The 63856-nt window shown below is 46.5% G+C and overlaps 3 protein-coding genes across 4 annotated transcripts; 2 read left to right on the top strand and 1 right to left on the bottom strand.

Moving 5' to 3' along the window:
• Positions 1-10082: 10082 nt before the first annotated feature.
• cmpk2 (cytidine monophosphate (UMP-CMP) kinase 2, mitochondrial) lies at positions 10083-13633 on the bottom strand. The gene is made up of 5 exons (XM_086153698.1): positions 12972-13633; positions 12637-12751; positions 12338-12539; positions 12031-12264; positions 10083-10725 (listed from the first exon to the last, which is right to left on the bottom strand). The coding sequence occupies exons 1-5, from the start codon at positions 13554-13556 to the stop codon at positions 10611-10613; spliced, it is 1251 nt and encodes a 416-aa protein (XP_086009824.1). The 5' UTR covers positions 13557-13633; the 3' UTR covers positions 10083-10610.
• Positions 13634-14988: 1355 nt separating this feature from the next.
• rsad2 (radical S-adenosyl methionine domain containing 2) lies at positions 14989-18720 on the top strand. The gene is made up of 6 exons (XM_086153666.1): positions 14989-15433; positions 15512-15673; positions 16450-16679; positions 16752-16901; positions 17768-17800; positions 18292-18720. Exons 1-6 carry the CDS (start codon positions 15145-15147, stop codon positions 18454-18456), a joined length of 1029 nt encoding a protein of 342 aa, XP_086009792.1. The 5' UTR covers positions 14989-15144; the 3' UTR covers positions 18457-18720.
• A 1178-nt stretch (positions 18721-19898) lies between these two features.
• On the top strand, positions 19899-43950 carry rnf144aa (ring finger protein 144aa). 2 transcript variants are annotated; one of them, XM_086153679.1, is made up of 8 exons: positions 19899-20328; positions 33683-33833; positions 34027-34131; positions 34616-34676; positions 36648-36864; positions 39499-39646; positions 39976-40065; positions 42157-43950. In XM_086153679.1, exons 2-8 carry the CDS (start codon positions 33699-33701, stop codon positions 42286-42288), a joined length of 888 nt encoding a protein of 295 aa, XP_086009805.1. In that variant the 5' UTR covers positions 19899-20328; positions 33683-33698; the 3' UTR covers positions 42289-43950. The 2 variants fall into 2 exon arrangements, with proteins under 2 accessions (XP_086009805.1, XP_086009814.1); XM_086153688.1 differs by lacking the exon at positions 19899-20328 and adding an exon at positions 21121-21249.
• Positions 43951-63856: the final 19906 nt, after the last annotated feature.

Raw genomic sequence — 63856 nt, 5'->3', positions numbered from 1 at the left:
GTGTGTGTGTGTGTGTGTGTGTGTGTGCAAATGCAGGCAGTGTCTGGCCGTGGGCCTGGGGCCGTCAGGCGGAGGTGTATGCATGCAGGTACAATCTCAAATAAACCCTTATTTGTGTGCAAGCTAGCTCATAATATTGACAGGCAGGCGAACACTCCCCACACGCAGACAGCAGCCAGACGGACGTCTAGCCTCTGGCTGAACCCCCGATGAGGCCCGTCTCTGCCTGCATCACCGCCAATTAGACGGCGCCCATAATGCAATACTGAAAGACGCTCTGGCAGTTTTATAAACACTCGGCCTCCTTCTTTTTCTGCTCAACCTCCCTGGCGGGGTGTGGATTTAAACGAAGATCCGTGAGTGTTCAGAGTGACAGATCCTCAGATTCACGCCGCCGTCCTGACAGTGAGTGCTATATTCGTGGCTCCCTCTCTTACTCTGCTGACTACATTATCTTATCTGATTACTCTCCCAGCCAGCGAACGCAGACATGCTGGAGACGGCAGTGTAATATAACATGCCTCTATATGACTTGTGGTTGCTACATGAGAAATGCCCCCGCGCACGTCATGCCACTGGTAACATCAGACCTGCCTGCCTGCCTCTGAGACCTGACAGCTTCATTGTTATTAACCGTGCACGAGAAGCCCGGAGCCGGATGTACGAACGCTGCGAGAAACTCTGTAATTACGCCGTAAAACAAAGCAAATCTCCGGCCGAGCCCCCCGACCAGATTTATACGCAGGCCGAGGTTTACTGTTTTGACTTCTGTACACTCCGGATGACGTCCCTCCCCCGCCGTGCCTCCTATCCTCCAAGAGCAGCGCTAGCCTTCCCTGGGTTTTGGTGTGAAATCCTATCCTGCCATCGGTGCCGGGCTATTAAATAATGGACAATGTTTTCAGTGGCCCCGTGAGGACTGGAGGACGGTATAAGCATCGGAGCCAGACGTGGCCCCTCCGGTAAGCCTTCCCGATGCCGTACGAACAGGTGTGATCCCTGGCTTTCTGCTTTCAAACAACCGTTAGAAGTAATAAGAGACACGGAGCTTTGGACAGAGCTACAGGGCCGACGACACATTCTCCTTGAAGTGGATCCAGAGGATGTCTATCTTAAAGCTGCGTAATAACAGCTTGTGGATGTCCCCGATGCTCTCTGAATTTTTAAATCAAAATAGAGAAAAAAACGCACTTGTGCGCACTCGGCTGTACTTTGTTGCATCAGATACACTGATTTACAGCTTAGTAAGGGGGCTCTTCAATCTCCTCCCACCACGTGTCCTACCGTAAGCCTCTTTCTCACTATAGGAACTTTTTTGCAGTTCCTTGAACCTTTCCAGGAAGTGGGCCGTTGCTTCATGCGTTCGGACGGCAGAGGAATCGGGGGCCGGGGATCTCTGCGCCGAGGACCGTCTCAGTTCCTACCCTGAGGCTGGCTCTTTTTACGGCAATTTGTCGGTGCTCTTTGGAACTCATAAGCCGCGCCCGTGACTACATTTTTCTAGCGGACTGCAGAGTGCCATTTTTAAAAACTACTGTAGGCTCTGGTCAGATGTCTGCGCGAAGAGCTTCGAGCTCTCCTGGCCTGCTACGCCTCGGAGGGGTTTCCACGGCTCGGAGAGGAACATCAACACTTTGGTCTGAATAAGTGCGGAGTTAGCTAACGGCTAAGCAGCGCAGGGAGAGAGAAGATAAAAACACTCCAACCATCCGATGGCCATCATTTCATGAAGGCTGCGGCAGCTTCCCGCTCCATAGTTTCCACATTGTCCTCCTGCTCTTTGTCTTTGGTGGTTTATTTTGGATTGCGGTCCCTCACCGCCTAAACTAAAAGGTCCTTCTGGAGGTGGCTACTTCCTGGAACTGTGTCATTGCATACAGGACACTCCCTTTGAATTCTCTTTCTTTTAATCTTTCATCAGTCCCTCGTGAGTACGGAATACAACCGTGGGCATTTTGGCCCGACCCCCTACCGCCGAAGCAGCCTCGAGCTCATCGGGTGAGGGTTGAAGATGCAGCGGAGAAAAGAAAAGGAGAAGAGAAAAATAGATTAAAGAAATGGAGGTGGAGAGTCCGGAGGGACAGGCGGAGAGAGGTTTTTTCTCACCAAATAATGTGGTGTCTGATTCCGCTGAGGACCGGCGTGGGTGTCTCTTGGTTGATAGGGCTGTAACAAAGAAGTCCAATGGACCAGTGACTTTTCAAATTAAAATTGTGTGCAGCGCATATTAATCACACCCAGAGAGAGAGAGAGAGAGAGTGCTATTACACCCTGAGGGTGAACTGTAATAGCCGTTCACTTCAGCGTAGGAGTGCTGCTGTAGCCTCACACATTAAACTGGTCAGCTGTCGCACAGATCAGACCTCCTCCCTTGACTTCCACCTCTTTCTTCTCTTCAGAATACAGTGTTTTTTCCCCTTTTTTTTTCCCATTTTAATGCCTCTGACAATCCCAGTCTGGTAATAGTATGTCTTTTTCAGGTAACCCAGCGGTCAACCCCCTGCCGGGCAGGTTCGAAACGAAGCGGCGGCACCTTCACCCCTCTCTGAAGGATAAGTCCTCGGCTTGGTGCAGCGGTTAGCGCTACTGCCTCACAGCATGAAGGACTCCGCTTCGGTTCCGACAAGGGGACCTTTCTGTGTGGAGTTCGCATGTTCTCTACGTGTCTGAGTGGGTTTCCTCCGGGTTCTCCGGTTTCCTCCCACAGTCCAAAAAAAAAAAAAAAAAAAACATGCAGCAGGTTAACTGGAAGAAAATCGGGGGAAAAATTTGACCCAAATTTGCAGTGAACGATTTTCTCTTGAAACAAATCAAATCATGACACAATTCATGTGTTTACTGCACTGAAAACTATCCACTGCAACTGCAAAGTTAGTTTTTCTGCTAAACAGCAAAACCAGCAACGCGCTAATTACAGCAAACGCCTGTGAGACACTGGAATTTGGAGATTATCTTTGCTCTTGCCTAAATAATTTACTCCTGGAAAACATTCTGCATAAGTGCACGGGGAAAACGCATACATGCAAATGCACACAATTGTCTTTCTCCAGGCGAGACCCGCGCTGCTGCTGCTGCTGCTGCTGCTGCATCCGCTCACATCCCCTGCAAACATCCCGCCAAATTATTTTTAAAGACGACACCAGTCATTAAAATGAAAGACGATTTTAAAATTCATGGTTTATTCTTTGTCGCTTTAAAGTAGGCGGGGAAGTGATTACCTGCGAGGGGCGTTGCCCTGTATGTGTCTGTGTGTGATTGTGTGTGATTTCATATGAGTGTCTGTCAATCTCTGAAATTTATGTTCATGATGTATCAGTCAACAGCTGACAGGGTGCTGAATCTTTAATAATGCATCCTGCTGCTGCCGAAGAAAGGATATGTCACCATCGCCAGCGCTAATGCCTCACAGAACAGCAGGAAGAAACCTGCGGGGAATGCCAGCTTAATACAGTCCGCCTCAAATTCTCACTGAGATCGTGAACGCCATCCATTTTACGCAATTGTCTAATAACGACTCTGAGCGGTCTATATTGCAGGGCGGCACTATGGAGCGGTGGCCAGAGCCTCAGAAGGTCCCCGGTTGGATTCTCACAGGAGGCCTTTCTGTGTGGGGTCTCCATGTTCTCCACGTGTCTGCATGAGGTTCCTCTGGGTTCTCCGGGTTCCTCCCACAGTCCAAACACATGCAGGAGGTTCTTTGGAGACCCTATATCAGGGATGTCCTACTCAAATACACAGTGGGCCACAGTCACGGCCAACATTGATATTTATTGAAAAAAATCTTCCTCAAGATATAACAATGAAGCCTTTTATATGGACCCAGAAAAGTTTTGCTTAAAAACTGAATATGGAACAAGCGCAGCCTAATACTATGTTATATATAACTTAATATTGCACACATGCGAGAGGTCTTTCTTTTACATGTATAAAATTCTGCTTCCCACCTGTCCCACCTTTCTTTTCACCATGTTTTGGAGGGGTAGCACGGAGCCAGTATTAGCATAAGGTCGCTATGACTACTTTCAACAGAGAGGGTGTTTACGGGTCCTGTCGTGATTTTCACGCCAAAACACAAACGGAGCATTCTGAGATTTGTAGTACATGTGCTATGATACCGGCGGGCCAACTCTAATAGTCCTTTTAGGGCCAAAGTTGGCTCACGGGCCAGAGTTTGACACTATGAGCAGTTGTATGTTTCTGTATGTTTGGTTGTTCAGCTGTTCAGTGGAATGGATGTTACTTCCAGTAATTATGAATTACTCCATCCTGTGTTCCATATTTTATATATCCAAAGTGGTATATATTAAATACTAAGAGGAACGGTTGAGTGAACATGTGTTAATGTTTCAATCTTATGGCTGAAACACAGTTGTTTCCCGTCCTCGTTGTCTCCCGCAGCAGTACATTCCTCACCCGTCTGATGAAAACAGTCCATCCCGCCTCAAACGGGGATGCAGCGTCCAACGGACAGGATTAATAATCTCCTCGCTCTGTGCCGAAGTGAACTGCTCTATCTTGGCCCGGAGGAGACATCAAACGCGCTCTCCCCGGCCGCCGCCTCCTGTTTCCCCCGTTTTTTGGCCGTTTTTCCCCCGTTTTTTGGGCTTTTTTTAAATGATCTCGTTATTATCGCATATTTGCGTTCCACGCTTTAAGTTTTGGTCCTCATCCGTGGAGCTCTTCATCAAATCGTATTCAGGCCTTATTATTATAAACATTCAGAAAGGAAGGCATGACAAACGTAAAGTCGGAAGGAAGTTGTTTAAAGTAATGATAGAGGGACTGAACTGAAATCTTTTAATAAGGCGCGGCGCTGGCAGAAGACGGCAATCATCTAAACATAAAGCCTTCCATGTCTAATATCTATGCTGCTACTACTGGATTACATTCTCATTCATGCAAACTATTTTCGCGCCAATGTCAAAACTGATCCAAAATCAATTCAAATAAATAGCCTCAAAATGGTATCAATCGGTAAGAGAAGAGCACGAGCAGCCGTGTTTAATTTTATCTGTATTTTGTTGATGATCGTTCATCGATTGTTCACCGACTCTTCCTCATCAGTAATGGTGTTTGTAACGTCCGAGTCCACCGGATACGCAGGTTAAGCACGCGGGTCGTTTCCAGAGTTGTCATTGGACACGGAACCCACCAACCCCTGTACTCTGGCGGACACCCGGGATGAAACTGTGCTCGGAAGGCAACGTGAGCGACCTGTGGGAAGAGAAAAGAAGCCGGTGTGAATCCTTCCCCTTGTTAGCTCCGATTCCCGCTCGTCGGCCTCTGGGTGCGCGGTGTTGATTATGGAGATGAGAGGCTATAAACTCAATATTTTTTTCCGAGGTGCGGTGAGAAGACTGTAAAGCAGGCAAACGCCACGGAGCGAGCAAGCTAAATGGGTGTAAAGGGATTTGGGTGGATTAGTTGGGATAAGAAAGTAAGATCTAGTGGTATGTTTCGCTCATTTGTGTCTCTACCTCCTTCTCACTGTATCGCTCTCTCTCTTTTTCTCTCTTTCTCTTCCCCCGCGATCGAGTCTTTGTTAACCCTGCCGTTCTCACACTGCAGCCTGCAGCTCCACCACAAGGTAACGGACGCGGAGCCCAGCGCTCATCCGGACCCAGGATGTCTTTAGAGAAGACACTCATTCACAAGTTCTGAAACAGGTGAACTGTATGTAATGGGGGTTAATTAGAAGGTCATCGCTTTCCTCAGAAGGTCCCTGGTTGGATTCCCACAGGAGGCCTTTCCGTGTGGAATCTCCATGTTCCGCCCATATCTGCGTTGGGTTCCTCCCACAAGCCAAACACATGCAGGAGGTTCATTGGAGACCCTACATTGTCATGAAATTTCAATGACAGAGTGAGTGCTAGTATGTCTCTAGTTTTGAAGGATTAAAAAAATCATAAGGGTTGACGTTAGGACCGCGCTCACCACAGAGGTGAGCCTAAAAATTGTGTATCTGAAGAACAGTGTGAGATGGCGCAGTGGAAATTGGACCTTGCCGACATTGTCTTAGGCGGGCTTTCCAACAGCACCACTTCCAAGCTCGTCCAACTTTCAGTTAGAGAGTTAGGTTTGGCGTTAGGGTTCGGGTTCGGGTTAGGGCTCTGGTTAGTGGGGCCTCTGGTACCAGGCTTTTGCTCCATTCTTTAGACTAACATTAGTTAGGACGGATTATAAAAAATTAACATGGTCATCGACTTTAAGGCAAGGTAAGGGGGTTTTAATCACCATCCTTACAGTGTCTGACCCTCTGCATCTCTATGATGTGTGGATGAGAGAATGAAGGTTGTATGTCCCGTGACAGCTGGGCTGGGCTGGGCTTCAGCACCCCCATAGCATATTCCTCCAAGCGTCTGCGTGTGTTCATCAAAGATCCACAGAACCCCGGTTCTTCACACGAGGTGTTTAAAACACCGTCTTTCGCTTCTGAGGGCTTGGTGTGTTTTTGTCAAAAACAAAAAAAAACCCACGCATCTCTGCATCTAATGAGAGATTATGTCAAACATGAAGACCAGAGGCCGAGAGACGGGGCGAGCGGTTTATATTTTCTGGTCCTCACAGCTGCATGCCGGAGGCCCGCTGAAGTACGAGCATGAATGAAGCAGAAACCAAAATAAACCGTTTTCGAATGTATAAGAAAAAAAAAGAAGAGATGCGGCTCGGTGTAAATTGGCGCCTTTCATTTATTTCTCCCGGGGTAATGCGGATGATATTTGTGTATGGGGGGATGAGGAGCTTTCCAAGTTCACCGCAGGAAATCTATTTATTTGAAAGGGCAGCGCCGCTAAAGATAGGAACCCCCACCCCTGACAATAGTGTCGGAATAATTGCCCGGATTCTGAAATAAGGCGGGGAAACTCCTGGGAGAACACTGTTTGTTCTCCGACTATGGAAATATTAGCCCGGTCTAGGTGTCGCATTATTTTGTTTTTGTCATATTTCTGCTCGTCTGCAGCCGTCAGCACAGAACTGAATCTCAATCATTTCCTTCCCCCATATGACGACTTACCACTTGTCAGCCCCGCCGCCGGCCACCATATTTGACAGGTTATGATGATTTATCGCAAGTTCTCCACAGTAAACAGACAATAACTGTTTTGTCACACTCCGGCGAGTTCTAACTAGGGATTTTTTGGACTGTGTGTGTGACGGCGTGCTATCAGGGGTCTTGTGGGGGCTGACGTGCTGTTTTTAATGAGATCTCACAGCACTCTTTAAATATTTAACCGTTCCCGGGGAAGCCTCGCCGACAGCCGCCAGGCAAAACCGGTGAGGATTCATGCGGTCGTCACAGAACACACAGCACCTATCTCCCTGAACACATTGCAAAATAAGCAACCCCGGGTGCATAATGGAACCCCGGACACGGGTCTGCCGTTGACCCGGGCCTGTCAGCGGACGCCGTCTGCCACCGCCGCGAAGGCCGAGCACGACACTGAAGATCTCTTGAATTATACATCTGTATTTCGATGGGATAAATTAGTTCGGGGGGTGGGACGGCAGCACAGCGTCTCGCACTACTGCCCCAAAGCTAGAAGCTCCCCAGTTGGAGTCTCCGTGTTCTCCCCCGTGTCTGCATGGGGTTCCTCCGGTTCTCCGGGTTCCTCCCGCAATCCAAACACACGGAGGAGGTTCATTGCCGGGCCGCGACAGCCGGGATAGGCCCAGATCCCCCGGCGACCCCGAGTGCAGGATAAGTGGTAAAATGAATGAGCGAATAAATGACCAGTGACTCCCCCATCTTTGGCTTGCTCTGGTTTCCCGGCGGTCTATCGCTTTATGTCGCGGCTGTGATCGGGTTTTACGTTTCCTCAAATGAAACACTTCCAAACGGGACATTTTAATAACAAACCTCAAATATTGCCGGAGTTTGCATCCAGAGGGGAACCCGGCAGCTGTTCCGGCTGTTCGAGGGGCTCGAGCAGAGTGCGAGAAAAGACCCCGGACGCCGACGCACGCCGTATTCCTGGCTGAGGCTAACACCTGGAAAACGCATCGTCTGGCCAGGTGGAGTAATCAGGCGGGTCTTGGGCCCACAGACAAAAGCACTTCCCTTCAATGTCGCCTGTAATTTCACCATCCCCCCCCCTCACCTCATTTCCTACATCCTACCCTGCATCAGAGATCTTCCCCCCAGCCGTCGTGAGCGCCTCCCCTCCCCCGCCAGACGGCCCATCCCCTTCCGCCTTCCCCCGTTAACTCCGCTCTCCCGAAAACTGGCCGTCGATTCCCGCCGCCGCCGCTTCGAGGCCCCGCTGATTGAGAGGATCATCATTGGCCCCCGCTAACCTGCCCCTTCACTGTGTAAAATGTTGTTTATCTGACAAAGGATAGCCACCGCTGCAAGGGGCCCTCGGTGCTTGGCAGGCCCCTCGGTGCCAGATCGCATGCACGACTCTTTTTGCCATGCTGCTTCATGTGGCTGCCAAGCGAGGCCCGCCGGGGTCTTTGCCAGGAGACCCCGAGTACTATTCAAAACCTTCTACCCTCACACTCGTCTCACACACCCTCGATGCCCTCCCTTCCCCCAAACCTGTACCAACCTCATGCCCCCCCACCCCCACCCCTGCCGCTCGGTCTCCGTACCACACTCATTATTAATGATCTGAGGGACAGCTTCCATTTGATCTATTACTTAGCATGGGATGGCGGCTGCTGTGCTGCCGCATCCCTGCTGGATCTTTAATTATTTCATGGAGGGCTTTCCTCCTCTCTGCTGCTCCTTCTCTGCTGTGCAGATGAAATATTGAAGTTTAGGAGTGTAGGGCAAAGTGGCCCCATACAGGCGAGGGGTCCGATAGCCCCTCACTTTGTGTCTCTCTACGGTATGATGTATGATGTACAATGTGTGTGTGTGTGTGTCTAAAGATGATGCTGTTACACAGATGATGGATAGATCTTGAGTTTTATCTCGTGTTTGGTTTTGACTGCCGAGCTGCAACTTCACCGGCAAAGTCCGAAAGCCCACTCGATTAGAAACTTGCGGCGGTGTGTGTACGCCGTTGCCACACAGACCCCGGGTGATCAGACCCAAGTTTTATTTCTGAAGATATTAATATTATGCAGATTGTTTCAGAGTATGTGTAATGTTCTGTGATTATGGACCATTAACATCATATTGAGGAGCAGTTACGGCGCAATATCTCTGTTCGCTCGCCGTTGGCAACAATAAACAAAGCGGAACAACGTCAGGACGTGGAAATACGGCCAGCACCGCAGGCACACGCAGCGCTGCATCCGGGTACCGTGTAAGGGTATAAAACTTAATTGTTCTGTGCCACTAATTCATAAATTTTCTCTCAATGGAGACTGAAGCAACAGTGTTAATAACAATCAAAACCCGCGTGGCACTGCCCTTTTCCTGACCGGGCGGCCACGTGCTTGCGGCTGTAGTCGGCCACATGGATATTTACCTTGGGCACGCAACTCCATAAACGTAATGGCACCTTATTTCAGTGTGCGTGATTACCGGCAATGGTTAGATTTGCATCCGCCGCACCTTTGCACTCCGTAATACACTGTATTTGTGTAATTGGCGGCAGGAGTAATCCATGCACTTATGCGGAGGAGCGCTGGAATGACATTGATATACAGCACTCCATTAATTGCCATATGAATAAGGTCTGCAGCGGTTGGCTCTCTGCTGATGCATCACACTAAAAGAGATGGGTCACTCTGTCTTCTGGAGCCCCCGGCTTTGCCAAACTCATAATTACTAAAACCTTCAATTAATCTTCCCATCACACAGGCCAAATATACACTTCCTCTATGCATAAACGGCTCGCGGTATATGCTTCCTGGCTGTGTGTGTGTGTGTTTTCACAGGTAGGGATATTCCCAGCGTATTTCTGTTTGCATTGAAAACAAACAGCTCTGTCACTGAACGTAACAGAGCCACTGCGAAGCGTCTGAGTTACGAAGACCGCAGGTGCCGGGATGTATCGATATAACGCTCGTAAAATACAGCATGGTGATTTCAGGCGGCGTTTGGGTCGTAACTTCAACACAACGTCCGATTACAACGTGCTAAACGTAATAATTACTACGACTAGTACCTTCATGTGCTGACTGACAGGTTGGGTTCAATCTCTTTATTGTCATCTCACAGTCACACTCGGAGAAATCGAACAATGAAATTGACGGATAAAATTTACAGATTGATCGCACGGAGCGATATATAAAAAAAAAAAATTAGGACGGGTCGGCGAAAGTGCTGAGTGAGGTGCTCATGTGGCGTCTGCAGCATAACAGGTATCGAATAAACTCAACAAACTTTCTTTTGGTCGACCCAACGAGCCAATACTCATACGTGAATTTACACGTCTGCACTTAATATTTCACAATATCGGACCCCCGTGCACTCTGACGCCTCCTCTTCAAGTTCAATCTGTCTGCCTTGTGGTTTCAACTGGTGGGTTCGAATTAAAATATTTGTTTATACGTGCGTGTGTGAATACATATTTATGACTGGAGAATGTAGCTGGCCCATTCAGAGTAAAATTCTCTTCCACCACCCCCAACGTCCACGTCGCAGTACTGGCACCCAGTGGCCGCCGCTGGTACTGTGTCTATTCTACTGTGAGCAGGAGGGAAGTCAGACCTGTTTACAAGTTGGCCTTTATTAAAAGCAGCACTTGTTGGAGGACCTGGTCTGCTGAGGGGCTTGCGTCCACGGTGACGCACGCCGGTCCAGCGATCCTCCGGTAAGCCTCCTCCACCCTGCGGACACAAACGCACCGGTTGAGGAAACGTAAACGCGGCTATTGAACCTTTGGCCTTCTCTCTGGACGGGGTTTGGGGAACGGTAAGGACGATGATTGAATACCGGACAACTCAGAAAAAGTTGAAAGAGAGAAAATACAGATGGCGGGGAGCAGAGCCATTCAGTCAGAGGTGAAAAATAGTCGCGGCGATAGCGATTAAACCCGGTCGGCAGAATCTTTCATCCCCCCCCCCCCCCCAAGACAGTCGACTCCTTCTATTTTCTAATTGCGCCGGCCCAACATCTGGCCATCCCGTGCGGAAAGGCCATTATGTCAGGCCGGTAGACGAATGAAAGTACCCATCGACCCGTCTGAACAACTAACCCGCCCGCTCCTGCCACTGAGTTTTGACTAGCTTAATGGAGCACAACAGCTCAGCAACTAATCACCCGCTCTTTCTCATCAGCAGCTTCCCCCGCAGGACGGTAATTGATTGTTAAGTGTTTGATAGATCCCACTAAGTCTGAGCTGACCTGCCGCCATCTGCACCGTCCGCTCAGCTCCCGTAAGGGGCTTTTTTTCAAGCTCTTGATTTTTTTTTTTATGCTTTTTATAGGCTGTTTGTGAACGGCAACCGGTAACTCTGCACAACACCTCAGATTTATGGAGCGTTGCGGAAGCATTAATGCGAAAGTGGCGGAAGTTTGGACGATTCGGGGTCTCCGATGAACCTCCTGCATGTTTTTGGACAGTGGGAGGAACCCGCAGGAACCCCTAGCAGACACAGGGAGAACATGGAGAATCAAATGGAACCGGGAACCGTCTCTCTGATAGGTGGAAATGCCGGTCACCCTGAACATCAACGTGCAGCAGATCTTTGGTCGGGTTCCATTTAGACCCCGGTTTCATTGAAAATGAGAAATCTGCAAATCACTTGACGATCAATCCACTCCTCTGCTATCCCTACCCTGATTGGTTGTCGCATTTATGTTTCCTCCAACCGGATTGGCCAGATTGGTCTAATTGCCTGCATCCACTGTGACCCCGAAGGACACCGGCATCCGGCAGTGTCCTCGATGGACATGTCATAAAGTATTAATGGAAACCGTATGAACCTGGACATTTATGGACATGTATTTATGGAAACCAGAATCAGGCGTATCATAATAACGGGAATAGGTGAATGCCAAGGGGACATGATCCTCGGCGTCAAACCATCAACTCGTAACATGATCCTCAGTATGTTTGTGAAAAAACGGGGATTCTCCTCATTTTTAGATTATTCAAAGTGTCCCATAGATCTCCAGTTCAAATGCTTTACCTGAGTCTGAAAAGCTGGTTGTGATCCAGCTCTTGCTCCTCTCGGGTCTCGGCCAGCCCCCTGCCCCTGAGCCTCTTCTTCCTCTCCTCCGGGTCCAGCGTGAGCAGGACCACCAGGCTGGGTCGGAGGAGGTCCGCGGGCCAGTTGTACACCTCCGAGCCCTCTTTGGGGAGGTTGCTGACCGGACCGCCCACCGCGGTGGCGATGGCGTAGGCCGCCGTGCTGTGCCAGAACCTGCGGGATGGACCGGTGAGGAAGCGCGGAAATGTTGCGCGGCGGGTCGCGAACATGACACGGCTGCCTTCACCTGTCGACGATGACGGGCCGAGTTGCGGCTTCCCGGGCGATCTCCTCCGCCGTGACGTAGTTTCCGACGGCGTAGAAGGCCCTGCGGATGAGGGGCGGCTCCTTGTCGAAGCGAGCCCTCCAGGGAGACAAGCGGGGGGGCGGGGACCGCAGGAGAGTCGCCCCCAGGGCGTCCCTGAGGGCCTCAGTCAGCGTGGTCTTCCCTGCAACCAGAGCAGACAGTCCACAGACAACGGCGAGTACCTTCACCCGCAATCTAAACATCGTGATGATCGTATCTCTGCCCAAATAGAGTCCAACCTGTGGCGTCCAGGCCTTCGAAGACGACGACGGGGTGATCCGGAGCGCCGAGAGCCCCCGCCCTGACCGGCAGCCGCTCCAGGACCGATAAGGCCTCGGGGACAACATCGGCGGCCTGCGGGACAGATGCCGTCGAAGAAGAGGTCACCGCGCCATCTTATTACGGGATCGCTCTTCTCCAAATCTTTTCGTGGCAACCGGACTCGAGCAATTCGAGTCCGCTGGCCTCGAAGCATCTCGTCAAGGATCAACGTGAGCCACCGAGGACTTATTATGGGATGCATTAACATCATTTCCCACGTGGGGGTGCAATGGGGCCGAATTCTGCGAGGCACCTGCTGGAGAACTTGGTGCGCCTCCTGGAAACTGTAGAAGACGTCCGAGTTGACGATGTTGAGGGTGGCCGGGTGGTAACCGGGCTCTTCCGACGGCACCACGAAGTACGTCTCGGAGGGCCCCGGCGACCCGGACCCCGTCCAGAGACGCTGAGCCCACGCACGGTCGCCCTCATAGCGCACATACGCGCACACTAACACCGGGTCGCGCTGGAGCAAGTCGCGCAAGAAGCACTCCGTCGCGGCGGAGCCGCTCCCGGACGGGTCCCTCAGGAGATACCCCTTGAGGAGAGACCCCTGGACGCGGGGGAGGAACGACGACAAGGGGGCGACCGTGCAGCCCGGGGGGAGCCCCCGCGTCAGCCGCCCTCCGAGCTCCGCGTAACACCGGGCGGAGCGGATCCGATCGTCGCCGCCGCCGACCAGCAGGGAGAAGACGGCGTCACCATCCCGGATGCCTCTGAACACCTCCGGGGCCTCCGCCGGGCCCTCCCGGAGACCGAAGTACAGCGGCAAGCCTTCGTGCTCAACGGAGAAGACCCGGGAGGACCAGCGGGGAAGGAGAGCCGCCGTGCGCCGGGACATCGTCCCTGTGACTGGGGAGCGGAGGGAAGGGGAGGGGAGGGGAGCGGGTTCCTGCTCCGAAAACGAAAGCAAGTCCGCGGCGGAGAAACGAAACCTAAGCGGCGGGCGGGGTGAAGTGACGTCTCCTCCCCCGCACTTGTGACACTTAAAAAAAAAAAAAAAAGCAGAATCCGATTATTGTGTAAATATTTTTTCAATCACTATTTTATTTGTTGGGGGGGGGGGGGGGGTGAGCCCATCTCAGACGGGATTTGACGTGAGGTGGCCTTCACCCTGGTCATCACTGGGACATTTAAAAATACTAAACCTCTCATACACACGTCATATAAATACATAAAACTATTCAACGTCTCATTCACAAGACTGTCAATACCTGCAACCATTCATACGTCATATAGGTTTTGAAATGGCTATTTGGTTGAGTGGTGACTTCTGAATAACTACTACTTTGGATCTTCGGTTATTGAATTGCAATTTTTGTAAGTCGCTTTGGATAAAAGTGTCTGCTAAATGACTGTCAAGTAATGTAATGTCATATAGACTTACAACCGTTTGCTCACTTATTCATTATATCACACAAAGAACCATTCACTCATTCATTCACATGAATGGATACATAGAGGCACCCACCCTGTCATTCACATGTCATACAGAGATATACAACCATTCACTCATTACATCATACAGATACATAGAACCATCACTCACTCATTCATAATATTCAGAATATAATATTCACCCTCTCATTGGCTGATCATATAGACCAGGCCAGACCAACCTGTGGCTCCCGAGCCGCATGCGGCTCTTAAGTTCATGTTAAATTTTGTGTTTGTGTGTTTTTTACTTGTGCAATCATGTTCCACTCCAGCGTTCTCCGCACACAGCAAAAAAAAAAAAAAACAACAACACACAAACACAAAAATCGACATGAACGTGACAGCCACACGTGGCTCGGGAGCCACAGGTTGGCCGGGCCCGATGTGCACATACAACCATTCACCTTCTCATTCAAACATCATACAGTCAAAGAACATTCACCCAGTCATCCACATGGGATATGGAGACATAGAGCCATTCACTCCAGAAAATAGAGACATACAACTATTCATTCTCTCATCGCATGCCATATAGACATACAACTATTCACTCACTTATTTACAAGTCATATTGAGACAAAAGAACTGTTAACTTTTGAATGTCATCCAAGAGACTTGATATATTCAACCATATGCAAGTATAATATGCAAGTATTCACCCTCTCATTAAAACGCCTGTTTATATGCAACCATTCCCACGGCATATGGAGACGTGACGACTCGAACCGTGGACCTCCTCGCCTCCTAATTCACATCGGATGGATCATAAACGCGTACGCAGCAACTGAGATCTCAGCTCAACCCGTGTGTGTGTGTATGTGTGTGTGTGTGTGTATGTGTGTGTATGTGTGTGTGTGTGTATATGTGTGTGTGTGTGTGTGCCCAGCGTTCACGAATTTGTTTCGTTTTCGATGCTGGTAAACAGAAACCGACGCTCAGCTGATCTCCTCCGCGCTACTTAAGGGCGCACCTGGCGCACCGAGGTATCCACAATGGATCTGTCCACCGTGTCTCCGTGGCTGCTCCTGCAGCTTCTCTCCGCGCTCCTCCGACGCATCACCGCCGGCTTCTCTGCCGTCTTCCACGTCTGGTCCCGGGACGAGGGGAGCCCGGTGCCCGGCGCGGAGGAGGTTCCGGACGCCGTCACGCCGACCAGCGTTAATTACCATTTTACGCGCAAGTGTAACTACAAGTGCGGGTTCTGCTTCCACACGGCGAAGACATCCTTCGTGCTGCCGCTGGAGGAGGCGAAGAGGGGCCTCAGGCTCCTGAAGGAGTCAGGTAGAGCGGATGTTGATACATGATTTTCCAGTTCGGGTGGTCGCCCGGCTTCTCACCCGTGCTTGCTTTTTTCCCCAGGTATGCAAAAGATCAACTTCTCCGGGGGGGAGCCGTTTCTGCCCGACAGGGGGGACTTCCTCGGCCAGCTGGTCCGCTACTGCAAACGAGACCTTCGGCTGCCAAGTGTCAGCATCGTCAGCAACGGAAGCCTGATCACCGAGAGGTGGTTCAGGAAATATGGTAAAGTCTCCAAAGTGCCAACCGACTTCCCTATGAGAGTAGTGAAATGGACCCCTTTGGTCACATTCAGTTCTACCGCTTTGTGTCTGCCTTCAACCAGCACGTAGGCAAGCTAGGACGACCTCGAGGAATCGAAACGGGGACCGCTCTGATAACCGGGAGCCACCCTGCCACCCACACTCCCTTACAAATAATACCAACATACCAGCAAAAGGACTAGTTTGATAGTACTAGTACTCCTGGAGTCAGGGTTTGTCAGGGTTGGGCGTGCCATGTAATTGGGAGTTAAACTCTGCACCTCATCAGGCCACCGCAACTCGTGTCACTTATGTAAGCGCCGTCCGCCCAGCCGCTTGTCCCCGCCCATACTTCCTGTTCTTGCCCAGGTTTCCTCCCTCGTCGATGTACGTTAGCCCCTCTCGCGTGGCCACCTGTTACCCGACCGGGCTTCCCTTGTCAATATATGCTCAGGCGGGCTGCCCAGCCGCCGGTCCCTGACCGGACTCTCTCCCGTCGGTGTATCCTAGCGCCATCCGCCAGGATGGCATACACCAGCAGATTCTGCCTAGTTGCCTGTTCCTGCCCTGCGCCCCCCCCTCCCTGGTTTGAATGTACCCGTTCACTGATCTAAGTAAACTTGGTATTTCGATCACAGTCTGTGTGTCCAAGTGGGTCCTACCTCCAAAATCACCGATAGTGACAAGTGACAATGTTGTATTATTATAGCAGCATTTCAAATGTCACGCAGCATCTCTTTCACTCTGGCTTCTTTTTAGGCGAGGACCTGGACATTCTGGCCATCTCTTGTGACAGCTTTGACGAGGCCACCAACCAGCTGATCGGTCGGACCCAGGGCAGAAAAAGCCACCTGGACGGTCTGTACAAGATTCGCAACTGGTGCAAGCAGTACCAGGTGGCGTTCAAAATCAATTCGGTCATCAACACCTTCAATGTTGACGAGGACATGACGGAGCAGATAGTCCAGCTGAACCCCGTGCGCTGGAAGGTGAGAACATCTCATAAAAGGTTCCTCAGTAGGTCTTGGTCATCTTACAGAATCTTCTTGTCCGTCGCTCAGATCTTCCAGTGTCTGCTGATTGACGGTGAGAACGCTGGAAAGGAAGCCCTGAGGGAGGCCGAGCGCTTTGTTATCAGCGACCAGCAGTTTCAGGACTTCCTGGACAGACACAGCAGCATCTCCTGCCTAGTTCCAGAGTCCAATGAAAAGGTACGAGATGATCTTTGACACAGCTCGTTGAGGTCTGCTGCTTCTAGAAGACAAAAACAAACCCCTTTAATGACGAGTGCAAGGAATCAGGGACAAGTGCTTCTCCTCACAGCAAGAAGGTCCTGAGTCTGATTCCAACAAGGGACCTTTCTTGATCCTGAAGCCACGTGACAAGACAAAACAGCAGTCACTCACTCATATCATGTAGACCATTGGTCCTCAAACTACAGCCCGGGGGCCGGACACGGCCCGGCCCCTGAACAATACCAGAAATGCATTATGATTTTTTTTTTCATTCTGACCACGTAACCGTGATTTAACCTGCAGTGGACAAATGATCATTTTTTTGTTAAATTCAAAGAAAAGGCTGTTTGTCTCATCTGTCAAGAGATGAGACAAAGACATTATTCATTAATAATGTTATTATTTATTTTCCGATTTTTTTTTTTCCTGTTAAGATTCCAGGAGGGGCTAATTTTTGGTCATGTGTGGCTCTCTGGAAAACAATAAATGTTTACGTTTAGACACCTCCGCAATCGTCACACTTTTTGTTACAAACTGGCCCGGCCCCCCCCCCGTCAGAGAGGGGAAAAGTTATTTGGCCCACGCAGGAAAAAGTTTGGGGACCCCTGATGTAGACATTCAGCCTACCTATGATCGGGTTCCTCCGAGTTCCTCCCACAGTCCAAAAACACGCAGGAGGTTCATTGGAGACTCTGCATTGTCCTGAGGGTGAACAGTCCGATGTCTCTTTATGTGGCCCCGCGATTTGTAATTATATAAGCTTTCATTGGCCATTTGTGGATGACAGGGGAATGGCGTCTGTACTGAAGACTTCAACAAACATGGCTTTTTCTTCTCCACAGATGAGGAACTCCTACCTGATCCTGGATGAATATGTGAGTGTTTCCGGAGGGAACTCACTCTCAGTGACTGCGTTGTTGAATGTGCCTCTTCATAAAGCCTATGTTCACTCTGGACCCTTAACATCGTAAAATATTTATTCAAAAGTAGCTGTGGGAGCCATAAAGGTCATCTCAGTACACCATGATCATTTCAGTTCACTCTAAATCATTGATTGATCTGCATTAGAAATGATTGAGTGTCATACACAGCGGGAGCCTGTTTGGCCGGACTGCAACTGGGGAGATTGACATCTTGTTATTGGACAGATTCTGACGTCACTTTCTGCCCCGTGCGACCTTTAACCTCCGATCCTCCCTGCGTCCTGTGTCTTAGTGACCGCCATGTGACGCAAGGGAGGGAGGCACTAATGATGTCCAATCACAATGTCTATGCTGTCATGTGTGTGTGTGTGTGTGTGTGTGTGTGTGTGTGTGTGTTTGCATAGATATATGAAACCTCTGAACTGACACGGCTTCATTTTCAGATGCGTTTCCTGGACTGCCGGGAGGGCCGGAAAGACCCGTCCAAATCCATCCTGGATGTGGGGGTGAAACACGCCATCAGCTTCAGCGGCTTTGACCAGAAGATGTTTTTTAAGAGGGGGGGGAAATACGTTTGGAGTAAAGCAGACATGAAGCTGGACTGGTGACATTTAAAACAACATCATCAGTATTAACATTGTAAATTTAAAGTCACTATTTTTTTATTTTTATTTTAGATTTATTTAATTTGATTTTATTTGAAGCTTGTTTTGAAGATGATGTTTCTTTGTTATCATGACGTGTGGATATTGTTTGTTAAGGTTCTGCTGTTTTGTTTTTTTGTATTGATTTATCTGTTTCTTATGAGAGAAATGTATTATGATGGTGGCGAGCTGGGGCTTAGCAAAGTAATAAATGGAGTCAAGGATAAATTGCTCTTTAGTGTCACACATCCAACACAACATTTTACAGTCATTCAACCTTGGAGTTCTTTAACATAGAACCAAGAGAAGCTCCCAACAGTCATCATCATCATCATCATCAATCGCAAAGGACTCTGGGCTTCCGCTGGCCAGTTCCCACCCCACGCTACATTACATAAGTCTCAAAATGATAATAATACATCATTTAAGATAGAAAAATAATGTTTTACAAATTATTATTATTATTACATTGAAGACCAGACTGTTTATTTGTCTGCTGATCATTAGCTGATGAGCATTTGTTTTATATCAAAGGCATTAATGCTTACGCCCGGTTTGATTCTGACAAGGGGACCTTTCTGTGTGGAGTTTGCATGTTCTCCCTGAGTCTGTGTGGGTTTCCTGCGCGGTGTGGAGGGAATAATGCTTACTTGAATCCATACAATGATATGTGTGATGCCATGTAACGCATTTGAAGAACTATATGCAACAGGGCTTGCAAAGGAATTGCACACAACTGTTTTTAATGTATTGTAGGGTGTGGTGGGGAGACTGGCCGGCCGAACTCCAGAATCCTTTATCAGTTATGATGACCGTTGAGAGCTTCTCGCGGTTCTGTGTTAGAGAACTCCATTGTTGAATAGCTGTACAATGTTGTGCTTGATGTGTGAAACTAACCTGCGCCGTTAGTAACATTATCTTGATGTGCAGCTTCATCAAGTAAAAGACTATTAAAACAACATGGCCTTCTTGCTGACATGCTTTCCACCAAATTTGATCAGGATAAGCCAAGTGTCACCCTCTCCAACGTCTCTGAATCGTGCACAAATTCGTCAGACAAGTACTCCAGCTTTTTTCTTTAACTTTTTTCTTTAACTAAATCTTTAACGCTCAGCACAAAAACAAGCAAACGAGGCCCGGGGGGGAAGGAAACCAGGAATAAGTTGCAGGGAAAGGTTGGCACATTCTGATGCATAACCCTTTCCTAGATTATTATCTTCAATTATCGACTGCTGATATTGCATGTTGTGGCAGCAGTGGCGGATTCTGAGGGAACGAAGAATGCGTGATTCAGCCCCGGCTGCAGCCGCTTCTGACGCGGATGCGGGCGTTGGCGGCGGTCGGCCGGCGGGGGGCGCTGTGGTTCGCGGAGCCGCGGCGCAGGACGGGAGAGCGGACGCCTCACTGACGACGGCGTCTCTGCAGCGGGAAGCGGCTCGACTCCTCCACACCGCCGCGCGGAGGGACACAGAGCCGGCGGGCCGTTCCGGGAGAACCGACCGGACCACCGGACCGCGGCTGGCGAAGGGAGCGCGCAGCTCCGGAAGGACGGGACTCCGGTTCAGCCTCCATGTACCTCCGGGCCGCCTGCGTCTGTACGCCGCCTCCTCCGAGCTGCTTCCACCGGTGGTCGCCGACGTCCGGGCCCGACTGAAAGCGAGATCCGCTCTGAACCAGCGCGGCTCCGGAGCGACTCCGGGTGAACATGGGCATCTCTTCCCCCGCGGCCCCCGTCTCCGCCCCCGCCTCCGTCTGACCGCCCGGTCGCCGTCCCGCTAATCCGATCCAGGAGATCAGCTTCTCCCGAGGTCACACGGCCGCGTCCCGGACGGCCAGGTAAGAACCGCGGCTGCGCCGAGCGACACGGCCGCCTCAGCGCGCCGCTCCCCGGGGCTTCCGGCCGCGGTCCGACCGCATCGCCATTTCCGTGTTTTCACCGCGGACGCTGGTGAATCCATGAATACGTGACAGGATGCAGCTTGGAAGACTTGCGAACACACGAATCCATGCCAGGGTAGCATTGCGAAGCACATATGAATAGATGACTTGTGAACACATGAATAATGGCCGGGTGAACGCATGAATACACAACAGGGTAGCGCTGCTATGAACACATGAATGCATGATGAGGTCTTACAGCTTTCAAGACTTGTGAACCCATGAATAGATACCAGGGTGCTGCCACTAGGAACTGATGTAAACAGAAGAATGGATGGCCGTTAGTGATGGTCTGAAGACTTGTGAACACATGAATAGATGACAGGGTGCTGCTGCTTTAAAATGCTTGTGAACACATGAACAGATGCCAGTGTGTTGCTTGAAAGACTTGTGAACACATGAATAAATGACAGGGTGCTACGGTGAAGACTTGTGAACGCATAAGTTGATGAAGAGGCGCCGTCTAGGACCATTTTGGAAACAGATGATTGGAGGGCCGGGAAGTGACGCCATGAACACTTGTGAACACAGGAATAGAAAACAGAGTTGCTATCAGTCTGCATATCCACTACCAGACATGTAAGGCATTGGTAGTGTGTGTGTGTGTGTGTGTGTGTGTGTGTGTGTGTGTGTCTCCCTGTCATTCGCAGTTGACACCAGATCCCATTTGCCAGTTTTGCTTTCAAAATGACTGTTCTCCTCGTGGACCTGCTGCGTCCCCGCTAAGCCCTGAAAGGTCACTGCTGGCCTGCTCCTGCCATTTTAAGCAGCAGGCCCCCCTCGGGTGCAGGCAGATTATAGACCTGCCTGTGAAACCAGGTTAGTGCACAGCACATAGCGAGAAGTGATCAGGCCTCTGTGTGTGTGTGTGTGTGTGTGTGTGTGTGTGTGTGTGTGTGTAAATGATCCATTTCAAATTGTTTGGTTCCTCTACGCTTCTCTGCGCCTCCTGAGAAATGTTCCATCTTCCCAATTAGGAAGCATTTAGCAAGGATACCCACGCAGAGATTAAAAAAATCCCTTGTTATGAGTGTCCTGGCCCAGACATCCAGTAGCACATTCAACAGTTGCAGAAGATGCTGGCAGACAATCAGCAGACAAATATACTATAAAAACCTTCATTCATAATCAATGCCGCTTATCCTGCAGTCAGGGTCGTGGGCGGGTTGGTGCTTATCTCAGCTGTCGTTGGCCGAGAGGCGGGGTTCCCCCTTTGTGGGGGATCACTTAGCCACATGGAGAGATGTACAACCCTTCACTCACTCATTCACAAATTTGGACAATTTGGGGTCTCCAGCGCATCTCCGGCATGTTTTTGGACAGTGAGAGAAAACGGGAGAACCGAGAGGAACCTCACCAGACATGTGGGAGAGCATGGAGACCGACGGGGGGCCTTTTTTCTGTGAGATGCCACAGTACCACCAATGTAAAAACATAGAATAATCAAATCACCCAACTCATCGATCACAGTCATAAAAACCCCATAAATCTGCAGACTGATGTTGGCCTCCCAAGTCTTTCCAGCCTTCTTTTAAAAGCATCCAGTGAGACCCGACCTTTCAGTTTCAGCTTTATCTGCAGTTCATTCCCAGCAACGGGAGAGGTGAACATAAAGAGGCCAGTTGAGCAGCAGACAGACCACCAAGAGAAACATTTGCTATGATCCAAAGCTCCTCTCACTGATGAAGGTGGGAAGAAGACCAAGAATAGCCTTACAGACTGAAATCTGCCAGTGGTTTCGTCTGTATGTAGACAACAAGGCATCCAACATGTTTCCCTCCTTGGTAGGAGATGCGTTGAAGCCGCGTGCCGCCATACGATACCTCGTATGATACGCTATCGATTGTCTCTAAAATGTCAATACGTCGATCCGAATTCTACGGGATCTCCATATGGAAACACTCAGTCTGCCCTCACAAACTGAGAAAACTGTGCGCGAGGAATTCCACCAGGAATTCAGGAGATGAGCGTTTGTGTGTGTCGTGATGCTGTTTTTCCGTTCTCGAAAGTCTGCTCTTGAAATCGCCGGTTCCCCCTAGGGGGTGGAGGGGGTGGGGGTGGGGGGGCACATCGAGCCGCTCGCCATTTTGTGCTGGGCTGAAACGAGGAAGAGGCGATCGGTACGAAACAGAAATGCATTCCTCGCAGGCGACCCGCGGCCGCCAGCCTGCTCTCAGAGGAAAGACTAGTTTACTTGAGAGCAAGAAGGATAAGGTTATGACGCCCCAGGAACGCTGCACGCCATCCCGGTCCAAAGGGAGTACACACTTGGCAAAAACAAACACACAGGAACACACATAGATGTAGGCCAGTTAATATTAACAAAGAGGCACCCGAGTTGTTTTTTTGTGTACGGTGTCAGGTTAGCCTCAAACAACCCCCTCCTGATAAATCACTTACTCCAGCCCTCAGTGGCTCTCTGTCAACATTTGGCTTTTCAGAACTCGGAATAGAAGCGCTGTGTATTCTGAAAGATCACCGCTGAATATAATATTGTGACGGTGACCAGAAGGTATGTCGGTCGGATTAACTTTTGCGATCATAACGTTTATATTGACACTGTTTGTCTCCTTCTGAGTGCTCGTTCGGTAAACTTCAGCTACCGCTAAGAAAGTAGATTAGTCCTAGGCTTGTAGTTTTCATGCTAATACCAATTAGCATCTGAAACAACACCACTGCCACAACCCAGATAGTTGCTGTTCTCTGAATACTGATATTAAGTGTATGCACATACCAGTGTTCATTAAATAGTCTAAGAATACAATATCCCACTTAGATGATATCCAGTATATGGAAATGCATTTCCCCGCTGGAGGCTATAAAGGTTATAGACTCACATAAATAGTTTACTGCGGGAAATAGAACAACATCGCAGTTGACTGTGCTCCGCTTCTTGGTCTGGCAGTTTCCCTTTACGTTTCCGTGATGCGCGACTGCAAAGCAAGCGAGCTCGGAATGGGTCTGCAGCACATGTCGTGTCCGCGTGAAGGAGAGTACAGGGCCAGGCCCGGATCTCGAGTGGGACCTACTTTTAAGTAGATTAGACAGCCTGCAACAGTGTTTAGCTTTAAACGTGACACCCACTCCGTTCATATACACGTCATCGTGAACAGGATTCACCAGAATGCGCGAGCCCGTGTACAGCAGCGTTGTTTTTTCGGCCCGTGCTCCTTCCTAATAATAAATCCGAGCAAAGAGATTATTGTTTTGCCATCCGCACCTATCCGGCACAAACCACCTCTCTCACGAGGGCCTCCACCGAAGCGTCTCTAGCTGGAAAATCCCCTAGATACATAAAAGTACATGTTGCCTCATACCAACGTTTTTTTTTTCCATATGCACGTTCCATGGAAGTTTCATCTGAAACCCATGAGAGCAAAAGAGATGTTTTTGAAACATCGTGAAACGTCTGTTACCTCAAGTGCTTTGGAATGGACTTGCTCCGCCCACGGTCGCGTTATTGGAATCTCGTTCAACGAGGATCACGTGACGTTTGAGAACAAGTCTCGGCTCTCACGCTGTCTGGCCTTGGAGTGTGCCAAGCCATTGCACTTGCCACGACTGTCTGTCACGGATGTTCCCCTCCTACACATAAAACCTGCAGAAGGCCACGGGTTCAGGCGCACATCCGCAATCCCTCGTTTAAGTTATCGGGGCGGTCTGTAATTTGGGAGTGCGGATGATGAGGCCAGAGTTTGTGCACCATGCCCTTGTATGAAGCTATGAGCTAATGGCACAGGGGACTACAACAGATGGAGAACACGGGTATGCTCTAACCTTCTCCTCTGCATTCTCCCCTCACACCAACTTGCTTCCTGTCCCCTTCCCCTCCATCCATAAACCTTCTCACTGGTCTTCCTCCAGACTTTCGGCCTGGCAGCTCCAACCTCGGCGTCCTTCTATTCAGATTTTCACTGCCCCTCCTCTGTTCATGTCCAAACCATCTCGATGTGAATTTTATCTCCAGAACATGTACTGTCCCTCTGCTGGACTCAGTCCTGATTCTATTAAGGCAAACTGTCTCTCAATGTGCCAAAATGATTGGCAGTATGACTCATCCCAAATTAGGGCACTTAAAGAATCGAGCGACATCGAAACATTTGGCCAACGTTGTCGTTTTTGAAGGTGGGGTGTTTACTGTACATGAATCATCAGTTTGCTCTGACAGCACAGTTTCGGCCTGCGGATAAGGAGAACGGGCGTCTTGTCTCGTCACGTCGCTGGGGAATACAAGCTACGTGCTGAATGTTAAAATAACTGTCATAGCATTGTAGATGATTTTGTTCCTTAGCAAGTAATGACCTAAAATATTCAGCAAATGCTTTGAGATATAGTGAGAAATTAACTAGCAAATAATGAGAAATGACCTGGAAATAATGGTATGAATGAGTTAAATGGGAAATATAGATATATATATATATATTTTTTTTTTTTTTTCAAATGATATATTTAAAGGTGAGGTGGGATGATGCCTCGTTTTTGTTGCGTTCATAAAAGAATCTCTGCCCTCTGCAGCCTGGAGTTAAATTACTACATATTTCATGACTTATAAATCAGTTTGCTTCCTCAACCCATGATTGTGTCGATGCATTTCGCTCTCTTTATACTTTAAATATATTGATACGTAAATCCATGTTGAGACTGTGTCTTTTTGCAGTACTTCTCCATGTTAGCATTAGCACTTTGACATCCTGCGTGTCTTTCTACAAACCCTGCAGCAGGATGTCGGGGCATTTCCCAACTTTTCCTGCTTCCCATTCTCCTGCTGTGGGATTAGTTTGACTTTACAAGGTGGCGGCTCGCCAGCAGCACGGCTGAGGGCGAGCAAACAGGAAAAGAAAAGAGAGCTGACAAAGAAGATGTCTGTTTTCGGTGAAATGTAGACTGTTCGAGAGACATGTTGAGGTCGATTATATGGCTCAGTGTCATCGCCGCACGTAGACAAACGCGCCATTTCATGAAATTCTCGAGTCTATATACTTTGTGCTGTCAGCATTGTTCTAATGGGGCATTTACTAAAATTGCTTGTGAATTGTTTGGCCCTGTGCGAGTGAGATGGCGACTGTACCGCACAGACTTGGCTCTAAGTGCCTCGTTGTCTGTCCCCTCCTGCGTCCATGAAAACTCCTTTGTCCAGTTGAGTGACAGCGGTCCTCATTATGCAGTAATAGTTCATTTGCTACCGTTCACATAACAATAATTTCAACTTTGACGGACTCCAGGGGAGAGATCTGTGCCAGGGTTTGTGGTAAAAGGGGCTCCTCAGTGGCCCGTGCAAATCCCACCACCACTGCACCGATGGGTTTCATCTATATTTAGCTGTATCAGTGCTGTACAATCACTTTTAAGATTAAATTAAAATGTCTTATTTCCCCCGTGGTCTCAACCTGCTTAGTTTCTCTCACCTCAAAATGTTCTGTACCAATTACCGGGCTTGCAGTGTCCCGGCAGTGGCCATTTATCAGCCTCTGCGAGGAGGACCCACCTCCATCGATCAAGTGTATAGTCTTTAGCTTAAAGAAAACACAATATCAGGAATACCGGTCAGTGAAATAGGTTGTCGTTTACTACCTGGATAAAACCGGATAATACTGCCTGCTGACATGGTAATTAATGTTCCACACGTTTCATGAATAACATGGTCAGACCAAGAGCGGAAAGGAGTGGCTGTACGAAGCAGGTGGGTCAGGTATGGCGGGGCCAGATTGCGGATGTATTTTATAGGAGCGATATTTTGAATCCTGGATTCTTTGGGCAGCCAGTGGAACTGCCGAAGGGCCGGGGAATGATTGCTCCCCGTCATGACTCCAGCCGCAGAATCCTGGAAGAGCTGGAGTCTGAGGAGGTGATTTGTGGGAGAGACTGAAAATAACGGAGTAAGTCATTAATCCGGGAAGCAATGCGGCTATGGAAGAAAACGGCTGCAGTGTGAGCGGACTTAGTCTTAGTCTTTTAATATAGAAGAAGAAGGCAGCGGACTGGGTGATATTATCAGTGTGGTACTGCATAGAGAGTACTATCTAGGACTACACACAGACTCTTAAGTGGAGATTTGACGATGGTGGAGGGTGTATGACCAGAAGACCTTCAGTTTTTTTCCATTATGTTTCAGAAAGTTGAAGGAGGCAGCATGTACCGTATTTTCCGCACTATGAGGCGCACCTAAAAGCGTTTAATCTTACCAAAAACTGACAGTGCGCCTTATAATCCAATGCGCCTTATATGTGGATCGATATTGGTTAATTATGGCTACCGTAGTCAAGGGGTGTCGCCGAAGAGCAGCGGCCAAACGGAAAAGGGGAATTCCAGTCCCACACCACTTGTGTGTGTATAAAGACCCCAAAATGGCACCTCTCAAGAGACACGCTTAGGACGCACAGTTCAAACTCAAGGCGATCAGTCACACAGTAGAACACGGCAATAGAGCAGCAGCGAGACAATTCAACATTAATGGATTAATGGTACGGAAGTGGAGGAAGCGACAAGATGACCTGTGCCAAGTAAAGAAGACTAAACAGAGATTCTGAGGAAACGAAGCGAGATGGGCACAGTTGGAGAACAAACTCCAACAGTGGGTTGTTGAACAGAGAGCAGCAGATAGAAGCGTTTCCACAGTCACTATTCGAATGCTAGCAAGCTAGCGACATGAACATCAATGAATTTAGAGGCGGTCCTTCTTGGTGCTCTAGTTTTATGAAAAGGTTAGGAATGGAGTTGGAAAAGCGGTGTTTTCAACAAAGGCGGTGCAAATACCGGTAAGAGCTACCGGTACGCACGGTACCGTATTGTGAACGCACAATCTTGTTTTGGGAGTGAACGGAGTTGTCAGAACGTTGGTTTGTATTCTATTGATGAAGTTTGACTGACTTATCTGACTGTTTTGTTGACATTCCCTTTAGCGCAGCTTCATCTAGTGGACATCACATAACGTAATCCCAGCCACTACAGTAGTTTCTATTCTATACGCCTTAATATGCGGTGCGTCGTACATATGAAAACAGTTTTAAAACAGGCCATTCATTGAAGGTGCGCCTTATAATCCGATGCGCTTTATAGTGCGGAAAATACGGATCTTGCAGATGCTAAATAGAATGGGCGCCACAACGGAGCCCTGGGGCACACCAGCAGACACGTGAAAGGGATGAAAAGAGGTGGAATAATAGTCTTTAAGAACATTCTGCACATTATTTTTTATTTGTTTGATTGTCATTAAGATTCATTTGACAAATATGTGTCTGATTTTTTTTTTTTTTTTTTTTTTTCCTCATCACGTACAGAACATTTATTTTGTTTTTTAACGTCTGACATTTAGAGGCATGACCTCGCATTTACTCGCTGGATTCTTGATAATGGACCCCTTTATTTAAGGATAGAAACAAACTGCACTGACAAATCTGCTCAGCAGCCACTGGCATTTTCTTTGGATTTGATGACGATGACAGGGAATGGAAAAAATACAGAATTCTTCCAGTATGTGTGGAGTCAGGGTTCCCTGCTTTTTACTTGGATTTATTTTGCTCCTGGAGAAAGTGGCCAAAGGGGAATCCATGTATCATTGGTTGGTTCCTTGTGATGCTGCAGCTTTTTTTTTTTTGTTGTGTTTTTTTTCCAAGTATGCTCTTCTGCAGGTTTGCCGAAGCACACTTTGCCGAGCCTTGAATGAATTGAAATCCACAGCCGATGTGGACCGTGGAAAGAGAGCCCTAAGACTTGAACTGATGTTTTGGGGTTTTTTTTTGACCCCAAGAAAGAAATGCCTGTTAGCGTCTTGCTTTGTTCATTTGCCTCAGCAACATGTCGTTGAGTCTCACTGTGCTTTCTTTATTGTGCAATCAGAACAGCAGGCAACTCTGTCCTCTGGCTACAGGAGGAGGGTTTCCCACTGTGGAAATCTTCTCACGGAGTGAGGGGGACCTACACGTGGCCCTCATTGTAGGTTCTCACTACTAACATAGATGTGTCGATCTTCCCACAATGTTGAGTTTCTTGAAAAGCTGCATCTCACCTGACTTGCTGGGTTGGTGGACAGTCCCTTTATTGCACCGAGATATAAAATATCCTCAGAGTTGTTATGGCAACAAGTGCCCGTCCATTGGAAGAATTAGCTACGTCGGCCAGGCCAAGCCGCACAGACTGCCTGGCTGCTACTTTAAATATATTATCTGAAGGGAATAAATACAGAATATTTGAATACTACAAAATCTCATGAATATTTACATTTCATCATTAACAACCGGCAAAAGTGCAGCTTGTCTCCCTAATGGTCCACTTAGCAGACTTACGGTGCTGAGGAAACCATACATTTCTGTCATTGCGTGCTCCTCCTGTCATTCCTGCACGCCGTGTTCATCATTTTTCCTTTCTTTATTGTGAATTTAAATGTTCTGCACACAATCCCCGTTGTTTCCTTCCCCATCCCCCGTCCTCCCCCCTCGGCTTTTGTTTCCTTTATTATGCCTTGTTAGCTATTTCTTTCTTGCGCGGCAATTTGTATGTCTCTCACAACCAAGCAGCGTCAAAACACTGGCTTTTCGACGATGTTTGTCACATCAGGAGTGGAGGTGGTTTTCACTTCCACCTCTTCTTGTTTTTTTTTTTTTTTTCAAATTCATTGTTTTTCTGCCCGATACCACAGTGATGCAAAAACTGATGATAATTTTTGGCAAGATTGGCTAAGGATTTTAGCCAGGATAAAAACCTCATGTGCAGTTAAAGCTATGAATTCCCTTTTTGTCTTCTTGATTCCCCTCCTACAAACATCCCTTACTTAGATGCTCTGTAAATCAGACAGAACCTGGATACTTTTATGTAGCACGTGAAGGCCAGCGCTGGAATTGAAAGTTAGCACATGCACTGCAATCACTGTGAAATTAAGTAGGTTAATGCGGTAACTTCACTGTTGGTTCAGTATTACATCATCGATAGGAACATATGGTCCCCCGCACACTCAGAATAGACAGAGCCATCTAGTTAAGCACCGATTGTGTCGTAATATGAAATATGACAGTAATAGTTACAGCACCTGATAGGACTGGGATGAAGTCCTTGAGGGTATTTTTGAATCCCTTCCTTGACAACACTGACTGAAGCGTCCAAGGTTTCCGTGCCATGTCGTTCAGTTATTTATATTCTTCATCCCTTCAGCCTCCACTTTGAAGGTTCTGCAAGAATCACTTCTGCGGGGGAAAAAAACTCGTCCATTCATTGATTCACAAATCAACGAAAGAGACTTCACTGTTTTTTTTGCGTCGGCCACCTGTGCTGTCTTTTGTGGTTGTTTGTTGAAGTTTTTAATGTGAAACCCTTTAGATACTGTCAGACCTCAGCTCCTCTCACTCCATCCCACTTGTTTGCAGTGCCACGTTACTATAGTAACGGACACTGAGCGCAGATCGCTGCATTGGAGAAGTCAAAATGAGAGTTTCGCCTGCTAACACTGGGTTGTTACTTGTTTTTCTACCAATTGTGGATCTTCTTTTCCTTCAGGCTGCTTCCTTCAGGGGCGACAGCCAATCACCTGCCACCATCTAACCCTCTCCTCTCACACCAACTCACTTCCTGTATTCTTTACCTCCATCCATAAACCTCCTCTCTGGTCTTCCTCTAGACCTCTTGACTAGCAGCTCCAACCTCAGCGTCCTTCACCATGTCTCCTCTGTTCATGTTCAGTGTGACTTTATCTCCAGAACATCTACCATGTGCTGCCCCTCTGATGGACTCCTTTGTGATCCTCCTCACTTCCAAAGAGAACCTCCATATCTCCAGTTCTGTCTCCTGTCTTCTCCTCAGTGTCTCCAAACCAGAGAACATGGCTGCTCCCACCTCCGTCTTCTTCACCTTCTCCTTTCATTCTGGCTGATGGTGTCTTATCGCCCCTGACACTTTCCTCCATCCGTCCCACCCTGCTTTGCCCTTTTGTTTTTTCAGAAATGTCAAGATGAGCATAACTGAGGACGATTCTGCATATTTGAATTGAAGTGCGTTTTTTATCTTTTTTTTTTTTTATTTTTTATTGACCATCTGGCGATGTGGTGAAGTAACCAGGCAACGTGATCATTCAAAGTTGGCACCTATGATGTTAAATCTGCAAATATTTTGGATGCTGAATGGGCCTTGCCTTGCTAGGTGACAGGAAGTAATTTCATGCAGACGTTTCACCTTCACGTTTCACCTTTCCCTGTATCAGTGTACCTTTCCCTGTATCTTTTTTCAATTTTCAGACATTTTTCTCACATTAAACAACACATTTTTTTTTTCTACAACGAGTTCAGGTAATGCAGGGGACACGTAATGGTATCGAGTGAGATAGGGCACTGCGTGAACATGCATGTCTTGGCCGGATGTATTTGCCAGAGCCAAAAGGACATTCCTGTTGCCAGAAAACCCAAGAGAAAAAAGAAATTTAGACAAGTGTGAACTTGATTGTTTCCCTGATCGGACCAGTTGAAGCAAAAATGTGTCCGGATCAGCTCCTATCAAAATCCTCACAACATTTTAGCTGCTTCAGTTGAAGTGAATCTGCGCATTTGCTTATTTGATGCCTTTGCTTTGAATATCATCTTGGTGGCTCAACTTTGGCTTCTCTTTTGCTCACATCTTTCACCGAACGGCGTGCAGCCCTTCTTTTGTCCTTCATTGCACTCCCTGGCTTGTCTCATTGCCTTTAAGCAGAATCGTTTACATCAGCTGAGGAACTATGGTGTGTGTGTGTGTGTGTGTGTGTGCATGCATGAAAATAACTGAGAAAAATGTGTTGGCTGTGTCTCCCCCTGCACCTACCAGTTTACGGCTTTCACATCAAGACTGGGTTGAGGTGTATGAATAGTCTTATGCAATCACCCAATGTGACATAATTACACACAGAAGCTGCGGAAACCCAGGGAACTGAAAAACACTTTTCACATTCATGTATTCATACCGGTTAGATTACTTTGATTCTCCATGAACGTGATGTGCTTTGCAGAACAAGGACGGCGGCAATGTTATTTGAAAGAAAGCACTTTGTTTCACATCCTGACTTCTAGGTTGAAAATGTCACTTCTGAGGCACGACTATTCTTCCAAGTTACCGTCACCTCATCTTGTGTACTCGTAAATACGGCTGTTAATTATTCCACCCAAAGCGTTTCTACTCTCCATCCTTTGTAACTCAGTGTTGATCGATTAGAAAGCCTGTATTTGATTACGATGCAGAAAAAAGATGACGTGTTACTCGATAGTTTGCCCCAAAGAGGCTATTCAAATCCAGCTGACTGAGAGACAGGCACCAGAAGGTCTGGGCAGATTTTTTTTTTTTTTTTTAATTTTCAACTTTTTTATATGCCAAGACAGCTCATTGCGCTAATTGTTTGCCGTTCAATAATGATATCGGGGTAGTCGTGGAACTCCGATAGCGAGTAACAGGACCATCTGGCTGCGGGATGAGTATGAGTCTCCTGGCTAGTGTCCTTATGCAGGCTTGGATTGGTGACGGGCTGTAGGTGAGTGCAAGTCGGTGTTTTGAGCATGTGAAGGGTGAGCCGGGCCAGCGGAGGAGTAATGAGTCTGGCTGGAAGAGTCTGCAGACTGTGACAGTTGGCCAGTGTTAACGCCGCACCACGGCAGGTATCCATTGTGGAGAAGGACAGCAGGTCTGGGGTTCCAACCAGGGACCTCTGGCTTTGGATTTTCACATGAACATTGAGGAACACCATGGTCGGGAGCACTTTCTTTTTTACAAAACAGATTCGATTGTTCTATGATAAAGGCAGCACGGTGTCCTCCTCACAGCAAGAAAGTCCCTGCTTGGATTCCCACAGGGCGCGTTTCTGTGTGGAGTCTCCATGTTCTCCGTGTTTACGTGGCGGTCCAGGTTCTCCAGGTTCCTCCCAGGAACCAAACACATGCAGGAGGTTCGATCTGAATATATTCAGTTTTGCAATGTACCATTCATCGGTTTAGCTAGGCTAGCTCATTTGTGTTACTGCGAAGAAAACCAGCTTCTTGTCTTCTTGGGTGTTCCAAATAAGATCAAGTAAGATGAAAAAACACTATTTCGATTTTAAAGACACCCTGTTCTTCAAATAAATTTCCCACCACGATTCATTAAACATCTTGTGACGCACGCATTTACGAGCTGTTTTCCGTCTGCCCACTGAGACGTCCACATTAGTGGTTTCCCCAACAACAACGTCAGTAAAGTCCTCGGCCCTCCGGTCTCCACATGCACCGCCGAGCAGGATTAGAGGAGCGAATCCCAAAATACGCCGGACCTCTGTTTCTGAAGCGAGACGAGAAGACGGATCATCGCGCCACCCTTCCCCTGCATCTTGAGCGTATGACATAATCTCCCATTTCCCTCATTAGAGGCACCAATTAGTCTGTTCCCCTTCTCCTGCCATTGTGAGGAATGGGCAGCTGACGTCGAGGCGGACGACACCCGGCCGGGTTAAAGCGAAACGCCATCTCCTTGCCGTGCCCACCCCCCAATACACCCCTCCACCTCTGAAATCCTCCCTCAGTCAGTTGCTAAGCAGCGCTGTGAGGGCTCGACAGTGTTGACGTCGCGCGAGTGAAACCGCTTCCTGTAAACAGAGTGGGTGCTCTTCGTTCTCAGCTACACCTACAAAAAGTTAAGCGCGAGACTAGACATCTTAAAATAACCCTCTGATTTTCACAGAGACGCGATGACACACAATGAATAAAAAAGAAAAAAAAAAACTGTTATTCCATCCGAAGTGAAATACCGTCCCTTTTCTGTTGCCGAAGAGCGTGAAGCGAGGGGGGAACACGTGGCCGACGGGGGGCGTTTAGACACTGAGCTGGTGTCACGCCGCGTACAGGCCTGTTTTTGTGAGCGGCCCGCGCCGGGCACGGCCCCACGCTGCACCGGATCCCTGCTGCTACGCTCATTATGTCATGGCAAATGAAGTGCTCGTGACACGTAAAGAGAGATGGCTGGAAACAAAAAGTCAGCCGCTCCACCTCCCATTTGCAAAGACTGTTGGTCACATCTGTCCCCGCTCTCCCACCAGGGAAGTTGTGGCTTTCTTTGCGCCGGTTTGATTATGTTAAACCGTCTGCTAGCAGGCTAATGCTAAAGCTACCAAACACGCTGGCCATCATCGTCGGTGGAAGTAAAAACGGCGAATGCAACCGCAGAACTTATCTTGATGTCATCAGTTTCTGAGAGTTGATTTCCTGCTGCATATCCTATTAAGCCAGTGTCTTTTGCTTCAAGTCACCTCTCCACCCTTTTCCTTGTCTGTTTCCAGCTCCGTCGCGGTGAAGATGACCATGGCGCGTTACCGCCCCACCTGGGAGCTGGCCGTAGACCCCCTGGTCTCATGTAAGCTGTGCCTTGGAGAGTTCCCCTTGGAGCAGATGACCACCATCACACAGTGCCAATGCGTCTTCTGCACATTGGTGAGCAGGGACACGAGGTTTTTGTTTTCTACTTCTCGAGCCCAGGCCAGTGACGGAGGCGAAGTTCGTCCCGAGCAGTTTATTCCCTTGCACACACTCACACTCACACATTGCGTGATTAGATGTTTTTTTTTTCTTGACTGTTCATTGAACCGGGGCCCGTGTTGTCTGTCTCATCTGGTTTTTCCCGCAGTGCCTGAAGCAGTATGTGGAGCTCCTGATTAAAGAGGGCCTTGAAACAGCCATTAGCTGTCCGGACTCCGCCTGCCCCAAGAGGGGACAGTTGCAGGAAAACGAGGTACTAATTGGAGGAAAAGAGTGATTTTTATTTATCTCTGGTGGTCTGAGCCCCACCGAAGCTATCGTCTTCAACAAGACGGCCGCCGTCCATGTATTTCTCCCATTATGATCAGCAGTCCTGCGTGCTCGCTTGCCCTCTCGTAGCTTTGGCGATTTAACTAGCTCCTTCGTTTGGTCTCGGCCACCGCGGGGTCCAGTTCCCGGTTAATTATTGTCGTTGGCCAATTCGGCCTGCCAACGCCTCACAATTGACTGTTCCCGCGCAGGCGTGGTGTCTCCGTTGTCCCATCCATGTCTTTTGAATCCCCTTTTACCCTCAGATGACGAAATCAGCATATGTGCGAGCGAGCCGCGATGCCACGCAGTTCTCGAAATGTTCAGATTTATGGAAATGAAATGAAATTGTCGGGATTCCCTGCAACCGCTGTCCGCTAATGCGCACAATGGCTCCGCTTATCTGCCGCCTTCGTGTGGTCTTGCAGATCGAGTGTATGGTTGCCACGGAGATGATGCAGAGGTACAAGAAGCTCCAGTTCGAGAGGGGTGAGTGCTACGTGAAACGACGCCTCCGTGGGCGACGAGTTGACAACGGCCGCCGGCCACAAACACACGTGCCCCCCCCCCCCCCCCCCGCCTGTGTTTGGTGGCTAAAGAATGACGCCAACCCAGTACGGCACGTGTTGGCCAAACAGCTCCTCGCTCTGCTGGGAGTCAATCATTCACCTGTTGTGGATGTTTTTTTTCTCTTTCTTTTTTTTCCTCTTGTTTCCTCCTAAATGACACACTGTCATATTTGAAAGAAGCTAAAAAGAAATACTGATTGAATTCCCGTCTCTGGGAGCTACGGCGGCCATCGCCTTCCCTCATAGGCCCGTTTGTCATCTGTATTGAGGATTAGCGGTATTGATGCTTTTGTGCTCACAGTTCCAAACGGCTTTAGAAATAAAGTGACTATAAGAAGATGAGATCATGGAGAAATATGGATGATTGGGAAGATAAGATGCAGTAATGAGATAAAGAGATCAATGTTTTGAGGGAAAATTGCGAATGAAATTGCAAATCCGATCTCGAGCCTTCGTTTTTAAAGCCTCAAAAGAGCAAAACAGCAAACAGTGCAATCCTGAGATCCACGCAGAAGCGGATTTTGGGCCGACGCCGAATGAAAACATTGCAGGGTCGCGGACCGCTGCCTTTCATGGGCTGAGAGAAGGACAAGTCTGACTCAGCCGCACCTTCCAAGTCACCGTGTAACAGCAGCTCCCATTCCGTATAAATCACCCAAGACTTTTTTTCCGTCATCGGGGTTATTCGGCGCAGGGTTAATGGCGCGTCCGTCGAGTTCCTCCACGAAACAGTCGCAAAAATAGCTGGTAGATGTCTTGCAAAAAGAGAGGGAGATGGAGTCACCGGCGTGTCGGCAACGGCATGCCATGGGATAATATTTGCGGAAGGAGGTTTTCCAGCTGCAGGGGAAAAATCTGAGTATCCACATCACCCATGCACTCATACAGAAAAATGTAAAATAGGGGGACGCAGACGGGGGTCTCCTTTATGACTAAAGCTCTGCAGACTGAGCCGTGGAGGCTATCTGGATGACAGCGCACAGTCACCTCCTTCATTTCCCCGCGCGTCTAGTCGGGCAGAACCGCTCGGTGACTCTCGAGCTGAGCCAGCCACTCGCGTGGAGTGGTTTCTGGCAGAAAAAGTGACGGCAAGGACAAGAACATCAGGCGACGGTGTAAACTGGAGGTCAGCAGTCGGCTTCATCGTGGCTCTGGAACATAAATATCGAGCATTTCATTTCCATTCATTTTTTTTTTGTTTGTTTTTATATTGTCTTTTTTTTTTATAGTCTTTTATAGTCTTTTGATGTAATTCTAAAATTGAAGCTGATAGTTGTTGTGTAAGATTAAAATAAAACATGTTTGCTCAGGAGCAAAAAATCCTAATTTCCAGGTGAAATAAACATTTTAATTGGCTGTTATTTCGCAAATATATATTTTACATTGGTCAGCAAAATAGTAAAACGATGAATTATCCACCTGCAGCAAACCAGAAATACTGTCTGCTTCTGTGTCCCCTCAAGTTGGGTTTTTAAGCTCCTAAATACACGGAGGTCTCAAATAGATGTTGAGTATTTTCTTTGAAAGTAACCTTTCAAAATGCTTATGTTGCTTGCAGAAATAGAATTAAGTAGCAGCTCATCAATTTCATAAATGCAACACCATGTTTTTTTTTTTTGTTTTGTTTTGTTTTTCCGAATATATAGCATAAAGGTAAAAAACAAAACGCAGTGTGTTCAGGTTGCCAACCTCTGGTGGAAACCAAGCTAATAGCTAATTATGCGCTTCAATTTCAAGAAACGGCAAAAAAGAAATGCCGTATCATCGCTGAGCATTCACATCCTTGACATCCCGGACACTAAGATGCAATGGGAAGATTGCGCGCTTTACTCGGCGCTCTAAAACAATTGCAGAGAATAGACTGATTCCTGTTTCCGTCCGGTGCTCGCAGAGGTGCTCCTGGACCCGTGCCGGACGTGGTGTCCCTCCTCCACCTGCCAAGCCGTGTGTCAACTCCAGGAAACAGACTCTCCGGCGCTGCCTCAGCTCGTCCAGTGCGCCGTCTGTGCTCTGGAGTTCTGCTCCGCCTGCAAGGCTAGCTGGCACCCCGGGCAGGCCTGCCAGGAGAGCAACCTGCCCATAACCTCCTTTCTGCCCGGAGAAAACAGGTATTGTGTTTCGCTCTTCACTTTGTCTTCCCTCGCTTATCCTCATCCAAACCTTCTTCATCGGGAAAATAGATGGTTTCCACACACCCTCCTACTTATTAGTGCTTACATCTACTGTCATTTATTATTTTCTATTAGGGATTTCTCATAACACGTTAAGTCAGATTTAATTTTAACCGCAGGAACAGATCCCAGAGAGAGAGAAAGAGAAGCAAGAGGGGCTACGAGGGTCTGGAGGGACCGGTGCAATGATCCATTACTGCTAACACCAGTAGCGCTAACAATTACATGCTAATAGCTGGAATAATTCAATAATAGCTTTGACATTCATAGAAGAAATAACAATGGTGGACACCTGGAGAGACAGGTGGTTTCATGCATGGATGGAGGGATGTGAGCACAGACAGGATGGGACGAGTGCGAGGAGGCAGCCAAACCTACTAGCAGTACCTTTTGCTCGCTCTAAGCGATCTCAGGCAAAACTGTTCTCAGTTCCACTACCTCAGTGGTGGAACAAACTTCCAGAAGCAACAAGACTAGCATCATCTATCTCAACCTTCAAGAAACACTTTTTACTGCGCTGATGCCCCAGATCAGGTTAGGCACCAAGTTAGGCTATGTAGTGTGTGTGTGTGTACGTTTGTGTATGTCTTTGTCAAAAAAAAAAAAAAAAAAACCTCACTAACCCAAGCTTACTGTTCTGTATATTTCCTGTGCATCGCGTATTTGCAAGTGTATTTGCAGTCCCTATGTCCTCTATTGTAAGTCGCTTTGGATAAAAGCGTCTGCCAAATGCAATGTAATGTAAATGTAATGTAATTTCTCCACGATAGCCTCCCGACTCTGAGATGCTCTTCAGCTCTGGAGGGCTTCTCTCTGTCTGCAGAGGTTCAGAGCTGAGGGATTAGCAGGTGTCCCGACCTGCAGAGCTGCTGCTCTGAGCCGCTCAGTGACGGACGCCTCTGGAAGCTCTGAATTTGGTCCTCCTCACTAAACCTCGCCGTCCTGCGCTGTGGCTTTCTCACACTGTTTTCCCAACACCTCTGGATGTATGAGGCACCGTCAGAGATACAAGGCTAGGATCTCTGCGAAAAAAAACAAAAAAAAAAAAAAACAACTGGCAAACCAGAGACTTGAAGACAGACAGCATTCTGTAAATCCTTCTCAGTCAATTAGGTTATGCAAAATAGGATGGAAAATATATTTTGTTAAATTGGCAGCTACTCGCCGCTCTGTGATAATGCAGTCATAATCCGTGTCCTGGAGGTAGCCGGTCCCTCTGTGTTTGCAGCAGAACACTGACTGAATGCTTTCACGTCACTGACACCCGATAGCCTTTCCAAAGTCCTTTTATAGCAAAGATCGTAAATATTTATTACAACATTCTGGCAAGCCTTTTGAGACTTTCAGGTCCCGGTTGGGAGGGAGGGTGTTCAGCCGATCCATAGATGGCTTAGACTTAACATAACACACACTCTCTCTCCCACACACAGACACACACCTGTGTCTGGCAGTGATGTCAGTTCTTGATCTGTGTTTGTCCTCTGAAATACTCAGGTAACTTTGCTTGTGGTGTCAGCTACAGTTCTGCACATACTCCACTCTACATGGACTATACTAACACTTCAAAACATGCTATATGACTACATGGGCATATTTTTTTACTCATGCCTAACATTGCATTACACACCTTATGCTCCTACAACTCCAAGTGTATTAGTACTGCAGATGTATTACAGACTACACACACACATTACCTTTGCATTACTTGTCTACACATTAGCATGTATTGAATACAATGCCAGCAGCAGGCTGTGGTCTAAATGAGTGCTGACTGATGCAGGTAAGAGAGACGGGGAAACAGTCCTCAGCAGACCCCAAGCAGCCAGGGATGCTCATCAAATCGCAACGTCAGATGCATCGGCGTTTTCGTGACATTTTATTAGGCGTGTTGAGGCCGTGTTTGAGAAATGCATCCAATGCCGCCGTCGTGTTGCTACGCTAACCTGCGGATCAGACGTGAGGTTCCTTTTTTGCTAAGGGAAAATCCCAGAAGTCAGTCAGTAATTAAGATAAGATTTCAAACAGTCCCGCCTTAACCCCCCCCCCCGAAACAGGTCGGCCTGTCAGAAGATAATGAGCTTTTACGGAGCAACAACAATAACAACACAAAACACTTGAGGCAGAAGATGGGCTGGGATGATATAAACAGCCAGTTTGATTATGGACGTATGTTTGTGTTTATATATTTGTGTATGCAGCCGTGTGTTATGTGTGTAAAGATCGTGGTTCTGCGGTTCACACTGTAATGCTGTGTGCTACAATCCAGGCCAAATGTTAAATTTGTGATGCTTTATAATGCTGTGCCGTGTTCAAGGAGCACATAGACGGATTTTAGGAGCACACATGCGTCACAAAGGTCAAAAAAAACGGAGAAACGTGGAGGAGAGGTTGAGCTCAGCACATGGAAATCTAATATTCTGTAGGATCAGACGAGTAATACATCTAAACTTCACTATAATACCACCTCGCAAAGCTAGAAGAGTGGAGTCCCCCCATTTACTTTCGGACACAGGTGCTCCGGTTATTCATATTGTCACAGTCGAAGCCTTCCTGTGTTTCTCTTCTGTCCAGCTCTTTCTACAAGAACGAAGAGGACGACGCGCCAATCAAGCGCTGCCCCAAATGTAAAGTTTACATCGAGAGGGACGAGGGCTGCGCTCAGATGATGTGCAAGAACTGCAAGCACGCCTTTTGCTGGTACTGCCTGGAGTCCCTGGATGTGAGTCGGCCCTCCAACTTGTTGCAATTTATTACGTGCGACGTGAACCCGGTTTGACATGCAGTCGCTGCTCAATCTGGGGGGAAAAATGATTTGCACAGTTTGTTTTGTTTTCCTGAAATCCAGCGTGAGGCTGATGAGACAGACAAGCCGGAGCTGCATAAAGAGCATGTGACATACGAGCTTTGGCTCTTACGTAATTGTAATTGTAGATGCACCACTGCGGTGACCACACAGGCCGTTTGGAAAGCAATATTCTCAGCGGGGCCGCCAACGATAATAACGTCGGCTAGAAATCTGTGTCGCGTCTGTGTGCCCTCCTCCGACAGGACGACTTCCTCCTGATCCACTACGACAAAGGGCCCTGTCGAAACAAGCTGGGACACTCCAGAGCGTCCGTCATCTGGCACAGAACGCAGGTGAGAAAATCTCATCTTTCCCCCCCCTCATCTCCCGTTTCTCACACATGCACGTGGACGAGCACGTGCCGCCGTCTGTCCGTCTGATTCACACCGGCCAACCGAGACCACACAATAGGGAAGGGGACTGCTCCCTCAGAGGTTTTACATAACCGGGCCTGGTCATTATCCGTCGTTAATAATCTAATGATGTGATAATGAATGGAAACGACATGTAATCTCCCACACATGCAACAATAGATCGCACGTGAATGATTAGCCGCGCCGTGCAATTTATCACGCGTGATAACAGGTGTAGAAATGGGAATGTGAATGTGAATGCATTGCTCATAAAGGAGGCAGCACTGTGGTGCGGTTGCTCTGAAAAGATGGCGGCGACGGGGTGGCGTAGCAGAATTTCAAATAAAGATGGAAGAACTGAGATGGAAATGTGTGCAACTGGTGTAAGTAAGGACGTAGTAACGCTTCAGTTGCAGGGAAAAGGACCTTTGGTGAACCTCTGATCCTCCGTGTAACCTCAACAAAAGCAGGCCTGCTGACACAACGGAGATATCTTGGTAATGAAGACCAGGTTGCAGCTACGAGGGGCTGACTCGGGCTCGTGCACGGAGAATGACAGCCACCGCGAGAAGATGATGTTGTGGACTCATTGTTCTGGAATAGCAGGCGGCCGTGCATGCTGTAATACATCACACACAGTTAGAATTATGGCTCTTTCAAAAGTAAGTCTTTGTTGCAGCTTAATAGCCGTGTCATTAAAACATGTGACGGCCCCGGGTTGTTTTCTGTTCCACACCTCCTCAGCGTGCAAACGAGCAACTGGGCGAGACCAATGTTTGGTCTGTAATAAGAGGCCGATTCCGCCCTCAGAAGGTTTCTGTCCACGTACCTTTTCTCTGGCACAATTTGTAGAATACAGACCTGTGGCAGATGCTATTATCATCCAAAGGGACTTACAGCGGAGATCCCAGGGATTGAACTCAGCACCTCATACATGCGAAGCATGCGCTCTACCACTGAGCTACACGTTCACTTTCTCCATCAACATTTGCATAAACAGTGGCATCTGTTGCCCAGTGGGGCCGGCTGAGTCATATGAGCACAGTTCAGCTGATGGCAGGCCCGCTATAGCTCAATTGCACTGTCTTTTGTCTCTCAGCTACGCTCTACGTTTCAGCCGCCGCGTCTAAACAACCTCGCTCACCCAACGCACAAACACAAGACTTACCAGTGCAAGAACAAAAAACACCCCTTGTGCTTGACTGCATCTGATAGCATTAGGCCTGAGATTAGACCTGTACCGGAGATGAGCCGGGGCGGAAAAATCACCGCCGTCACACACTTATTTCATCCACTGTGTGTGTGTGTGTGTGTGTGTGTGTGTGCGCGTGCGCGCGCGCGCGCGTGTGTGTGTGTGTGTGTGTGTGTGTGTGTGTACGCACATGCTTTCCTCTGTGACTTAAACAATCAAATCTCACATTTACAGATAAGTTTCATAAGAAACAAACCCACGTTTAATTCCTTAAAAATCCCCTCCCTGACCTCAAAGCAGGAGGAAAGGCATTGTGCTATTCTGAGTCCCCCCCATGTGACTGAATGTTATGTAGTCCATCTTGTCTGCCAGAGCTTGCTGTAGTCTGGCCCCCCCTTGTGGCGAGTCAACAAACCTGCCACGCCTACGGGAGAAACTCGCCTCCTGGAAATCTGTTTTGACTTGAGTCTCTTTGGTGAGGCACGCCCAATCCCTGCGCATCCTGTGTTAATCTCCCAGAAATACTTCCAACCTGCGCCGCCACCGCAGTTTCTTGCAGTTTTCTAAACAGTACAGCCGGCCTTGCAAACGGAAGATATATGTTTTGGATCCAGGCGGTTTGTCTAAGAGAGGCAATGTGACATCCAAGCCGTTCTCCAACGGAGACTTGCTGTTGTGTAGGGCTTCCCGGGGCGACGTTGCAGAGAATTTTTCTTTTTTTCCATGCGTTTAGTGAGCCCTGCCGGCTCAACCCCGTGCATTACGGCCTCCGATGCTAATCCCGTGTTCACCCCTGTTTTCTTCTGGACTCATGGGTTCTCATTGGGTCTCCCCCGCAGGTGGTGGGGATCTTCGCCGGCTTCGGCCTGCTCCTGCTGGTTGCCTCCCCCTTCCTCCTCCTGGCCACGCCCATCGTCCTGTGCTGCAAGTGCAAATGCAGCAAAGGCGACGACGACCCGCTGCCAACATAGAAGCGCTGTCGGAGAAGTATCGGAGAGCCGCTCAAAACGACGGGATGTATTTTTTCCCCACCTTCCCCCTCCCTTTACATTCTCTCCTCCGTCCCTCCACCGCCACCACCAGCTTTGAGTGCTTCATTTCCTGCACGGAGCCCCGGCCGCTTTGGGATATGCCGCTGTGCATGAGGGGCCCGGCAGATAAGCGATCCTGCGACTCTGGGGTCGTAGGTCACGAGGTCAGACTTGTCCGATGGCCGCCGTGTGTGACAGATCGGTGTTTTTTCGGGGGGGGAGGGGGGGGGGGGACGCCGAGCAAAACCGGGCCGCTTGGGGCGGTTCTCAGCGGACGTTTCTATCGTCGCACCGCTTTCCCGGTGGAAGTGGGGATGGGCCACTGCCGGGAAAAGAAAAAAAGAAAAACAATGTCAAGAAATGCTTTCATCTTGCGTGACAGGGATCAAGAACAGTGGTGATGTCGCTCTTTTCTGTTGCCTCGCTTTAGACGCTAATAACCCGCCACCACGCTCCATGTAGCTCCACGAGCTCAGTCAGTAGCATTACAGTTGCATGTAAGGGTTCATTCTGCACACAGGACACAGCAACCTTCCCACCCCGGGGGTTAGGTGCCAAGGTGGGGCAGGACGGGGAGGCTGGCGGTGCGACAGCCCAAACATCAGCACGCTCTCTTGATGATGTCAAAGTTTTTGTAGCTTAACGCTTTTAATAGATCCCACAGTTGGAACGGTGTTTATGTGTCGTGCTCTTGTTTTTAGGTGCTGGGGGGGGTCGAGGGGTCGGGGGCGCCCCTCCAACGTCACACATGTGGATCAGCGGCACTAAATCCAACCTGCGGGTTCCTAGTTTATCTATCTGGCCGTGGCTGTTAGTCCTCAAAACATTTTTTTTTTTTACATTTGAGTGTATATATCCAGAGGATAAAGGTTTGAGTGGCGCCCCCTCCCCACAGTTTAGAGTCAAGTCAAAGACTTTTCTTTCTTTTTTATATCTAAACATCAATAGAGATGTCTCTTCTCGAATTCGCTGGCCAGACGAGACAAGAGTCGCCTTAAGTTGTGTTGGAAGTGAGCTGGAGAGTGGAACCCGGAACTGGGAGCCGTCCTCGGGGCCAACGCGGACGCACGGCAAAGCCCTTTACGCCCTCCTGATTCTATGATGTCATCCGTTCGTCGAGCCATGGAAAGCCGCGAGAAGAATTAACATCGCGGTGTCCTCGCCGAATCAAAATCGCAAACTTGCATACGTTAGTGGTCAGATATTCGCAGTTTTTTTATTTTTTTTGAATTTTTGGTTTTGTCTTTTCCTGTCGGTCGTTCCGACCTCCGGCGGCAAGCAGCTATCCCCTCACAGGGGAACTTCAGCGAACCTGCTGAGCAAAATATTCAAGAACGTTCCACACCGGGACGCTGCTCGTGTTCCATCACTGTATCTATGCAAGTTTGGTCATCAGCGTTTTATCGGAGGACTGGTTCATTGGTAGGTCGTCAACGGCAACGTGTTCCACTTGAAGGCAGCGTGTCCTCCTCCATGTGTACTTCATGGGTCTTTGTTTTTTCAGGGAATTGTCCGAACTCCACCCATCTACTATCTTAAGTTTATAGATGTTTCGCCATGTCTTTGTGTGGAAGCATTAAAGAGAAGAACTGCAGCATGGTAGACCTTTGTCTGTGGACCTTCTTTTTTGGTGCAAATACTTCATCCGTTCACTCTACACACCATTTACGTGGCAGGGCTTCAGCCGATCCGTGTTGTCATTGGGCGAGAGGCGGCATTTACCCCGGACCAATCACCGGGCCTCATATAGAGACATGCATCCATTCCCCCTCTCATCACACCTCAGATAGAAACATGCAACCACTCGTTCTCCTTCATGCGTCATCGCGTCATTCAACCAATCACCGTCTCATTCACACATCTGGACAGTTCATGGTCTCCAAAGAACCCCCATTATGTGTTTCGACTTTGGGAGGAACCCGGAGGAATCCCACGCAGACACATGGAGACTACACACCGAAAGGCCCCCCGCGGGAATCCAACCAGGGACCAAAATGAATAAGAAAAAAACCTTTAGTTCATAAAAATGATGTCCTTATCAATTCTATAACTTCTGCTATGGGGCGGTGGCGTCCAGCGATCCATCATGTCGCACTCTTGCTCCTCTGGCAGAGTTCACTCGTTCACTCGGCCAGGGACGGTCAACAGCAGCCACCTCGAGCTCAACGGCCACTCCAAGTTCATGGAAGCTCCTCTCATCTGGAGAGGCGTTGGCTTTTTTTCTACGATACAACTGGGCGCGTTCGATCTGCGACTTCTTTCTTTGTTTTTATATGTATATATATGTATATATATATACATATATATACTGCTCAAAAAAATAAAGGGAACACTTGAACAACACAATGTAACTCCAAGTCAATCACACTTCTGTGAAATCATAGTGTCCACTTAGGAAGCAACACAGATTCATTTTGACTTGTTTTAAGGACATTACATCAAAGTTGGATCAGCCTGGAGTTTGTTTTTACACTTTAATTTTGAGTGTGATTCCTAATCAGACCTCCATGGGTTGATACAATTGATTTCCATTGATCATTTTTGTGTGATTTTGTTGTCAGCACATTCAACTGTGTAAAGAGCAAAGTATTTCATAAGAATATTTCATTCATTGAGATCTAGGATGTGTTTTTTAAGTGTTCCCTTTATTTTTTTGAGCAGTGTATATATATTATTCGATAATGATATATATGATATGTGTCTGTATGACCCACTGTCGTTGGTTCAGGGGTCGGACCTTTGCTGGAAAAGCTTTAAAAAAAAGTCTGCCTGGAAGCGTGGAGGCGGACGTCCCCCTCGGACTCTCCCTCCTGCTCCTGTCTCACTCCTAGCCTTAAGAAAATGGCCCCCATCTTGCTCCCAAACCTAGCTGTGTTTTTCGTTACCTAAACATACAACCCGATGTTTTTGATTTTGATTTTTCGACAATCGTGCCAAGACGATTCCTGTCAAAGCGGCGCCGTGATGGTGGGGGAGCATGGTTGTCCACTGCATGTGCAGTTGGATTTTGTAAAGTAATAGTTTTTACAGTGGCGGGGGGTTAACGCTTTGTAATGTGAGCTCCGCACTGTCCACGGGCTGTCGGAGAATGAGTTTTCGCAGCTCTCTTGTATCGAGGGTTTTCCCGTGTTTTACTTTGTACTTTGATTGTTTTCACACTTGCCGTTGCCACAGTACAGGTTGATACTCTTCTTATGCAACACAGATTAAAAAAAGAAAAGGGCGAAACAGCAAATTTTCAGCCTCGGCGGCTTTTCACTTGTTATGACCTGCTTTCTGCACTGTAATAACCTGATCAGGACCGGATGCAGAGGCCTGTTGCAACATATCGACTCTCTACATCCACCATCAGGTGTAGAACAAGTAAGGGCTCGCGTTTGAGGAACAGGCCCTCCAATGCACCACAAGAAAAGTGCATTTTTCACGAACGCTCCAGATCTTCTTTGTCCCGAGACCACGTTTTTCAGTATCTGCCGACTTTGACCAGGAGATGGAGCTGCATGATTTCTCCCCGCCATCTTGAATTTCACGTTTTGGAGCATCCAGAGCCCCTCGCGGCAGCAGCCGTGCCACCCCGCTACTGTTTTTGGCTTTTTCTCGTTCGGTTATCGTTGATACCGGTCGGCGTCGTTTGTCATCCGGCGGGTCGATCCTAGCTCCGTCTCAGCAGGTCGGCCCCGTCAACATTTTTGTTTTCGACTCAATATAACGTAACAGTTTGTCGTATTTTGCATTTCCTGCTAAACTTTGTCTCTAGTTGAGTCCGTGAATTGAGCCGGGGGAAAACAAGGATATCAGCATTGTAAAAAAAAATTGCATATTTGTATCAGCTCTGTACGACTCAGCACTTCAGTATATTTACGGTTCTACTAACACTGTGATGGCAGGTAATAAATTCTGGTTTTGTGATTCTGTCGTCTACAATCATTCCTTCATTCCGATCTCAAATGTGTGTGTATGCAGGAATATCACCATGCGGTTTGTTTAGTTTTCGGTCACGACTTTCTGTAAAAAAAACAGGAAGTCGTCGCTGAATAACTGTGTTTATATGAGTTGCTCATAAGCTGTCTGCCCTCACTTGGAATAAAAGCTTTATTTTCACCCACTTTAGAACAGCGTTTATTGTTTTGCAGCCATTGAGATGATTCTAAGAGCTCTCTTTTACACTATTATTCTGTATTTATTGCTTATTTGAAAGGGTGCTGCACATTAGTGAATATGAGCAGACACACACGTGTAAATGTGCCACATTTAGCAAACTGCTAAATTGCATCTGCTGTCCCTCGTCATGTCGCGAAACACATAATGCAATAATTCCCCCAAAATGAGTAGATAAACATCAATATCTGTTGTTCTGCTGTATGATATACACGATAGATATTGCATAAGGTGCATATGATTAAGTTCTTTGTCCAGTGTTTACAAATGAATAAGTCACACACTGTTAACATATTATACCATACACACATTTTGAGTGGTGGATAAATAAGTTCAGGGCGACACAGGCCGGTGTCTCCCTGAGCCGGTCCCAAGCCCGGATAAATGCAGAGGGTTGCGTCAGGAAGGGCATCCGGCGTAAAACTTTTGCCAAAACCAAACATGTGAATCAACCTAATAACCAGATCATACCGGATCGGTCAAGGCCTGGGTTAACAACAACCGCCAATGGTACTGATGACCTACAGGGAACCAATGGAAACTGGGCTACTGTAGGTCAAATAAGGAGAGGAGGAAGGTGTTTTCAGAAGAAGAGAGAGGAGAGGGAAGGTAAGAGTCTGGGACAGAGTAGAGACTTTGAATATCGGGACTATGATAGGCAAAAGGTAGAGAGTTGGTCGACATGATGCAGAGAAGGAAAGTGGATACACTGTGTGTCCAGGAGACCAGGTGGAAAGATAGTAAGGCTAGAAACCTAGGAACAGGCTTTAAGTTGTACTATTATGGTACTGACAAGAAGAGAAGTGGAGTAGGAGTTACTTTGAAGGAGACGTTTGATAGGAATGTTCTGAAGGTGAAAAGAATGTCGGATAGACTTATGAGTCTGAAGCTGGAAATTGAAGGTGTGATGCTTAATGTTGTTAGTGGCTATGCCCTGCAGATGGGATGTGACTTTAAGGAGAAGGAGAAGCTCTGGAATGAGCTAGATGAAGTGATACAGAATATCCCCGGAGATGAGAGTGGTAACTGGTGCAGACTTCAAAGGGCATGTTGGTGTTGGCAATAGAGGGGATGAAGACGTGATGGGGATATTTGGTATACAGGATAGGAATGCAGAGGGACAGATGGTGGTAGATTTTGCAAAAAAGATGGAAATGGCTGCAGTGAACACTTTTTTCTAGAAAAGACAGGAACATAGGGAACTTATAAGAGCGGAGGTAGGAGCACGCAAGTGGACTACATCTTATATAGACGAGGTAACCTGACAGACATCAGTGACTGCAATGTAGTTGTAGGTGAGAGTGTAGCCAGACAGCATAGGATGGTGGTTTGTAGGATGACTGGTGACAAGGAAGATCAAGAGGACAAAGGCGGAGCAGAGGACAGGGAGATATTACGTGAGGTAAAGATAGAGGTAGCAAAGGCAAAACGAATGGCGTACGATGACTTGTATGCTCAGTTGGACAGTAAGGAGGGAGAGAAGGATCTATACAGGTTGGTGAAACAGAAAGATAAAGATGGAAAGGGTGTACAGCATGCCTGAGTGATCAAGGATAGAGAAGGAAATTTATTGACAGATCCTAGAAGAGTGATGGCATGATGCACTTTGAAGAGCTGGTGAATGTGGAAAATGAAAGCGAGGCAAGGGTAGAAGAGGTGACTACTGTGAACCACAAAATAGCAGAGATTAGTAAACGTGAAATGAGGAAGGCATTGAGGAGAATGAAGAGTGGAAAGGCAGTTGGTCCTGATGATATACCTGTGGAGGTATGGAAGTGTCTAGGAGAGACAAGTTTCTGACCAGACTATTCAACAGAATCTTAGAGAGTGAGAAGATGCCTGAAGAATGGAGAACAAATGTGATGGTGCCCATTTAAAAGAACAAGGGAGCTGTGCAGAATTACGGCAACTATAGAGGGATTACGTTGATGAGCCATACTGTGGAGTTATGGGAAAGAGTAGTTGAAACTAGACTGAGAGCAGAAGTCAGCATTTGTGAACAGCAGTATGGCTTCATACCTAGAAAGAGTACTACAGATGCAGTATTTGCTGTGAGAATGCTGATAGAGAAGTACAGAGAAGGCCAGAGGGACCTGCACTGGGTTTTTGTAGACCTAGAAGAAGCATATGACATGGTGCCAAGAGAGGAACTCTGGTATTGTATGAGGAAATCTGGAGTGGCAGAGAATAAGAACAACTTTATTAATCCCGAAGGAAATTGCAGAGAAGTATGTTAGACTGGTGCGGGACATGTATGCTAGCTGTGAGACAATGGTGCGGTGTGTTGTAGGGGTAACAGAGAAGTTCAAGGTGGAGGTGGGACTCCATCAGGGATAAGCTGTGAGCCCCTTCTTGTTTGCAGTGGTGATGGACAAGCTGACAGATGAGGTTGGACAGGAATCTCCATGGACCATGATGTTTGCAGATGACAGTGTGATCTGTAGAGCAGCAAGACAGAGTATACGTGTGTGAATGAGAGGAACCCGGGTGGAACGGTGAGGCTACAGGGAGTGGAAATCAAGAAGTTGGAGGATTTCAGGTACTTGGGGTCAACAGTCCAAAGCAACTGAGTGTGGAAAAGAGGTGAAGAGACGGGTTCAAGAAGGTTGGAATGGGTGGAGAAAAGTGTCAGGGGTACTATTCAATTGAAGACGATTAGCCAGAATGAAAGGAAAGGTGTACAAGATAGTGGTGAGACCAGCGATGTCGTATGGCCTTGAAACAGTTACAATGATGAAAAGACAGGAGGCAGAGCTAGAGGTCCCAGAGATGAAGACGCTAAGGGTCTCTTTGGAAGTGACCAGGATAGATAGGATCAGGAATGAGCTTATCAGAGGAACAGCACATGTCAGATATTTTTGAGAGAAGGTCAGAGAAGCCAGATTCGAGATGGTTGGGTCATGTACAGAGAAGGGATTGTGAATATATTGGTAGACGGATGCTGGAATTGGAGCTGCCAGGGTAGGAGGTCTTGAGGCAGACCAAAGAGAAGATTTATGGACAAAGTGAGAGGGGGTGTAAAGGTAGTTGGTGTGAGAGGGGAGGATGCAGAGAATAGGGTTGGATGGAGAAGGTTGGTTCGCTGTGGCGACCCCTTGAGGGGAAAAGCCGAAAGTAGAGGAAGAGGAAGAAGAAGTAAACAAGTTCAGTGTCGTGCACGGTTCCTACTGCTGTTCACAAATGCTTACTTCTGCTCTCTGTCTAGTTTCCACTACTCTTTCCCATAACTTCATTGTATGGCTCATCAGCACGCACACACACACACACACACACACACACACACACACACAGGCGCATAAATGCGTGTACGTACATGCAGGCATACGTGAGTTGCAGACTTATCCTCTCGGTTGCAGCTTTGTGACACAGAAACGGACGATGTTGATTAACCACCATGAACGTAGAGCGGCTTGTCTTAAGGTGTGAGTAAAATAAACATCAAACATTTCCATCTTTTATTGGAAAGTGGTGGAATCCGCATTCACAACTTTGATTATTAACTGAAATCTTCCAACCACTTCACCGCCGCTGTTATTTTGTTTTGTTTTTTATTTCCCCGGGCGTATTAATCAGTCTATCTGCAGAACGTGATCACGCAGTCTGATCTGTTCCCTCTCCTCTCATTCCGTGTCAAGCGTCTCTTCTTCGTATCCAGCTCTGCAGCTCTGGCTGTTCATCAGACATGTGTCAGGCTTTTGTCGAGGTCTGCCAAAGAACAGGTTGTTCTCTCCGTGGCTTTGCCTTTGTGTCTATTTCCTGCCAGATGCTGGATTGGGAGCATTAACAAGACAACCCTGAAAATGAAAGTGCAAATGCTCGGTGATATATCATCCCCCGCCAGCTGTTCTCTGTTTGGAAGTCTGTCCACCAATCACAGGGCGGGACCACAGGAAGTTGCCATCTGTGGGCACCATGGCGACGGCGTTTGCGGCCGGGTGTCGGAGCTGATGTGTTATCAGGAGCAAATAAAGCGCGGGGAGGCGGCGAGATGGACGGACAAAGACGGCCATCAGGAGCAGGAGGCCTCTACGCGGATTTCAACCGGCTGCTGTTCGATCCCCCGCCTTCATCATTCTGCAATCGTGAGGTAATCTCCCCTCCCCTAATCTTGTCGTTTCTGTAATCAGAGGAAACATCACACTCGCGACAACCCTCTCTGAGCATGCAAGAGGGCATGTGGTAATCTGGGTTGAGACAATCATCCCTCAAACGGCGGGGGCAATTTTTTAGAACAGTGGGAAAACACGACTTCTGCGAAAGAGGTTGGGGGGTGGTCCGCAGTCCAACCCGTATCCGCACGAAGGTCACATACATAAAACTATACAGTAATAAAAAAGCACAACATACAAAGAGCAGTGCAGATGAGTGATGTAATAATGTAATAAGTCATAAACACGTCTGTGTGTACACAGTGTGTTTATTATCTACAGCAGGGGTGTGTATCAGTGTGTTCTGTGTGTGTGTAAGATTCTAATGTTCAATTATAGTGAATTTCAATTTTTGCTTTTTGTTCCCTTCGTACCACATCATGCCAATTTATATTCATTTCTGAATCATCTCTTGTGGAAGCTAGTTTGAATATAAATTTAAAGGTTAGCACAGTGGTCGGCGCTTCCTCCTTGCAGCAAGAAGCTTCCTGTTGATAATGAACGATAGATTGAATTGAATTCTAGAAGAATAGTTTTTATATTTTGAATTTAAGGGAAACCATATAAAAGTCCAAACCCTGGAGCTCTTGATCTCTGAAGGCCTCTTGCATCGATCTCATGACTTACCGAAAGAGGAACAGTGAGTGAGATTGCAAAGACATGATGACCTCCTATAGGAACACCAACAGCTGATGAAATTAAAGTGATTAAAATTTTTCTATCCACTTTTAAAACTACAAGGTGGAGAGGGAGAACCTGATTCACCACAATGTTCACCTGGTCTTTCACCTTTGGAGAAGCAGGGAAAAAAAATCCAGCATCTTTCATTTTTGGTCCATCTGACTGGCCGCTATAACGTGCGAGTAGTTTATTAGTGTTATATTTCGAGAGACTTTGAATCAAGTATCAATAATAACCAAACAGGAGCCGCCTAATTGCTCGTGGCCAGGAGAGGGAAGCAGAGCACCGTGGAAGCAGCGCAGGCCTCCGCCTCCCACTCCCTGTAATCACACACTTAAAATATCTGCAAGAGAAAAAGGTGTGGACCGACTAGTCAAAGTCGTGTGTATATACATATAAGAATATATATCTATATATATATATATATAGATATATATAAAACTGTGTGTCTGTGTATGTGTATTTGTATGTGTTTGTGTGTTTGTGTGTGTGTGTGTGTATATACATATAAACATATAAGTGAATAAGTGCACACATATATATACATATGTGTGTGTGTATTATTCATACCCCTGAGGGCACATTTATACATGTATCTATATTTTCAAAAACACACAGGAATCCATGTATGTATGTGTTTATGTTTATATTATATATATATATATATATATAAATACACACACAAACAAGCGTACATGCATCCATGTTTATGTGTGTGTGTATGTATGAGTATAAATGTATTGATGAATATATATGTACATATGTATGTATCTACACATACATGGATATGTTCAGGGGTGGGCAATTATTTTTGTTGGTGGGCCACATTTCTTATTTCATTTTTATGCACAAGCCAACTAAATATCATGTAAATCGAACAAAATGAAATGCAATTTTAAATATTTAGATTTTTTTGCCCCTTTATTTCAAATTTAAAATCATAATCATCCATACACAATTAAACAAAGGGCAAAAAATAAGGAGTTTCTAAATTGAATATTGATTGAAAATACTTCTTAAAATATTCCAAAAAAATAGTTTGGCTGGCTGGATAAAAAAGCCAAATGGGCCAGATGTGGCGAGTGGGCCGTAAAATGCCCGGGTCGGTGTTAGTTTGTGTGTGTATCTGTATATATATGTGTGTTTAAATATATATGCATATGTACATATAGAGATATACACACATACACAAGCACACATGTATCCACATGTGTGTGTATAAATAAATATATACAAATATATATATATATATATATATATATATATATATATATATATTCAAACACACATAGATGTCTACATGTGTGTATGAAGACACACACGCAAACACATACACAGACACTCACAAATACACAATTATACTGCACATGCCTATATAAAAGATTTACAATAAGGCCATTCAGCAAAAATAATACCTTCTATATTTATGAATGACTATATACGCACACACATTTCAGTGTCTCACGGACTTCATTGTATCTTTTAACATATTATCTGTTTATATATACATTTCTACTTATATTCTTGAGGGTTTGTGACATGCACTCTTTTCTGTCTGCAAAGAATACATACATTCATAATGTACATGTGTGTGTGCACAGACATGCACTCTCTTCGCATACTTATCTGAATTGGGGGTCAAAGTATAGTATCATTCAATCCAAATTAACCATGTTTTGTTTTCCTCTGAATTAGCCAGTAAATGTTGCCAGTTCGGTCTGAGGATTGGAATGGGAATCGCCCCTTGCATCCGAAGACTTTTGAATCCTGCTCCTCAGGCCCCTCAGTGATGCCGTCTCACTTTGACAGGATATGTTTGTGCCCGACAAGGAAAAAAAAAAACACACAGCAGCGCGAGGAGCAAAGAGCTCCCCCGCCAGCTCCGCGGGAGGGATCTCCATGAATAATAGGCCTGCGCATTCACTTGTACTTCCACACTCTCATTGTGACCGGGAGCCATCGGCTGACACCAGATGACAGGCTTTATCCAGGTCCCTGCCTCCGGTCTATTTTATCTCAGCGTGTCGTTACACCGCTTATTGTTCCTTCAGCTTATGACACCCATTATCTCTCATTAGTTCCCCGTGGTTCACCGTGAAAAGACCCTGGCTTGTCAAAACAACAATTATTTGTTGGGGCTCTGACGTTCAAGACCACACGATTTGACCCTGAGAAGGTTTACGCATATGGTATGAAATGTACGGGTCGAACCATGACCTGATCACCAGGAACACAAGGTGAGCAGGTATATGTTACCGCATTGGCCAATCACCCAACTCCATCCAACGCTCCCATTCAATGTCAAGTCCTCTTTCAGTGCATCCATTCAAAGTTCCTCCTCCCAGTCCTACTTTCTCGCCTTTCCATGACTTCTCCGCCTCCTCCTTCTATCCATAGTAGCCCTAAAAAGTGGCCATGCAGTAACCAAAGATGGGACGAAGGTGTCGATGACCTTCTGACCACCTGGATTCTGCTGTGGTTCCACATATTCTGCTTCTTTGCTTCTCTTTGTGAGCATCTATCACAGTGTCCAACCTGCACACATCACCATCTCCTCCCGCCAACCTTTACTTATCTCCAACCAGCAAGGTGCTCTAAAGCTCTGATTGTGTTTAGGAGCGGAATGGGAGGGATGACCAAGGTCTGGTTTATAATTAGGTTTGCAAAACGTTTTTATTTATTGTATTGATTTCATTATTTTATCCGGAATTTTTTGACATTGGAAATCACAATTATTCAAGGCTGTGTTAAGGGCCCTTCCACCTGCTCAGCTGTCTGCAAGGATTTTGTCACTTTATATTAATCCAATATCTTTTTAGGCCATAAGTGCTAAATTAATCCGATATTATGTCTTTGTGCAATATATTTTCAGGGGCATTCATGCTACTTTTACTATATTCTTGCAGAAATGTTTTTATTGTGGTTTCTGCAAGAGGAATTCCTAAAGATGACTTGAATGTACAGAAAAGTGCCAAAAAAAAATCAAAAATATATTTATACATGTAAGTATATTAAGTATATCCAAATATCTAAAAATATGAATCATGAATATATACACTGCTCAAAAAAATAAAGGGAACACTTAAAAAACACATCCTAGATCTAAATGAATGAAATATTCTTATGAAATACTTTGCTCTTTACACAGTTTAATGTGCTGACAACAAAATCATGCAAAAATGATCAATGGAAATCAAATGTATTAACCCATGGAGGTCTGGATTAGGAATCACACTCAAAATTAAAGTGTAAAAACACGCTCCAGGCTGATCCAACTTTGATGTAATGTCCTTAAAACAAGTCAAAATGAATCTGTGTTGCTTCCTGAGTGGACACTATGATTTCACAGAAGTGTGATTGACTTGGAGTTACATTATGTTGTTCAAGTGTTCCCTTTATTTTTTTGAGCAGTATATATATATATATATATATGTGTGTGTGTGTGTGTGTGTGTGTGTGTGTGTGTGTGTGTGTATATGTATACATATGCACAAGTGCACATATATTAACCTGTATATATAGATAGATAGATAGATAGATAGATAGATAGATAGATAGATAGATAGATAGATAGATAGATAGATAGATAGATAGATAGATAGATAGATAGATAGATAGATAGATAGATAGATAGATAGATAGAGATAGATCCAGGGTGAACCTCCCTTAGTCACTGGGATTGATTCCAGCACTTCTGCAATCCTGAATGCAAAATAGGTGCCGTAGAGAAAGAATGAATGATTGAATGAATGAATGAATGAATGATGGATGGATGAATGGATAAATTAATGAATTGATATAGATCATGTACATACATACATTCATACATACCTTATTTATATTTATGTATATACACTTACATATTCCATATACAATGATGATGAATGAATGAATGAATATATACAATTGAGTGAATGAATATATACAATTCTATATATACACACACATTTTTCATAGCAAGTCAGATGACTAGCTATAATGTTTTCTCCTTTTCTCCTAACTTCAACTTCTTAATCCATCCTCTTTGCAATCAGCCACTGTCCTCTTTGTATGGTGGCAGAGGTGTTGATCTTCCCCTCGCCCCCCTGGCGCCTCCTCCTCCTCCTCTCCCTGCTCTCCCCCAGTTAGCCCGGGGTCCTTCACCTGATCCTCCTCACCTCGCCTCCGATGCCCCCGCCGACTGGAGCGGTTTTCGGAAGCCACAGGGAAAGTAACGCACTCCTTTTCCTGTCAAGCTGACATGACATACCACAACGCAGAAGACCGCAGGGCCTCCATTAGCCATTAGCACAAAGTGACGTGCAAGAAGACATGACTGGAAAGAAATGGGAAATCAACCAGGAGTTTAGCAAATCTGAAAATCAATTTAGGTTGTGCCTATTTCTATGTATTCTTTTATTAGTCAAATAGGGCAAAGATGGTTGTGGCAGATTAAAATTGAGAGATTTTCATCTGTAGTCCCATGGAGACAAAATGGAAGCAATAAGAATGGATTTCCTCCATTCATTGACACGCACGTCATCCACATATTGACTGAAGCATATATTTCATCAATTCGTTGATTGAAACATTAATTTGTCTGCATATTGGCTGTAGTAAAACATTTATTTGTCAATATAGTAATGAAAAGCACAAATGAATTCAGTCATTGGGTAACATTGCCTAAAATATCTATTTATTAATATATTGCCAAAAACATGAATCCATTAATATATTGACTAAAATACTAATTCATTCATATATTGAATAAAATATCAATTCATTTATATACCGACTAAAAAATAAATCTAAATATTATACTATCTAAATATTGGCTAAAATGCTAATTGATTCATTTATTGACTACAATATCATTTTTTTCATATATTGACCAAAACAGTAATCCATCTGTATGTGAACTAAAATATTAATTAGTTCATATATAGACTAAAACATTTATTCATATGCATATTGATTAAAACATGTATTCATTCAAATATTGATTCAAAGAATCATCCATCTATATATTGACTAAAATATCCATTAATTCATATATTAACTAAAACACTGATCCATTCACATATTGACTAAAACATAAATTCATTCAAATATTGATTAAAACAATCATCCATACTTTAACTTTGACTTCATGCAGTGTTTGAAACATATATTTAATTAATTTCATCCATATAGTGACAAATAATATTGATAAACAATATTAACAAACAATAATTAAATGTGATAATAATAAATAATTATGAATGTTTTAATAATCAAAATAAACAGCTGTATATTGACTTAAGCATTCATTCATCCATTAATTGACTATAACACAAATGTATTCATAATGAACTACAACAATTAATCATTCAATATTGTTGAAAAGCCATTAGTTCATTCCTATATTGATCAAAATATTATCCATCCATATATGAACTATAAGATTAATTATTCATATATTGATTGAAACATTCATTCATTCATTCATTCATATATTAGTTTAATCATCAAATTAACCTTATCTTGACTAAAACATCAATTCATTTATGTATTGATTTATATGCTAGTTAAACCATATGCTGACAAACACATCTGTTCAATCTCATATGAAATTAAACATTAATTTATCTGTTCATTGACTTTACCACCTATTAACCCATTCAATGACTAAAGCGTCAATTCATTCATTGACGAAAACATGAATCCATTTTTATATTGACAAAAAATATTAATTCAATATTGATTAAAACATTCCCTAAATCAAATAGCTAAGAAAAAATATAAAATCTACCCATTTATCGACTGAGATATAGCATGAATCCATCTGTTAGATAAGTGATGAATTCATTGTATAAAATATTAATTCATCCATATATTGACTAAAACAATACATTGATATATACATTGGCTAAAACATGAACTTATCCATCCGCGGATTAAAACTGTATGTCATCCAGAAATTGTCTAAAATATCAAATTCATGCCTTTTGGATTCAACCTTATCTGACTCAAATGTTAAATTCATCCATTAATTGACTAAATCATTAATTCATCCATATATAGACAAACACATTCAATTAATTTCTATATTGTTCAACACATTGCTTCATCCTTATTTAAACTAAATACATAAATAATTTATCCTTTATTAATTCCCATGGGGAAGTTCATTCACTGCAATGAACCCATCATAGGTTAAGCATGAGCAGGAATTGAACCAGGGATGTTCGGTTCTAAATACGATTGTTTATCCACACTGAAAACAGATTCATGCATGCTAACTAAATCTACAAAACTCATTTATACGTTCACTAAAAAATTAAACTCATCCAGATATGGTCTACAACTCTTTAGAAATACCTCAGTTATCAAAGACGATGTTCAGAACGCTGCCACGGCTGCTAGCGCCACCACACACCTCCCAGCCATACACCTGTTTCCTAAACCCGCACACACACACACACACACACACACACACACACACACACATACACACACACATACACACACACAGTATCTATGGATTCCAATTTGGCTTTCTCTCATTAAAGTCTCACTGAAACTTGACAGATCTCAACAGTCCAAGTTTCTAGATGCTGCTGCTGCAACGACAGACGTTGGGCAGCTTGTCGAAATCCTGTGAAACAATAGACGGCTCTAAGTGACGGAGGAAACGGGGAGCTCAGTTGAGAGAGAGAACATGCTGGAAAAAGCCCAGGATGAAAGTAATGAGGTTTACTGTAGGCATTCATTCATTCATTCATTCATTCATTCATTCATTCATCTAATCGTTCAGGTCAGGCTTGCTGTCATTGGATGAGAGGCAGGGTTCACATGACATCCAACCATTCACTCCCTCATTCATATTCATATAGTGAGAAATAACCATTCACTCCTTCATTCACATCATATTTAGACATACAACCATTAACCCTCTCATTCAAAAATTATATGAGACATTCAATCATTCACCCTCTCATTCACATCTCATAGAGAGATATACAACCATTAACCCTGTCATTCATATGTCATCATTTTTGCGGGCGTTTTCGTGGGGTATTGGCCGGCGTGACGCAGAGGGTTTGACCGGTTGTACTTGGAACTGAATATTCCCACTTTGATTTCCAGCTCCTCCTAGCCTGCACAAGTGTCGCTGAGCAAAATACTGAACCCATAACTGCTCCCCCAGCGCTGTTCAGTAGCTGCCTTCTAACTGCAGTGGTCAAACTTTGCTGATGTGCTTGGTCTTTCTTTGAAATATAGTGAAATACAACCATTCACTCTTTCATTCACAGATCATAGATAACATACTATGATTCACAACCACTCACCAGTCAGTCAACCAGTCAAAAATCCCCTACCGATGAAACAGCAACTCACAGCTGCCCCTACTTTTTCCGAACCCCCCCGAAACGAAAAGCACCTCTTTAACCCCGTGTATGATCCTGCTTGAACGTGCACTCTTTCTTAGCTCGCCCTGGCAGTCGCTTCCCTCGCGTTGCCCTTTGTCAACAGTAAACTTTCTGTAAAAGCGAGCCTAACAGGGCGTGAAAGGGCGGCACAGATGGCTACATCCTAGGTGGTAATTATCAACTATTCCCTCTCAACAATGATGACAAAAAAAAAAAAGAAGCACGCCGAGGTGTTGCCGTCGGGTCGGTCGACGGCGCCAACGTGTCCGTCAAGCTCACCTCCGTGTACAGCAGAGGGCCTCCGGAGTCCCGACGGCACGCCGACGGTGTCGCAGGTCAAGCGCGGCGATGAGAGGATGATTTCTGGCTCGGCTGCACACAAGCCAGAAGGAGGTCTAAATTAAAACCACCACGCTATAGGCGGCCCCGAATCGAACCTCGCCATATTGCGCGGACGAGATCGCAGACTGTCACCGGAAGTCTTCGTGATTTGATTCAAACAGGTTTGCTGTCCTGGTGTTTAATGTACAGTAGACAGGCAGCGAGGGCTAATTAGCCTGGCAGCGCCGCAGTCAGCACAAGGTGCCGGTAATGGGTCCGTTTACGCATTCGCTAAACAAGCCGCGCGCTTGCTGCAGTGTTTTTTTTTTTCCATAGCCCAGTCATTTATTTTACTGTAGATCTATTAAAATTGAAGGTGACGCCTAATTTGAATCCTCTTTAATTTAAGGGGGAGTAAATAGAGTACAAGGCAATCGGCAAGGCTCCCCCCCACCCCCCACACCACATGCAAAAATATGTAAATGCCGGCCGTATTAGAATCTTTGTCTGGTTGTCATTCTCACAAGGGGCGCATCAAACCCATATGACCTGATTTTGCACCTGCTGTTTAATTAAATTTACAAGACAGACACAGTCTCCACTCCCGGTGATATACAAATCTGGCTTTAATACCCAGTACTGTAATTTACAAGGCAATTTACCGCTGGGCGGTAATGGTGCCTGCCAAAGTGCTCCCTCTGAAAAGATACACATGCACAACAACAAGTTATCCTATTATCCGTCTTGAAAATATTACTTTCAATGTAAGGGCCACTTTATGAGCCATTTATGAATCCGTTGCGGGAGGGTTTACTGGGAGAGGCTCGTACTGATTGTCTCACCGGCCGCAAAGTCCAACCTAAGACCTTCTCAATGCACGCATATGTGACGATTACCTTTTCTATAAGGTTCGGTCGTGAACAGGAAACGCAGTGGCGACTGCCCGTGAGTAACAGCAATCCAAAAATGAAGGAGTTCATACATCTGTTTTGTGAGAGAGGAATGTAAGAGAAGGATGAAGGTGTGCCAAGAGCTTTACACACAGACTGCTTTACACACAGGGATTTTTCTGATTTTCTTATTCTCACATTATGTCACATTATGATATTTTATGTGGGGCTGCGCTGCTGTTAGGGGTCTCCATGTTCTCCCCATGTCTGCATGGGGTTCCTCCGGGTTCTCCGGATTCTTCCTACAGTCGAAAAACATGCAGATTAATTGGAAAAACATTTGGGAAAATTGCCCCGAATGAATGAGTGAGTGAATGGTTGTTTGTCTATACATGTGGCCTTGGGATGGACTGGCGACTAGTCCAGGGTGTACCAATGACAGCTGGGATAGGCCCTAGCCTAATAATGATAATAATAATAATAAATATGATAACAACAACAATAATAATGATAATAATGATAATTATTATTATTATTATTATTATTATTAGTATTATTAGCATTATTAGTAGTATTATTATTAACAAATTGGCAAACAAACAGATACAAAAATCAATCAATCAATCAATCAATAAATAAATGGAATATTTCCTCCAGTGCCAAAGTGTAGACCTTGCGGTGGGTCTAATCTGCATTCCAGAGTCTCCCGGTTCCTCCCCCAGCCCTGCATGGCTGTCTGACTCACAGCGTTTGGCCCCGTCCACTCCTTTTCTTGTGTCGCCAAATGTGCAATGAGCTCTGAGTCGCTTTCAGTTCATTTAGGTTAACAAATCGTCACAGCGAGGAATGAAATGAAACCGAAAAATCCCGGGGGATGATGGGTAGTATTGGTTTCCCATCACAGTCTCAACCAAAGTGCCTTTGCCATCAGCGGCATGTTACCATGGCGATTTGTCCATGACAGGCTACCAATAACAGGTGTGACAGGTGACGTGGATGAATGCGAACCCGGCGTTCGGGCCGACCCGCAGCGGAGGGCTGGATCCTTTCCCAGCTGTCATTGGCCGAGAGGAGGGGCTGTTCAAAGGGCCACTTTCAGAGACACACAACCATTCACTCTCATTGACACGTCATATAGAGACATGAACCATTCACTCCCTGATTCAATTTAGGGTCTCCACTGAACCTCCTGCATGGTTTTGGACTGCGGAAGCAACCCTGAGAACCTGGAGGAAACCCATGCAGATTGACAGAAAGCATCCCCCCCGACTACAATAAATTTTCTGGTTAGAATTTCTATCCGTGCCTATGCATAAGAAGGATTGGCTTACAGCAGAGCCAAAATGAGTGGTCGTCCTGGGTTCAATCGTCAGGTGGCCATCTCAAGAAAAATGTTCTTCAAACAACATATTTCTGGCCCGATTTACAGCAACATTATAAAACAGACGCCCTTTTGTCTGCGGCAGTAAACATATTGCTAGCACATGGAAAACCAATGGAAGATGGCACGGCTGTTATTACACACATTTCTGCCATTCCCCAACAAAACCTGCGATTACTATGCGGACGACACCACGTTGTGAAAACAGTTCTGCTTCTGGGTGATGGTGCTGTAGGCTCTTGAAAATTCCGCACCCAAGTATATGTGTAGGAGTGCATGTTAGCATGCACAAGTGTGCATCCAGATTTACAATTGCATGTGAATCTGAGACATGCCCCTGGTTGCTGTAGACTGCGCATCTCAGGCAATCCATAATAGATGATGAAATTTGGCAAGCCGTCCAGCCTTATGGTCCTTTCCTCCTCCTGCAGCTGCTTGTTTTCCCAGAACTCATCTGTGCTGCTGACCAAGAGTTGTGTGCCTGTGAGTATCTGAGTGAGAGAGAGAGGGGAGGAAGAGAGACTGTGTCCGTATGTCACTGTCTTTGCCCACAAGCGCTCTACAAGCATCTTTCCATTCCTCAATATGTCAGACTTGAATATGGATGCAAGCAACTTTTTCTTCACTGCATCACAACCAGTCCATATGGCGCTCGAGCTGATGGTGATTGTCAAAGTCGAGGGGAAAAACGCTAAGGTCCGGTGACATTGGGATAGAATCGGCGTGGCGGGTAAGATCAGGCCACTCTAGAGACAAATCCAGATCAATATCTGGTTTAAGATCCCTCGCCAAAAGGAATTCATTTTATGATACCAGTGGCCATTTCAGTTTAGAAATGTGAAATCAGGAATTACTGCATTAGCACCTTTTCTTATTGATCAACAGCAGCGTAGTTACTCAAACAGGAAGCTGCTGCCGTCTGCTGGGTATCTAGCCGTTGTTTGCAACGCTTTTTAACGTCACTGAAACCTTGAACGGATCCCAACTCAACGTGAGCGGCCTTCTGCCTCGACCCTGAGACGGATGGGCGTGAATGATCTATGACTGCTAATACCAGCAGAGCTAACAGTTACATGCTAATAGCAGAAATGATACATTGATAGCTTCATATAGGAAAAAACAATATCAGATGCTTGGCAAGACATTGCAGTAGATTAAGCCACAACAATGGGAGCATGAGAAATGGGAGACTCCAGGGACTCTTGAGAATATATGAGGTCAATCATACACCCATGATGAGGCATGAGTGCAGACCGGGGAGAAAGAGTGGGAAGGAAGAGAGAGGTGCATCCCTTCGCAGAGTGAGAGTAAGGCAGCGTCACCGGGGGCTAGGCTAGCTACGAGCGTTCTCAAAAAAAGGAAGGTCTGAGGCTCGTTCTTAAACAAAGGGAGGACGTCGGCCTGCCGGATGGAGATCGGAAGATCGATGCCACGTTTCAGATGCGACGGTTGTGAATATCAATCCGCCGCCTTTGCGTGATGATGATGGAAGGCGGGCATGTTGTAAGTAGTAATCACCTGGAATTCCCTTTCCGCCGGCCCAAACCTCGCCCATCTCCGGAGATGTGGTGCAGTGATGATTTATGACGCTTCATCGGCAGCCGTGATCCCTTCAGGCCACCTGAAAAAAGAGTTTTCAAAGAGAGTGACCCACAAAGTTCTAACTTTCTCCCTCGCTCACGCTGCCATCCGAGCAAGGAGCGAGTGTGCGCGATGATTGATGGAGCAGATGTAGGCGGTAAGGTGGGACGCCGTGCGCAGGCTTGCACGGTAGCTGTTTCTCCCTGGCTCGAGGAGAGCGGATGGAAGTGAGGGAGCGAGAGGGAGGTCAAATAAAAAGAAAAGGAGAGGGGCAAAAAAGGACAGAAGAGGCAACAGCGAGTCTTCCTTTCTCCTGCCCTTCAGGCAGACCAGGTGTCTACAGCTCCACACTAAGTTGGAGGCTGCTCTCAAACAGGTCCTCCTCATTGTTCCCGCCCTCCCCAAAGGATGGCCGCAATTAACACACGTGGCAAGCGCGCTGCGCCGTGGAAGCGTCGTAAATGACGACGCCCCGAGCCACGGCACGCTGAGGAAACAAGGGGGGATGTGAGGAGGAGGCCGGGAGAAGCCAGCAAGACAAAAAGAAAGAGCGAGAGCCAGAGAGGCTCGCCAGAGAGCCTGTTTTCTAAAGGTGCAGGTGCAGGATTTGAGTGACTGCCAGGTTGTGCTCTCTGTTTTTTGGTTCCACATTAACGTTGTCAGCTTTTTTTTTTTTTTCTGCCTCCCCTCCACTCGTCCGCATGGCCCCGTTCCTTGCCGCGTTCTGCTCTTCGCTCATTTGCGGCAGCTCCCCGCTCGCCGGCACACCTCCTCAAAAGTTCCGGGGAAACTTTAAGCCTTGCATTGACACTTTTCGGTATCCGGGCGTTGGTTTCATTATCATAACCGTGGAAACAGTGCAGGAAGCCATTTATTTCCGATGATTCAACATGCGCTGTCGTAAGAGCTGAGTTAGATGTTGCATCTCATGGTAAAAGATGAATGCCAGTCCGGGAG

The sequence above is a fragment of the Fistularia commersonii genome, chromosome 1, assembly GCF_037954325.1.
Source record: "Fistularia commersonii isolate RoL2024-O1a breed Wild chromosome 1, RoL_Fcom_v1.0, whole genome shotgun sequence".
NCBI lineage: Eukaryota > Metazoa > Chordata > Actinopteri > Syngnathiformes > Fistulariidae > Fistularia > Fistularia commersonii.
Note: the sequence above shows the minus strand (reverse complement) of the source record. Positions and strands in the feature narration are given on the sequence as shown.

What these genes read in the sequence shown, in the direction of transcription:
- rnf144aa (XM_086153679.1), top strand. Translation starts at nt 33,699, where the DNA reads ATGACCATGGCGCGTTACCGCCCCACCTGGGAGCTGGCCGTAGACCCC. An exon ending in AATGCGTCTTCTGCACATTG is followed by an intron (nt 33,834 to 34,026) that starts GTGAGCAGGGAC and finishes TTTTTCCCGCAG; the next exon opens with TGCCTGAAGCAGTATGTGGA. An exon ending in ACTGCCTGGAGTCCCTGGAT is followed by an intron (nt 39,647 to 39,975) that starts GTGAGTCGGCCC and finishes CTCCTCCGACAG; the next exon opens with GACGACTTCCTCCTGATCCA.
- cmpk2 (XM_086153698.1), bottom strand. Translation starts at nt 13,556, where the DNA reads ATGTCCCGGCGCACGGCGGCTCTCCTTCCCCGCTGGTCCTCCCGGGTC. An exon ending in CGAAGGCCTGGACGCCACAG is followed by an intron (nt 12,540 to 12,636) that starts GTTGGACTCTAT and finishes CTCTGGTTGCAG; the next exon opens with GGAAGACCACGCTGACTGAG. An exon ending in AACCAGCTTTTCAGACTCAG is followed by an intron (nt 10,726 to 12,030) that starts GTAAAGCATTTG and finishes TTGTGTCCGCAG; the next exon opens with GGTGGAGGAGGCTTACCGGA.
- rsad2 (XM_086153666.1), top strand. Translation starts at nt 15,145, where the DNA reads ATGGATCTGTCCACCGTGTCTCCGTGGCTGCTCCTGCAGCTTCTCTCC. An exon ending in CAGGCTCCTGAAGGAGTCAG is followed by an intron (nt 15,434 to 15,511) that starts GTAGAGCGGATG and finishes TTTTTTCCCCAG; the next exon opens with GTATGCAAAAGATCAACTTC. An exon ending in TGAACCCCGTGCGCTGGAAG is followed by an intron (nt 16,680 to 16,751) that starts GTGAGAACATCT and finishes TCCGTCGCTCAG; the next exon opens with ATCTTCCAGTGTCTGCTGAT.